The sequence below is a fragment of the Lepisosteus oculatus genome, chromosome 20, assembly GCF_040954835.1.
Source record: "Lepisosteus oculatus isolate fLepOcu1 chromosome 20, fLepOcu1.hap2, whole genome shotgun sequence".
Lineage (NCBI taxonomy): Eukaryota > Metazoa > Chordata > Actinopteri > Semionotiformes > Lepisosteidae > Lepisosteus > Lepisosteus oculatus.
In genome coordinates, this window is record NC_090715.1 from 1,766,341 (window position 1) to 1,837,248 (window position 70,908).

The 70,908-nt window shown below is 50.2% G+C and overlaps 3 protein-coding genes across 5 annotated transcripts in view; 1 reads left to right on the top strand and 2 right to left on the bottom strand.

The window, feature by feature from the left end:
• The first annotated feature begins 8,224 nt into the window (after positions 1–8,224).
• Positions 8,225–11,880, top strand: LOC107080036 (uncharacterized). Its single transcript, XM_015368443.2, has 5 exons — positions 8,225–8,429; positions 9,209–9,346; positions 9,578–9,713; positions 10,146–10,548; positions 11,658–11,880. Exons 1-5 carry the CDS (start codon positions 8,244–8,246, stop codon positions 11,845–11,847), a joined length of 1,053 nt encoding a protein of 350 aa, XP_015223929.2. The 5' UTR covers positions 8,225–8,243; the 3' UTR covers positions 11,848–11,880.
• Positions 11,881–13,426: 1,546 nt separating this feature from the next.
• Positions 13,427–34,091, bottom strand: LOC102687926 (plasmanylethanolamine desaturase 1). The gene is made up of 7 exons (XM_069181272.1): positions 33,821–34,091; positions 33,080–33,268; positions 23,301–23,420; positions 21,895–21,986; positions 19,628–19,772; positions 17,131–17,343; positions 13,427–14,350 (listed from the first exon to the last, which is right to left on the bottom strand). The coding sequence occupies exons 1-7, from the start codon at positions 33,825–33,827 to the stop codon at positions 14,229–14,231; spliced, it is 888 nt and encodes a 295-aa protein (XP_069037373.1). The 5' UTR covers positions 33,828–34,091; the 3' UTR covers positions 13,427–14,228.
• A 5,893-nt stretch (positions 34,092–39,984) lies between these two features.
• znf423 (zinc finger protein 423) overlaps positions 39,985–70,908 on the bottom strand; it is a 129,720-nt gene continuing 98,796 nt past the window's right edge. For all 3 annotated transcript variants that reach the window (XM_015368463.2, XM_015368464.2, XM_015368465.2), the window contains 3 exons: positions 52,912–53,043; positions 51,470–51,585; positions 39,985–40,789 (listed from right to left, as the gene is read on the bottom strand). In XM_015368463.2, coding sequence (XP_015223949.2) covers positions 40,760–40,789; positions 51,470–51,585; positions 52,912–53,043 — 278 coding nt within the window. In that variant the 3' untranslated portion in view covers positions 39,985–40,759. The remainder of the gene's footprint in view (positions 40,790–51,469; positions 51,586–52,911; positions 53,044–70,908) is intronic.

The following is a 70,908-nucleotide window of genomic DNA, read 5'->3' on the forward strand; positions in this document are numbered from 1 at the left end:
AGCCGCTGATATTCCTCTCTCAGATAATCCCGAGCTGTGTTCCAACGCTCCCCCTTGACCCCTAAAGTAAGGGATAAGCATGCAAAGAGCCGAATCCACTGTTTCAGAGAGCACGCACGCACAGGTCACTGGGAGGAATTTGCTTTAGTGGCTGATGTGTCATAGCTTTGTTTTCCTTTGTTAAAATCTTCTTGGCTGGGCGAAGCCGAGTCGAGCAATCGATGTGTTAGTCACGGGTGTACTATACTGCTGGTGCTCAGATTCATCTGTAAGAAGCAGCATTTACACAAGTGTTGCACTGCTCACGTCACTCGGACCCAGTCAGAATGGGGTTTACAGTGTACGATTTCTATAAATTTACAATATTTGATTTATCCATTTTTAGGAATAATTTCATGGACTTAAAATACCTGCAGGATACAACTCTTTTGCAGGTGTAGAGGGCAAATCAGACAAAATCCCAACCAAGGGAAAGCTCCTGTTCCATTTTGAAAGGAAGTATTATTCCACCTTTTAATTCATTTCATAATCCCATGGGTGTTTTGCATGCCAAGGGAGAAAGGCTACATACAGGGAAAGAAGTTTAACAGCTCAAGAAGCTTGCCTTTCTGACACGGACAGACAGATTGGGTCTTTCTACTGTTAACTGATCTACGGCTTTCAGTCGAAACTGGATTTATTAGAGAAACTGCGGGTTCTGTGAGATAATCTTCTCATAGATGAAAAGATGATATCACAGATATGTTAAAAAGGGAAATAACTCCCTTGTGTGAAACTGTGTTACCTGACTAGGTGGGGTCGGGCTCCAATTAACACACAGGCTGTGTGCAAGGAGTGTTAAACTCACTCATAAAGGATGAAGCCTTTTTCTTTTTTTCTTCAACTGCAGTGGTTAAAGGTATTAAGACTCGCAAAACAGAGTCAGGAGAAAAGTTTTGCAAAGTGTTTGGACTCTGGATTAGGGATTATAATATATCATGCACTTGAGCTGCTAACTGTCAGCGCTTTGCGTTAGGACATGATGTGATGTGTGGTGCAGTTTGCACACCCCACGTTCCGTCAGGGAGACCCGCTCCTCCGGCACTAAGTTAGAGGCTGTCTGGGGAGATGTGGACAGACCTGTGGGATAGTTTTGTCACAGGTGCCTGACAAGCGCCTCCTCGGTACCTCTCCTGCTGTGGCTGAGCAGCAAGACTGGGAGACAGCAGGCCAGGCAAAGACCTCCGGATACGTTTGTGCACCCTTCTGGAGCGCTCCCTCCATAAATCACAGCTGCACTGGTCCTCCGCGCAGTTTGGCAGCTCTGTGCAAGCGTGTTTGTTTCCATCCATAATTCAGGGGGTTTGTAAATGAACTATCATAATCACCCACTGCACTATGAAATATGAATATAGCTAGTCTTCTGGAAGCGCGTGGTGCGATTTGTCTCCTTAAAGGAAAAGTACCATGAGCCACGTACCCCCTTACAACAGTGAGATTTTTACTTTGGAGCACCAAGCGGAAGGCCAGCCCACACTTCTCCAGGAATTATCGGCGCTTCTGTATGCATTCCTGTTTCCTTCCAGACACGCTGTCTGATGTGATCCACTGAGGCGGAGTCTTGTGGTCTCACCAGCTCCGGTTCACATCTGCACCCTTTGATCTCTTATTCAGCGCTGTTCAGACAATTAGTTCTCTTTGGCAGCTGGGAGCTCATTTGGGAAATGGCTGCTTTCCAACCTGCTTTAAAGGGGCCCATTTAGCTCTGTACTTTAATATTTCTTTTACAGTATAATGTGCCCAATCCCCAGTCCACTCTATCTATCGAATGGGCACTTCATGGAATCGCGCATGTACACGTCCCAGAGCTACAAAACATGCGCTTGTGTGAAGCATGTCCCGTCCTTGACTGCTGGCTTGGCAGGGCACGACTGGGAATCCAGCACTCTCCCTGTCTCCCAGTCATAGAACTCAGCCACCGTTGGTGTCTTCGTATACCAGTAACACAGCCGTGCTGAGTCCACAGACCTCTGAATCCATTAGCTTCCCACCCGAGTCCAAAGCGTCAAGGGACTGCGGAAATCTGGTATGAGATCCCCAGCTGTAATGTGGAATGACCTCCTCTTGTCTGAAAGCGTTTCTTCTGTGCTTACCCACACACTCAAGTGGAGCAGGAGAGCTGCAGACAGAAGGCTAAGGGGGTTTCTGCCTCATGGTGGCTGACAGAGCTGCGAGTGACTCCCTGGCAGTGCAGGCCCATGCTTCTGGAAGCCAGGCTGGGGCAGGAGGAACAGCAGGGCTGCAGAGACGCACTAAATATTTCATAAAGTTCAAGCAAAGCGCTGCGCAGTGCTACACACTCCATCAGTGACAAGTGACGAGTCTGCTCTCATTCCAGGTTGCTTTCTAATTGGCAGCTCTATATAGGAAGACAGGCATGTGAATGAAATCTTTCTACCCCCCATGTTTTGTTCCTTCGGAGATGAAGACGACTCCGAGACGTGCTGGAGAACTGCAGCTGGGCTCGACGCAGCCCCGTCTTCTGTAAAGGGCTGCCTTCTTCCGACAACGGCTCCGGGTGACAAATACAGCTTTTCAAATTTGAGTTGCAGGACTATCCTTCCATGCTCTTCCAGGATCCAGTCAATCCTCAGAGGGCGGCACTAAGATGGAGGCTAACCTGATGGACCGGTCAATTTAAGAGCATATCTGTGGTCTGTGGGAATACAGCAGAGCACCAGGGGAAAAAACGTGACCTTGTGAATAACGTCCCAGTCAGAAGGAAACTCCAGACTGACGTAGTTGTGAGCCAGCAGTGCTAACCTCCAAACCACAGTGTCGACCACATACTGTATCAGGCACCACCTCACCGAGAGCGTGGTTCCAGCTCCGTCTCACTGCCACGGCTTTAGTTCATGGGCTCGAACGACGAGAGAGACACGAGCCGCCTGTCCACTCCCAGCCTGGGCTTTCATCAGCAGTCCGCTTCTCAACAGAAATTGTCTGCGGCTGTAAGGTTCTCAGAAATAAAGGTTATTTGTGACAGTCACTTACCATGGCTGTCAAGTCTTAGAAAATGTTACCAGGAGAGGAAAGAAGGAGAGAGGAAAGGGAGGAGGGAAGCAGATCACAGGGAAATGTCACCAGGACCCGAGGAGTGGTGAGGAAGGCAGCTCTTCACCAGAGGTATGAATTCACTACCTTCTTGATTGTCCACAGCCCGGAAATGTCCAGCAACATGAAGAGGGGGGAGCTCTCTTGCCCATCGGCACATTGAGGAATGGAAACGTGCCCGACGATAGAGGATGGTATAGAAGTGGCCAGCTCAGATGTCAGCAGTGGGCCAGAACGTGTCTGCAGAGCCGTGTGTGTGTGTGTGTGTGTGTGTGTGTGTGTGTGTGCGTGCGTGCGTGCGTGCGCGCGTGTGTGCGTGCGCGCGTGCGTGTGTGCGCGCGTGCGCTCCAGAAACAAACTGGACCCGTGTCTCACAATTACAAGTCCCCTTTCCTTTGGTCCAGCCTCATCAATATAACAACTCGAAGGAATCAAGCAGCTCTCTCAGAGAAAGGAGAACTGACATCTCTGAGAATTACAGACCTTCCCGCATGGGATTCTTGTTTTGATGATGGCACCATCTGCTGGGAGAAATCAGTACCAGATTTCCTTTCATTTTCAGGCAATTCAAACCTTAACAAGTACAAGAAATCAATAATAACGAAACGTATTTAAACCTCGTCAGTTACCATCACATATTTGCCCACTGAATGTGTTTCTGGTAATAAGGAGTGTAATGCTGTGTAATGTTTATATGATCTGCTCTCCCAAAGGCAGGCTGTTTCACACCTACTCTCAATACTGGTTTAATACCCAAAGGCTTGTCTTCTGGGCAGGGCCAGATTTTGGTGTTCGAAGGCCCTAGGCACTTTCACTCCGAAATGTGCAAAAAGAGGGGTAAACGTCAATTGAATTACATCGATTGACATGATGCACCTGAAACTATTGTAATGACTGGGGGATTCGCACCGAATGAAGCTCACACATCCCTGATGTGGCGGCAACAATACATTTATTTACCTCCGCCTGTCGGACTTTGACAGACAGAGATTGAAACTCCTCGAAGGGGTTACACACGGTCACTCACACACGTAAGGATTAAAGAGGGGTATCCCAGTTTACGGTTGGTTACAAGGTCAAAGGAGCAAACACTGTCAACCATTTCTAATGGCTCCTCATAAACTCTCTCCGCTATTTACACTGCCTGGTCAAAGTCCAGCCCCTGGGCTGCTGCCCCCAGCCTGCCTTGTGGGCGCATCGCTAAGAGGAGGTGCAGCTGCTAAAGCCACCGGCGCGGCGCGACACTGTTCTAATGCTAAACCACATGATCGATGGAGTCGAGCGACCATCACTTCGATTCGTCTAGTTTCTAGAACAGCCGCTGATTTGGAGCACCTAGAGTTGATCGCATGTTGCTTCAGCTCATTTTTCATTAGTCACTAGTGTTTCCCTCCTTCATAGCCCCTAAGAATTTCGTAGGCACAGTGCCTAATGGGAAATCCAGCACTGCTTCCTGGACAAGCTACCAGGCCATGTTGAAACCAACATTCAAGAAACAGTGGATTGAGATTCAGGGATCAATTAACGTCTATCTACCCAACGGGCTGGATGGGCCATATGGCTCATGTCCTCTGTAGCCTTTCTTATGTTCCTAATCTGACAATGTCTAGAAAGGTGCTGTGGAGGACCAGAGGCTTAGCTTTGAACTACCTTTGCAGCTGTGATGTTCTTAAATAGAGATATCAAGAAGCTCATTTAAGACATTAAAGACTTAATCAATCAAACCATCATACTCAACTGATTTGGTTCTATTTCTCTATAACCCTGCAGCCACCTGGAGACAAACATTCTTACTTTCCCAGACCAAGTCTGAATTCCCCTGAATTCCCCATGCGTACTCTACATAATTAGATCCAGGATGCTGGAGCTATGAAACTACAGTGATAACTGCTATGCTATGTCCAGCTAGTGGAAATTTGTCGTACAAGCCCTGCTTGATTTTAGGAGAGAAGTTCATTCAGGAATTTCAGGGCTCTCTGTGCTGGCTGTTACTGTATGTGCCAGTCAGTCCTGTCCCCCTGACTTGTGAACCCACTGCTGATGACAGAAGACTATGCCCCTTCTAATTACTTCAACTGGAATAGACAGGAGGCGATGAGTCACACCTTAAAGCCACAATCAGTGTGCTATAGCAATAAAAGCTCTGTGCTGAAATTGTCCACACAGCGCTCACTGGGAGACCATTCTCAAGGCACTTGTCAAAGAAGGTCTTGCTACATAATTAATGTTTAACAGAAATGTAGGTGCAGCTCCGTGCACTAACTCCTGTCTTCTACTCTCCTCAAACTGTTCATTGAATTGAAATTCCCTTTTGTTCGAGGGGACCTTGAGAGCACGTGCCTTAAACTCCTCCGGAACGCTCTGCAGAAAAGACAAACCTGTGCAGAAAGACCAGCACTGTGACAGAGCTGAGGTTCAGGAAGTGCAGGTCTGCATTGTCCCTTATCAGACCACGAATCCCACAGGGAAGAGAATCAATGCCGTGTGCTGCAAAGCAGAGAGAATAAAGGGAGCACAGAGCTATTTAATACCGGGCGGCCTTGAGCACAGCAGCGTGAGAGCAGCTTTAGGTGTTCCGTCAATGAAAGAACAAAATGCCTTGTCACTTCATTCATGGCCTTCTATTCATCTTCCAGCTTGATGCAACACGCTTGCTAATGTACTGTGCGCCTGACAGGGCTGAGAGGAACTGCAGATTCTCCCCAGCCTGCGACATGAAGTCTCTTTGCCACTGAGCAAGACGAAGACTTGATTCCAGACTTGCATGCATTGAGCAGGCAGGCATTCCAGAGCACAAAACATCACCAGCAGCCAGGTTGGTCCCACTGCTTCCTCTTAAGATGCACAAAGTCAAGGGTGGCAGTGTGGCACAGATTCTGGATTTGTAACTGGAAGGTTGTGGGTTTGAATCCTAGTTGCGACACTCTTGTTGTACTTGTGAGCAAGGTACTTCACCCAAACTGCTCCAGTAAAATATGCAGCTGTGTAAATGGGTGCAAATGTAGTAACTTACCATGTAGTAACTTATACAAGACAGTAGCCACTTCTGTACAGATGGGGACTGTTAAATACATAAGGGTTTTTACTTGAAGTTGCCATTTTTATTGGATGCGGCCAGTGACACAGTGGCATCAGTTGCAATATGACAGCAGGTATAGTGTCATCGGTTTATTAATGAATATCCAGACTCAGGCTGTCTTTGACAACCTCTGTGCAACCCTGTAATTTCATTGGTATAAAATCTGTCACTTAATGCCAACTTGACTAATATCATCACCAGCTCTTGGCAGGCAAACAAAGGCCAATTTGCAATATTACATCACTGATCAATCCACCTTCGTTCTATTATTGATCAGGGCCGCTCAGTCGGGAGTCCACGAGTACAGTGAAGATTCCTGATCAATAGTAGGACAAGCTCTGGATTAAAGCAACAGAGCACTTTGCTGACATTTCATTCTTTTACTTAATGAGAAAAATTATAAAGTGATATTTGCTAACCCCAAATAGTCATTAATTGAAACTGCAATTGACCCACTGCAGTAGGAGATGGGATGGACATTAACTGTAATGTGCTCCTTTCACAACCTTCAGACACACATGCACAACGCAAACACAAAAGACCCTGAACTGCAGCAGATAACCTGTAGATTATTAACACACAACATGTAATTAACACCGGGATAACACAAATCTCTGATCTCAGTCTCCAAAAAACAAGCATGTACCCAAGATTCTGTGTGAGGAAAACATAGCATGTTATATACACACGCACATATTCATTTTAGCATCACAGACGTCATTGCCAGAGTTTGGAATAACACTTGAGTGTCACTTGAACGTCTACCAGGCTGATTCAATTAGAACACAGCCTGCAATCACACTGGAGGAGCTCAACAAAATCTCACACCTACGCAGAACCCTGGCATTCGGCATGCAGTCACGCAGTCTGAGACTGTAACGGCTGCTGGAGACTCAGAGGCAACAGACTGCATTGTTGGACTGCAGGTTCAGCCTCTTATACTGACAAATGGCAACCTTTCACACCGGTCTACCGCCCAGCCCTTGTGAAATTCTGCTCTGCATTTTCCCCATTATATCACCATGCCAACACAGCCACAAGTTTGTCAAAACACCCCCATGGAGGCTTACTCTGGTTCGAAAAGTGGTGTGCAAGTAAACCATGTTGGAATCATGGTAAAAACGTGGTAAAGCATAGAGGTGAAGTGAAATAGCACACAAATATGGCACCAGTTTTCTGCCAGGCCAGGACCCAATTAGCTCTGCAACAGTGCCCTCTTGTGGTACAATATCAGCCTGTGTGCTTGACGAGCTCCTTTGAGCAGGCCTCTATTCAAGCCAGGTTCAAGGCATCTCCTTCCCTCAGCACCAATCCTGACCTTCCAAAAACTCCATCCCGCCCCTTACCCCCACACAACCTTCTCGTGCTGGTTTGTGAGTTGATCTGGTTTGCATTCCTGCATGCGACACGTAGCGTCGTGTCTGCACTAACAGAAGCCATCCCTTCAGGATTCTGCATCAGCAGTTTGTCAACTGCGGCTCGTACTGTTCCAGCCCTTCAGCACCTGGCCAGTGTTGTCCGGCCTCCTTCACCTCTGCCCCCTGCAGGACCCGGGGGGCGCAAACTCAGAGGGCAGGGGTCTGAGGACTTGACCAGGCCCCCTGCCTGTCCTTCTCCCACGTGGCCTGCAGTCACAGCACCAGGACTGACTGCTCAGAGCGGGCACTTCTCAGACTGCGCAGGCTTGATTCTTGTCTCCAGCCAGGAAATTAAAGAAATAAAAAAAAATAGTAATTTAAATGTTAATCGAGAGATGGGGTCTCCAGCCCTGACCTTAAATAGCTCGAAAATTTCTGATTTTCATTCCACTCATTTCCCTTTTACTTAATAGAACCAGTTATTTCTTGAAGACTAAGATGATCTTTAGTCACTGATCTATAATTCACTGGAGCCTCTCCAGGAACAGCTTGAGAGACCAGGGGAATTATATTTTTCCTTGGGTTTGCTGTGCCAGTAACGGGAAGATTTCCATGAGTGTTATGGAACATTATGACATCGCTGATGACATCACAGTTGAGGGCTGCACCTGTTTAAAAGTACAGAGCAGACAGACACAAGCCGTTCTGCAGGCATGTTTCGTGGCAGTAAAAGTGTGCACCTCGCACGAGGCCCAGGGCTCACAGACATACCTCATGCCAGTCAGAACAACAGCAGTGTCAAGTATCTCGGAGACAGGGGGCCTGCAGTCACGCTGGACTGGATCAACAGCAAAAACATGAAGTTTCTGAGCGCAGCAAACCACAGAGAGTCGTTCCAGGTCAGTGATGGTTACTAGGTAAACAGAGGGGCTGGTACAGATGCTGTTCTGGGTGAGAAAAGAGAGACATCAGTAATCTGGCAGTGGATTGTTGTAATGAAGGCCTAAGATGCACCAAACAAGCCAAGCTAATGAGTGCACTCATTTTCCTAATGAAAGGCATATTCACACAAACAATTACAGTACATTACAGTCACACATGAACAGTTTTTAATTCAGAAATTATTCAACAATATTGGTCTAAGGCAACATACAGACACCAGGAGTGAACTATACACCTGTAGTAGCTGTCCAGCAGTATGGCAGACGGACTGTGGATTTCTGACTCATCTGAACACAAGGTGAACTGTTTCAGGGTTAAACACCGGGAGGCAGAACCAGAGCTCATACAGGGCATCCTGCAGAAACAGTGCCCGGACTTTAAGCAACAGGCTGTCTAGCTTTTGGTGACACTGACATCTGAACAAGGAGGCTTGTTACCATGTCATGCTCCACACCAAACTGGGGCAGCAGGTCTGCGAGTCAATCAGGTCTCTAAGCTCTTTCTGGAGCAGCTGTGCTGGTTCTGCCGACACCTCAGCAGTTGTGCCGGGTCGCTGTCTTCGTATGGCAGCACGGAACGGGTCTTTACGTTTCAAGCTCACCCCTCTCAAGTCTTTGATGGCCGTGTAGTGGCAGAAACCGGCACCGCTGGAAACAGGTCAGGCAAGCTGGGCAGTGGCATTCCAGCCCCCGGGCCAGGACACGCCTCTCAGTAATCGCGTCCCTCCCCGAGACAGCTGCAGAAGCTGAGCCAGGCCCTGGACAGCAGCGAGAGGCTGGAGAAGAGCTGCTGGCGGCGGGAGGAGAGGAAGGTCAGAAAGGCCCTGAAGAAGCTGGTCCGCCCGCACAGGTTCCAGAGCCAGACCCAGTTCCAGGTAGGAGTGCCAGCGCCACCGTACAGGAAGAAGCTGAGCCCACTCATGCCTCTCTCAGTGCGATAAAAATGAAGTCCCCCCCCCCCTCCTCTGAGTCTGAACTGCTGTTTTCTGCTTGTCTGTGGCTGCATGTGTGTGCTGTCAGGTCAGCACATGATTGTGTGCCTGTGTTGTCATGCAAGTGTGTGACTGTACCTTTGTGTTCTCATATTAGCACATTTGTGTCCTCAGAGAATGAGCAGGGACTCAGATGTGGGCGGCTGGAATGTCCTGACCCCTGATGCAGTTTCCCTGGACACCCAGGAGGGGGAGTACTCGCCCTGCTTCTCCCGGTCCCCGCACAGCACTGCCTGTAGGCCCCAGCATGGTACGATCCAGCATGCTAGAGCACATTTCATCATTTCTCATCACTTCCTTAAACCTGCCCTTTAGATGAGGGTGTCCTGTGTTGCTGCTGGAGAGCTCCAGTTCCTCAGGGCTCAACCCTGAACTCTGGGGAGAGCAGGAAGCCGAAGACTCTGCAGTTCTGGAGGAAAACTTCAGAAAAAGACTATTTTATTGTTGTAGCATTCTTGAAGTGCAAAACTTTAAGATAACCCAAGACACTTTTCTGTTAAGGAAATAAGTAAACATTTTTTAAAGAAATCCTTGCAGTGAAGAGATTTATCGATTGAAGCCTTATATACACAGGGCTCCCAAAAAAGAATGAAATGGCAATTGTAGAGTGTTGAACTGTAGTGTAAAATGATGAAAGAATGATAAGAGAGGTTTACCTGACACCACGTGTGCCGCTATCCAGGCTTGAGCAGCTCTCCGACCTTCAGCCAGCTGGGCATGTCTCCGAGTGCCCACAAGTGCCAGCCCCCAGCGGGCATGAGAGCCACAGCCAGAGCCAGCCAGCGGCTGGACAGCCCCCATGCCTCTCTGATCGGCAGACACCTCAGGTCATCGTGCCAGCTCAGCCAGGCGGCCAGCAGGACCAGCTTCTGTCCTGAGAACACATGCTCCGTGCCCCACCTGCCCGGACTGGCTGCCCGGCCCAGCTCTCAGCTGTCCCCAGACCTGCGCTGCTTCCAGGACGCCATGATGGGCTACACCACCCTGCAGAGGAGAGTCAGGGACCTGCAGACTCAGGCCCGGTCCACAGAGCACCAAGCACGAAGAGCCACAGCACTGCACCCCCTGGAGGCCCTCAGCTGCAGGTACACTCTCACAGCTGGAGTACCAGCTCCAGACTCGCATCTCTCCAGACTGACAGCCTTCCTGTCCAGACTCTCCTCATCAAGGTGGAAGGCAGAAATCAGCAATGGAGTTATCTCCTTTCTCAGATCCCTGCCACATTAAAATGAAGTCCACAGTCTCCGCTCAAACACTTACAGTGTTTTCTGAGCATGTGGTGTGAAAGAGTCTCAGCAGCCTTGACTAGGTTTCTCTTGAATAGGCACAGCATGAGGCCTGCCAGTGAGGAATGTTTTATTGTGGTTGCATCAGCTGTAGGGTAACACTGCTCCTTTGAATTCAGCAGGGATCTGGGCATTGCCTGATGGCAGAGCACTCAGTCTGCTGTGGGGCACTGACACCCATCTCCCTTGATGCCACCCTTCATGGTGCACAACTTGCCCAAGAAAAGAGCTCCGAGGCGGCTGCCTGCATTAGGGGTCGGAGGTCACTCACTCCTGGGCCACATCCTCCCCTGGAGAAGCCAGTTCTTTCAGCTCCAGTGCACTCTGGGTGTTGCTGCCACCAGATTGAACATGCTGCGTTCAGTCGCACCCTGGAGAAATCAGCTGGCCCCTGGGCACCTGGGTCAGAGGGAGAGAGACAGAGAGAGTGGGGAGGGACTGGGATTTCTGCTGAGCTGCCAGGCTGTTGACTCTCCTCAGCAGCCCTGTCCAACGACCTGTCTTTAATAAGGAACAGGGGCAAAGACAGACACACGCACACACAGGAAATGCCAATACTGCCAGCCCTGAGGCACAGTCTGTCAGATCTCAGCAGAGAGCAGTACAAGCTGGAGATCTGGAAAGCCACAGTGACTGCAATTAGAAGGAACATTAAAATGCACTGAGCGCACACAGCTTTGATATCAGATAAGGAAATTAAACTTTCTAAATCAAAATCTTAAAAAGAAATAAGTTTGATCACTGTTGCCTTGATGTGGAAATATTTTGAGGACCTCCATCTTTCGCCATGCACTTAATATTCAGTGTTTGCACTGAATATGCAGTACTGAGGACAGAGAAACTGCATGAATATTACATCCCCTGTATCCATGTGCACCGACCTGACTGCACCTGCCACCTCCCCGCAGGTACCTGAGGCTGACCGACAGCAATATCCGCACGCTGCTGGAGCAGTGCCGGGACTGCGGGATCCACGTGGACATCCATCCGCACATGAAGGACTCGGAGATCGACATCGGCACCATCTTCCAGAGCTCCCCCACGCCCCCCCCTGCCCCCAACAACCCCACAGCGCCCATCTTCCATTTCTCAAGCTAGGGGCTGGCGATTTAAAACCTTAAAGATACAGGCTGTGAAAGGTTGATTAAAGAAATGTTTTCCTTTCTCGTGCGATGCGATAACTAAAGGGCAAGCCCTGCTCCACCTGCGGAAGGAATGACAAATGTGGGAAAGAGGCTCACTCCGAACTGTGCTTTTGAGCCGAGCTTCTCACATCTGGCCTGATGCCAAAGTCCAGCCTTATGTCAAGCTTGAGATCTCCTTTATTTAAGAAAAAAACAGGGCTCTTGGAGAGCCAGACTAGCTTGGATGGCCTTATTTGACACGCTGTTCCCTCTCGGGTATTTTGTTTCAAGGTTAGAAAGAGGAACAGTTTCTCAATTCAGAGGGTCACGGTGATAACAGAATCACACTATTGTAATGACAGCACTCGACCACAAGAGGGAGCCGTCCTAACTCACTGGCCTGCCGTCGCGCTACAAACCCATGAAGCCGCTACACGTTGCACTCCAACCATGCTACTAAGTCAGGAAACGACAGCAGTGTTAACGAAAGTAGTTTTATTTTTTTACAGTACAACAGAGGAGGTTCTAAAACAAGATCCTTGTTGTACGAATCTACCCCCAGGTCTTCATCAGCTTGTTAAAAAAACAAAAGCAAAAAGGGAACTTGGTTAAATAAACTATTTCATTGCTCTAAAACAAAACCCCCCAAAACATTGTATAGAATCAAAAAGTGCTTTTTAAATACATCATACAATCGACAAAACATCAGTTAAGGCAGACCAGCTCACGTGTAACAGTTTTTCAGAACAGGGTTAACAAATACAAAGCTGGTCGTTAATCTCAAGAACCAAATTTCCGTACAGCGTTTTAAATAAAGTGGATTTAAGGAGTTGCAAGTGCTGGAAAATGACTAGACAAGTTTTAAAGCTGAATTCTGCATGGCAAAGCAGTTTGAATACCATTGGAACAAGAAGGGATCAGCGTGCCTGACCTGCTATTGCTCACACGCGCACACCCACGTGCACATGTGCACACCCATTTGCTCACACTCGCATGCACACACATGGAGGTGGGGTGAAAAAGGTGAAAATGGGGGCTTGAGATTGCAGACCCCCCACCCCCCAAAGCTGCCAGACCTCAGCCCTACAGGCAAGAGCTGAGCTGCAGGTAGTTTATAGCTGTATGTTAATCTTAGGAGGGGCGGATGGGGCCAGTGGAATAGGCTAATAAAGGAATGAGATAATAAAGGAATAGACTGGAAGAGTTTTCAAGGGGGACAAGCGGTCCTCTACACACAGAGCCAGCGACGAGGCCGGGGTGTGGCGGACTGGCGGGGGGAGGGTTCTCCTCTCTTGTAAGGGCAGGCGTGGCGGACTGGCAGGGGGAGGTTTCAGGCTGCCTGGACAGGGGGCGGAGAAACGAACAAGAGCAGGAGGCAGGCCACGGAGCCAGAGGAGGTCTGAAGCCTCTCTTCTTCCTCCCCTTCTCACTTTCCAGTGCGGAATCGGCCCTCGCTTTCTCCAGCCAGGCCGCCAGCGCCAAGCGCTGCCGTCGCGCAAAACTGAACCTGCTGCTTCCTCACCACACTGACACAGAAACAGCAGGGGAGATCTTAGAAGACATCGAAACCTTTTTTTGCTTTGATTTCGGGACATCAGGGGGCGGTCAAGTCAAGAAACCGGTGGGAAAAGAACGCAATGTTTCTGAAAACGGCCCGAGGTGCCAAGCCCAGCCGGCACCGACTTGTCTACCAGAACCAGAACCTGCAGCCGGCTGATCCAAAGTGCTGTGGTTCCGAGGGTCTTCTTTTCCAGCCTCGCTGAGCGGAGGTTTCCGTGTGTGAGGCGGGAGGTGGTTTCTGTGACCGGGGAGAGAGAAAGGGGGCAGGTATTCAAGTGCTTCTCCCGTTTTCACACACAAACACGAGCAGGGCTTCTCTTTGACCCCTGTGCTTCCGGCGTTATTGCATCGCGTTCAGTGCCAAAGAGCCCCACCTCCAGTCTTTATGACATCCGTGACGGCCCAGCGCCAATCAGCTCAGCAGCCCGGCACCCGCCGAGCGGCAGGACCGGAGCAGCCCGCCGCTGGGCACCAGGAGGGACAGAGGCTGGCACAGCTGCTGCCCTCGGCCCAGCTGGCCTGCTTTCGGCGCTTGACCACGAACAGGGTTTTTTTTTTTAAAGTGACTACAGTCGCACAACTGCTTCGGAGGTACTGGTTCCGTTCGGCTGCGCCACGAAGAAGGATATGCTAGACGGTTCTGGTCCACCGGCGAAGTCCGTGCTCTGCTCTGCTCTGCTCTGCTCCCCTCTCCTCTGCGGGCGTCTCCGCTGTCCTGAGGTGCCGCCTGTGCAGCAGAGAGGGAACTCTCCTCCCCCGCTCCCTGCACTGCCACCAGAACCCCGAAACCCCTTTTCACTCCATCTTCCGGGCCCACTTCATGTCGTCGCTGCGCGGTTTCTCCCCGGTCAGGGCTTCGATCAGCTCCTCCATCCTGCGCCAGAACCCCAGGCAGTCCAGGGGGTAGTTGAGCCAGCCTGCCGGACAGGGAGAGAGGGGGTGGTTTAAAGTGCTCGCTGACGGGGCAAGGCTTGCACACTGTAAGTAAAGGCAGGATAATAATAATAATAATAATAATAAAAAAACGCAACGGGGTTTCAGGCAGGCGCCCTTGCCGCATTAGGTCGGCCCCGCACCGTCACTCAACAGGGACCCAGCCCGGTGAGCCAAAGAGAAATCTCTCTACAGCCCAGTAGCTGTAGTCCTGCTATCACAGGGAACGGCGGTGACGTCACCTGCTATGGTAAGCTGGCTCTTACACAGTACCTGTCGGCCGTAAGCGTTACAATAATAATAATAATGGGGATCCCCTCCACCACCACCAGTGTGTAGCCCCACCTGGATGATGTGACGGCAGCCAGAGTGCACCAGTACTCTCCCCACACACCAGCTCTCAGTGGGGAGGAGAGCAGAGTGATGAACCCAATTCTTAGAGGGGGATTATTAGGAGGCCATGATTGGTAAGGGCCAGGGGGAAATTTGGCCAGGACGCCGGGGTTACACCCCTACTCTTCTTGAGAAGCGCCCTGGCATTTTTAATGACCACAGAGAGTCAGGACTTCAGTTTTATGTCTCATCCGAAGGACGGTGCCTGTTTACAGTATAGTGTCCCCGTCACTGTACTGGAGTATTAGGACCCACACAGACTACAGGGTGAGCACCCCCTGCTGGCCCCACTAACACCTCTTCCAGCAGCAACCTTAGTTTTTCCCAGGAGGTCTCCCCTCCAGGTACTGACCAGGCTCACGGTGCTGGGCTCCACTGGGCTGCCAGCTGGGAGCTGCAGGGTGATACGGCTGCCGGCTGATGTCTGTGGCACAAGACCCCACCGAGTCCCCAAGTCTAGATTCCCACTGTGCGGAGGTGGTGCTGCCCGCCTCCGGACGGCAAGAAGACCACAGCAGCCTGTTCCACTCAGCGTGGGCGGGAGGCCCGAAAGAATCTGGCAGAATCCTACTCTATGTTTCTAAACTTACGTGGGGAGGAGGGTCACATCACAAGCCACATAAAGTACCAAGGCTTAGGAGAGGGAAATGAATGCTAAACCGGCCTTTCACAGCGCCCGCAAGGCGGAGAGGACAGCCTGTCTGCAGTCACCAGGCACTGGACAGCCCCGGACACGGCCCTTCCCATGAGCCTCTTTCGCAGCTCAAGCGCTGGCGTCAGCCCCCCCCCCTGGAGCCCCACGCGGCTCTGGTCCTGTCCCTGCCGGACGGCACCAATGAGACATGCCAGCACGAGCGCTTCCCTTTTGCCACCTGCTTTCCTTCCCTGCGCAGCCTGTCTGTTAGCGCCGACAGTAGGTTACCGTTCAACATACGCGGAGATTGTCTGTCACTAAAAACAAAAGCGTGGGGCGGGCCCCCGGAGGGGGAAGCGGGGAGCTGTTGGAACAGCGTTGTGCGCGGAGACGAGCCGCGTGTCCACTGTGACCAGCGCATCTTCTAATCCCACTCATCATAGGTGCGCAGCGCCACAAACTGCCCCCCTCCGGCAGTGCCCACCTCTCCCTCTTGGGCACCGCTGAGCAGCAGAGGGGTCTCCTAAAAGGGGCACGTGCGATCAAACACACAAACACACAAACACACAAACACACAAACACACAAACACACAAACACACAAACACACAAACACACAAACACACAAACACACAAACACACAAACACACAGCCTGAGGCTGGCAGGCAGGCAGGCAGGCAGGCAGGCAGGCCCACGCAAATCTTTCTGTCATGATAAGGGGTCGCGACTCATTTGGAGAAAATGCAACTTTCGCAGGACATTACAATATAAAATGGGAGTCCCAGGTGGATTAAAAGCCGACCTCCTAACCCCCCTCCCCCCATCAGGCTGAAAAATAACAGCCTCTCTTCCGACACTTAAATCATTACCATATACCCCCCCTTCTGTGAAAACAGAAGATGTCAGGAACAGGATAAGCACCGGGGTGAGGAGATTACCAATCCTGATGTCCTGACAAAGCTGAGGCACAGCGTCTGTTACTGATAGATAACAGTCTCCTTAACTCACCGGACATACGCTAATTAGCGCTCTCAAGACAGGTTAGTCTCGGATTTATTACCCTATGCGGGGCTGTTTTTCTAGTCCGGCGGCAAGCGCTGCCTTTACCCCTGCACTGCTGTGGGATTAATAAGAATAATAAAAAATATTTCTTACACTTATTTAGCGCTTTTCTGGACACTCCACTCAAAGCGCTTTACAGGTAATGGGGATCCCCTCCACCACCACCAGTGTGCAGCCCCACCTGGATGATACGACAGTAGCCAGAGTGCACCAGTACGCTCCCCACACACCAGCTCTCAATGTGGAGGAGAGCAGAGTGATGAAGCCAGTTCAGAGATGGGGATTATTAGGAGGCCATGACTGGTAAGGGCCAATGGGAAATTTGGCCAGGATGCTGGGGTAACACCCCTACTCTTCTTGAGAAACACCCTGGGATTTTTAATGACCACAGAGAGTCAGGACCTCGGTTTTACGTCTCATCCGAAGGACGGCGCTTGTTTACAGTATAGTGTCCCGGTCACTATATGGGGCATTAGGACCCACACAGACCGCAGCGTGAGCACCCCCTGCTGGCCCCACTAAACCCTCTTCCAGCAGCAGCCATAGTTTTCCCATCAGGTCTCCCATCCAGGGCGCGCGCTGCTGAGCTGGGGGCTGCCAGTGCTGACCTGCAGGGTGATACAGGTGCTGGCGGTGAAGCAACCTGACTTCCCGCAGACCCTGGTGCGCCCCCTACCTGTGGTGATGCAGAAGTAGGTCTCGTGCGGGGAGACGTGGTGGATGCGGTGGTGCTTGCGGGGCAGGATGATGTGCAGGTCCTGCAGCAGGGTGACCCAGCGCGGCAGGCCGAAGTACGAGTGCGACCACTTGTGGATCTGGTTGGTCATGGTGACGAAGATGGCCAGGGCGAAGATGTAGCACTCCCAGGGGTACAGCTCCGCCAGGGCCTCTGGAACACAGCGGGAAGGGAAGGGGGAGGGCCGTTAGCGGGAATTCAGGGGGGGGGGCACCCCATGTGACTCCTCCTCCACGACTGTAAACTAGCTTACCGCTGCAAGCAACGGCCCAACTGACCAGCAGGGGGCGATCTTTACCCTCTCACCCCGATAAGCAGAGCAAGGAGCGGCCCTGCCTTCTGCTTTATTGTGGACGACAACAAGCTTACAGCCACGGGTGCCAGGGGCGCCCCTCAATACCCCGAAATGTACACCTTCAGGGGACAGCCCTGCTCGGGCACCTGGTACGACAGATCTGTCTTAAATATAGTCAACTGTCCCCCCACAGACAGCATGTCTGCCTCTGGTCACTCGGGGAGACACGACAGTGAGAGTAGCAGAACAACAGGCTGTCAGCCAGCATTAGGGCTGTAGCAGAACAGTCTTTGTTCCTCAGTACCCAGCACTGGGGACGCTGACCTCTTCGTTAACCTGCCTCCGACGGGGAATTATCTTGCCCTGTTTAACACACTCACTTCTAACCCAGCGAACAGCAGCCGAGGCTGTCAGGGCTCCTGCTCTGGCTTGAGGAACCCGTGGCTCACCAGAATAATTACCCCGCCAACCCGACCACTTGACATCCCGAGCCCCAGGAACCCCCGGTTCACATTTTTAAAAAGAAGAGGCAGGAAACGAATGAATAAATAAATAAATAAACCCTGCCACTCCAATCAAAAGGTCCCGTGGAGCAAGCACTGGCTTATTTTAACAACACCAATTAACACCTTGTTGGTACAACTATCGCAAACTCCCCCCTGCGTCAGCTGTGAAGGAATTAACACCGTCTGCCGCTCAGCACTCCTGAAGCACGCAGGGCCGGTCTGGCTCCAGAACTGCGCCTCAGCCTTTTCTTAAGGGGAAAGCAGATATGTGAACGCACTGACAAAGGAAGTTTGTCTTTTTCTACGGCTGCATCGATGCCTCTTCCCTTACTCGCACGCGTGGATCTCGGAGAACAGGGACTGACATTCGCTCAGGAGGAGAAATATTCCGAGCATCCACCTGAGGATCAGCTTTTGCAGCTCGACATTGTCATCTGTGGTCTTTGTTTTGCAATCGACTCCAGCAGACTTTCAGGGAACAACCAAGAGACCCCTGGATCACCACAATATCAGCATAAAAACCAAAGCAATAAATTTGCATGGAACATTCATTTTCTGAAATCTAGCGTCTACACTGCTTCCGGCACACATTCAACCACTTCATCGTCAGGAGGGGTCAAACTCTAATGCACACACAGGCAGTGCTGCTCTCTGTCCACCAGAGGGCGATCTAAGCTCTTTGCTTTACAGGCTGGAGTGATTCTGGAAGTTCAGGTTTTAGATTAGTGTTTTTTTATGGGGAAAAACATGAACACACACAAAGGCCAGACCTAAGCATGTACAGCGCAGAACCACTGTGCTCAGTCATTTTTAACCCAGGTTCAATCTGTCCAACGTGAGGGAGAAAGAAAAAGATGCAAGAGTTAATTAGTCGCACGTTAAGCGGCTCACAAGGTTCCTCCCAGGTTTCCTGGATGTGTGCCATTGTGCCAGTTGGCTGAACGCTGGACTTAAAATGGAGAGCTTTTCCAGTCTGACCAGCTTGTCCGTTTCCAAGTTGGACAAGTCTTGAGCCACGTGCCTACAGTCACAACGAGCCCTAACAAATCGGGGTCACCCGGAACCAGGCCTCCCCTATAGGGTTGCCAGAGTTTTCCTCTGGGCGGGGACAGGAGACAGGAGCGACACAGGTCTTGAGCATTATGCTCCAGCCCAGCCCCACAGGCTGCAGAGACCGCGCTACACAGCACCCGAGAAAGAGAGAGAAACCAACTGGGCTCGGCGCAGAGCAGTGCAAGATCACTTGTACAGCAGAGCGCTAGACATAAATCCACAGAACACCGCGCTATCACCACAGGGAGCCCCAACACCGTCGCAGCCCCTTGCGGTGCTTATTTAACTGCTGGTCAGATTCAAAGAGAACACCATCAGCAGAACAGCTGAGACTTAAGAACGACAGGATCCTGAGATCAATAACTCCTAAATTCCAAACAGGACAGAGCCAGAGAATGGCTCCTCTCATTTGCAAGCTTTCTTGAGTTCTTACTCCAGGGATGGAGAACAAGGAAGCTCAGGAACTCACTCAGGGTGACTCGCCAGGGGGCCCTGCAGCAGAGGCAGGACTGACTACCCAGCCTGCAAGTCGGCGTGGATGAGGCGAGGAAGCACAGGAAGTGGAGGGGGGTGGGACACTAACCGGGGGGGTAGGACAGGAACTTGTAGGCCATGTGTGCCAGGGGCAGGATGGTGATCATGCAGTTGTCCCCGTTGGTCTCTATGAAGTCGTGCCTGGTGATGGCCGTGGGGTCGATGTGGTGCTCTCGGAACGGTCGGATGAAGGCCTGGAAAGAAAAAACAAATCGGACAAGTGAACACTTGCAGTCACCCGGCACGCTAGCTCTCCAGAAGCAGGGCTGGCCCTTCTCCCTCGCACACTACTGTTTTTGATGCAGAGGTACTCAAAGAGCAAGAGACAAGATTTGTTCCAAAACACTGATCTCTGGGACAGCCAGGTCATTAAATGAGCAATTAAATTAAGTAGTAATAAAGCAGTGCTGAGATCCAAGTGTTTGTCCGACACTGTTCTACAGTATAGAGCTCCAGTGCTGCAGCCAGTTAACGTACAGAGAGACCTGGAGCACACATCAAACATTAAGATACTGATCTTCTCTTCCTTCCCTCAGATTAAAGTATGTGAAGTTACTGATGGAACACAAAAGCATGGGCATGCTGTTTGTGTGGACACACCACTGCTGCACGGCCAGGCTGATACTATCGTTAATCCCCAATCATTTAACCACCTGCCATTCCTGCCTTCCAATAATAACTGGGAACAATATCCATCGGCATGAGGAGGCTGCTCTAGAGCTGCAAGAGAAATAGATTTTGCCAAGACCAACGAAAGATTAATTATTTTTTTTTACAATCATCCTGCGGTAATATTACTGCATGACCTACACTGCATCTCCATCCATTAAGTGCCGTCTTTAATCTTTAACATCACACAGTTAGCCTAAAATACTCATTTAGATTTCTGCAAATTCGATTCTTTGAAGTCCGCCGCTCCCAGGTGGCAAATCCTAATTATACTAAACAACCGAAAAAAAAAAAACGTCCGCCATCGGGCGCAGAAGCATAACCCTGCGCTGTGCGATTTCACTCTGAAGCGCTTACAGGCCCCCACTGCCACTAATGACATACAGGTTCCACAGGACCCTCTGCAACATGCATCTTCCTACACAACACTGTCCTCGGAGCTGGGCATCTCACTAGGGCCAGCCTGGGAGCCCGTATTCCTCCTTTCATTATGATTAAACACATAATGAGAATGGCGACTTCAACGCCAGACGTGTCCTTTTTCATTTTTACTCACATGAGCACATCCCCCCTGTATACTTTATCCTTCTCTCCCTGTTCAGCCTCAACCCAAGAGACGGCCAGTCTCCTGATCTGCCCCCCAAACAACAAAGGTTCTTGTGTAACACAAAAAACTGCAGCTAGCCTGCAGAGCAGTGGGGGTTTCTCTGCATTCTGCTGAGCCGTGCTGCTCCAGGAGTCGGGTGCTCTTTCACCCTTTGACATGCTGGTGAGGTGGGGAGGGAGCCAGGAGCTTGTGTTGAGAAGGGGGGGGGTGACATTTTACCAATACTACAGAGATGGGGGGTGAAGACTACTGAGCATGAATCTCCGCAAGCTTAGTTAGCCATCAGCCAAATGAAGCCCCTTACAGACATTCATTAACATTATTAATGGCGCCGTCACTGCTCATAACCTTCAAGAATCCTTTTTTGGAATGGGTCTGCTGGGGGAGGGGGGAGTAACGAAAGGATCTCTGCATTCAGGTACGAGCTTCTGACTGAGCTCTGTCCCCACTTTATCTCACCTGGTGGACAATCAGCAGTGACCTGTCGAGCCACGCCCAGGGCCCAGGAGCCCCGCCCCTGCAGAACTGCCACGCCCAGGGCCCAGGAGCCCCGCCCCTGCAGAACTGCCACACCCAGGGCCCAGGAGCCCCACCCCCTCAGAACTGCCACACCCAGGGCACTGGAGCCCCACCCCCTCAGAACCGCCACACCCAGGGCCCAGGAGCCCCGCCCCTGCAGAACCGCCACGCCCAGGGGGCAGGTGCTCTGTGTCTCAACAGTGTGTCCACCCAGCTTTTTGGAGCCAATGACTAGGTTTCTGATTTAGACATTAAAAACAATTCTCTGTCTTCCTTCACTGAAGATTTTACCTAAATGATTTTTCAGAATAATTCCATTTTTATTCAGATTTCAGTCATTTCCGTCACTTTCATGGAAGAGAAACAGTGTGGGAATTTGGCTCTTGTTGAGGTCTGAAAAGCATCACCATGTTCTTGTCCCCCATTTCCCCCCCCCCATGACGGGCGGAGTTTATGCCTCTTGCCGCTCTCCCGCTCCTCTATCTCTGTCTGACCACCCCCCCGGCCCCCCCTCAGCTCACCTTGCCGATGACCAGAATGTCGACAGAGCCCCAGGTATCCGCTCCCCAGTGCACCAGGCCGGAGGCGAAGTCCGCAGTCACAATCCCTGCAACTGCAACAGCAACACATCTGTAGACAAGTGGGGAGCTGCTGGACTGCAGCCCCTCCCACCTGGCGTGTCAGCTCACAGGCCCCTCCCACCTGGCGTGTCAGCTCACAGGCCCCTCCCACCTCACGTGTTCTCTGCCAGTCTGTACATGGTTCAAGGACAAGGCCAGAGGAATGGAGCGTGTGTGTGTGTGTGTGTGTGTGTGTGTGTGTGTGTGTGTGTGTGTGTGTGTGCGGATATGAAGATGGCAGCACAGAAAGGTCCAGCTCATCAGTAAGGACTGACAGCATCTCAGCTGTGTGCACCTCTGCGGCCACTCTGCATGTCTGTTACATTTCTTTAAATCATAACCCGCTTAATAAGATCTTGAAAAATAAAATCTGATGGTGTCTTCATAAATGTCAAACTGGGGAAGTCAGAACACCAGCTCCAGCAGGAGAGGTCTGTGGGTCTTCAGCCTGCCAGACACATTTAATGATGTCGGCGTGCTGGGGCAGACGGATGTACTGTGCTGTACTACCCTGTCCCGATCGTGCATTGCACAACAAGGCTGTCTTTTGACAGGTACATTGGGTGTGATCAAAAATCCTTCACCCTTTCTGTAAATTACAGCCTGAGAATGTTGTGTCTAACAGTATACCAGGCTCGCAAACACATTAGCAGGTTTAAAGCTAACAACTAATTTTGGAGAAAAAGAACTTAAAGAGCTGTTCAACTTCAATGTTAGTGACCTTCTTCTGGGAAATTTTCAGATCATATTGCTGGCTGTGGCTCTTTTAAAGCTCCATTAAAGAGCTTTTAAATAAGACATACGAAAACTCTGAAGACTAACCTGGCAGAGCTTTGGAGCAAGTGCATCACATACGATAAAACCACCAGACTGATCTGGTATTATTTATTGACTTTTATTAGATGTAGACAAAGTCCTCATTGAGGCTCTACGGTACATATTTTGTATATATGAAAGAAGTTAATTCTGACTAAATGCAGACAAACATCCAATATACCGGCCATAAAGCAATCTCAAGTAAAAGTACCACTCAGTACTGGCGCAAATTAAAGAGTGCCGATTCAATTCATAACGTTCTCCCTGTCACCATTTCTAATCCTCCAGTTGCACTCCCCCACATGGTTGGCTGTACAGCAGAACCTGATTTAATTATCAAACAATTTGCTATCAGGGCATGGAGTTGCTAACCAGAGCTTTTGTAAACTCCCTGCCAGCACACCTTTCTGCCTTTCAAATCTACCTCAGCCAGGCACAACCCGAGAGATAAGCAGCTGGGAACATACTACCGGGCTGCGTGTTGCACTTACATGTGTTGATAATGATCCGATACGTGTACACGGTGGAGAAGTTCAGCAGCAGGAACAGGAAGTTGATGATCACCAGACAGGCACAGAGGACCACGCTGATCCACTCCTGCAGCCTCTTGCCTGCACACAGAGACAGGGGCAACGCATGAGGTTCACAAATACAACAGCCACGGGCCCCGGCTGGCACAAACGCCCCCGAAACTGTCAAAACCGCCTCACCGCCGGCTGCTGAAAATCACAGCAGCATCGCCCTGGCGCAGATCTGAAATTGCAAAGGAAAAAAATACCCAAAACTACTGGACACTGTCTTATGAATTAAGACAAAACGCTGCGAAATCCTTTTCCAATCTAGTAGCAAAAAGGCGACGAAAACTCATCAGATCAGAAAAAGATTTTAGCGATGCTGTTACCGACAAACCCCCTGCTTCCCGCCTCCTTCCTTAGCATGCTGCCAGCAGAGGAATGCAGCACCGCCCGTTCCCAATGTCAGGTGAGCCCTTTAATAAGAAAGGACGTGTTGCACTGATCGGGCATTGTCGTATAATTAGATGCATCCATCACCTGTAATAAAGACCTGGGACTGGCCTGCGGAAAGACACACTGCTGATGCCTTGTGCACACGCATTTACAAACATTTATCTTCTGCTCTGTTTACATTAGAAAATATTAGCCTGGCATGTGTCATTTCGATGGACCCAGTTCGTAGCTGTTAATGAGGGTAAGACTGGGTAGTGGGGGGAAGGGGGACAGAGCTCGTCCTACTCGCTGGTCTTCCGTGCCTCCTGTTCAGTGCTGGTGACTGATGTGCTTCGCCTTGTCTGGGGAGAGGACCCCAGTCCCAGGAGACCCCCGCACAGCTGAGCCGCACAGTGCTCGGCTCCGTGAGTCAGCCCTGGCCTGGGGCCAGAAGACAGCCCGGCCTGCTAAACAGGCACGCTCGGAAAGCCTTCTCCAGGCTTCGGGATTAATGAGGGGAAAAGCCAGGGAAACGGACTGAAACGGGCCGTAAAAATTCTTCAACGACCGGAGAGCGCTGCCATGCCGAAGCCTCCGACTGCAGCAAGGCTGCCCGAGTCACAGAGCCCCTATCACACAGCACAGCAGCTCCTCCACGGACAGAGACACAGCACCAGGGAGCAGGCGAACGCAGAGCGAGAGACATTTTCCTCTAGCAGGCTATGATTAAGTCAATTTGAAAAATATTTGCAGTGTGTTTGCATTTTACGCCCCGCGTTCTGCCTCTTGGGGGAACGGCAGGGGGAGCAGATGACAAATTGTAGAGCTTGGCTGAAGCATCTTTTCCCAAATCCCAGTCCTCCCATCGCCCTTTTAACTCCCTCGCTCCCAGAGCCACATGGAACCCCCCCCCGCTGGGAGCCCCCGCACTGCTCCTCATCACAAGCTGATGCTGCACACTCAGGAGCACAGGCTGCTTCTGTCCAAAGGGGAGCAGCACCAAAGCAAATAAGGTTAAACCAGAAATAAGCAAATAAGGTAAAACCCTGTTTTTTTATCTCATTCTGAACTCCGAATGGAAGTTTTTAACTGAAGCTTGAGTGCATGTGATCACCCGAGCTTAGACAGCACGCAGGGGCAACTGGCTTTAATAAATGACAGCTGCATTATTCAATAAGCACCCTTCCACCTGCCAGCCCGAAAACCCAAGCTGAGACACCTGCACCTCCTCAAAGGCAGCCTCAAGAGGGATGTGTGCCAGCTGATGAGAAGAGCTGATCGCGTTTCGTGAAGGAGGTGGTTCTTTAAAATTTCATGTAACCTAGCATTCCTCCTTGTGAAGATCGGAGGTGGCCGGCTCTCGTGGCGCCTTCTCTATTCATAGTGCCCGCCTCGACACCTGGGCTCACCTGCCCAGACCCAGACCACAGAGCCCTTTGCCCCGATACCCACACACAGTGTCGTCATCACTGCAACATCGTTAGTGCTGCTGTCAGACCACGAGCTAGACCTGTTTCTGGTGGCCTCGCACACAGCAAGAGACGGCTGGAGAGCGAGAAATGACACGGAGAGAGCCAAAATGGTGAATCTGCAGTGCACACAAGCAGATGCAAGAGCTCCCGTCTTATGGCTTGCTTTGCTCTAGTTGGTCCTCCAGCGCTGGGACAGGGGTGCTGAGAGGTGGGAGATCCAGCCAGAGCCAGGATCACCGAGGAGGGAGCAGGCTGGCCACGCCCGAGCTGATCGCGCTGCAGGTCGCCCCCAAACGCACAGGGATGAACTGGAAACCGAGAGGGGAGAGGGTCACCCCCCTGACCTGCAGCGGATCAAGCTGTATTTCCATATAAAAACGATGGGAAAATATGCAGTGATCTGATTCAATAAGCCTTAGACAGACAGTAAGGGAAATAGCTGGCCAGAAATAAAAACATCTAGGCTTTTAAGAAACCACCAAAAGAGACCCATTTACTGAATTGAATCCAGTATGACGTCCCAGATGCACAGTTGTTTTATTAACTGGATAATTTCTGCATTCATTTCCATACCTTGCTGCTTCTGTATCCACATGGTTGTGCAGCTATCCAGTGAATAGCTGTCTGCATTCTCCTAAAATAAAGTTAATCCTAAAATGACCAAAGCTACATTTTTTCTCAAATAGATATAATGAGGAATATTTGCAGGTATTGCCAAACGCAGTGGTTTTGTAGTCTTCGGAGAGATGGGAGGAGAGAGAGAGAAGAGGCACTGTCAGGTGTCAGGTGATCAGCGCCTGTCGTCAGGTGGTCCGCGCTAGTCTTTGAATGCACTCTCCCTGCGAGAATTCAAACTAGGCCAGCCCTCTGAGGGGGCTACAGTGGCGGAGCCGCAGAGCCTGCACAGAAACACCCCTGGTCCAGGGGACAGGAGCAGACGCGCTGATTAATACACTCCTGACAACACAAACCACCGAAGAGAACACCGGCATTCTCCGAGCGAAGAGCAGGCGTCAACCCCCCCAGTTCCAACCCTCCATCGCAGGGAATTAATAGGGATGGCATTAATCAGTGATGGACAAAACTTAGTAACATTCACAACTGCCAAGCGCTAAAAAAAAAGAAAAAAAAAGAGAGAGACCTTTTTGCATGCTCATTTTTCAAAATTAATTTGTTTACACTGCAAGCATGAAGTCTTCTCTTGTGTTAAATTTGCAACAGAAGAACAAACGGGAGTGAGAGGAGTCGAAAAGCCCTCTCTGTCGATAACCAATCCTTGCAAAGTTGTCCTTCAGTCTCTCCTGTTTTAAAGCACAAATATAGAACTTAAAACACAGCAGCCAAAAACGTTCAATCCCGAGAGTCGTCACGGAGAATTTGTCGCCCGTGTTCTTCAGTTTGTAGTGCACTAAGCATTTTTAAGGAAACTGGTTGTGATGAAGTGTAACAAACAGGGTATTTAGGTACAGGCAACAGAAGTCACCAATGGTGCCTTAACTGCTGTAATTACAATTTGTCATTGTTTCAGAGGAAAGTCCTTGACAGTGGTCTCTTTTCCTCTCCCATTTAAAAGGTTCAAAACAACGACAACGTCTTCCCATGAGGTGCAGTACTACAGAGCCGAGTTCAACTGGAGCTAAAACACTATTCAACAAAAACATGAAATTTAAGGAGGCACCAGAAATGACTTCACTCAATTATTTACACCAAGGCTCTGTTACAGCATCACCGCGTGTAAAAACAAGCTCTCTTCCAGAATCGTGCAGCCTGCTGAAGAGTCTTCTGGGCCTGGCACGCAGGGAGGGCGACTGCACTGAGAGGTGCACAGGGGGACAGGACTGGAGAGGAGAGGACAGGAGGGGACGGGAGGGGACTGGACAGGACTGGAGAGGAGATGTAACTGGACTAGAAAGGAGAGGACAGTAGAGGAGGGGACAGGAGACGAGGGGACAGGAGAGCAGAGGATGGAATTGGACTAGAGAGGAGAGGACAGTAGGGGAGGGGACAGGATAGGAGGGGACAGAACAGGACTGGAGATGAGTGGACAGAACAGGACTAGAGAGGAGAGGACAGTAGGGGAGGGGACAGGAGAGGAGAGGACTGGAGAGGACAGGACAGGAGGGGAGGGGACGGAACTGGACAGGAGGGGAGGGGACGGGAGAGGAGGGGACAGAATGGGACTCCAGAGGAGGGGACTTGAGGGGTTGGGATGGGACTGGAGGGAACTGGACAGGAGAGCAGGTGGCCCTCACTGGCCCGCCATCAGATGACACCGAGAGAAGAGAAACCGGAGAGCAGCAGCAGGGAAAAGTGGGTCAGTGGCAGAGAGAGGTAGAATTCCCCTGACCTCGAGGAGGACAAATCGGATACAGCCCCTGCTCCTCCTGCTCTCAGCGGACACCCAACACGTGCAGCGCAGTGCCTTCGGATGCTGGCAGCTCCACCTGCCAGCCAGACAGCCACACGGACTCCAACACAGAGACCCTGTGGACCTCCGCTCTCACCGCGGACAGGCGCACACATCTCCGAGCTGGTTGCCATGGACACACACACAAAAATACACATGCTGCAAGCATACAGTTACAAAGGCAAGGTGGAACTGGACAGCCGGTTGTTATAGATACAGTCACGCGCAGGCACGAACCGAACATTCTGGTTTGGCCACTACACGTAACAAACACACTTACTGTACAACTGCCAGCTTCACACACACACACGCACAGTAGATGATCACTACGGCAAGCCTGAACTCTGAGCTCGGATCACATGCGCAGCCAGGGCTTTGACACATTCCAGACACGGCCGGTGGCTTGACGTCAGACTGAGTGCTTTTTATTCACAGACACAGGGGATTTCATTCGTGAGGCAGGGGCCACAGAGCAGACAAGTGACCCTCGGCTGCCCATCTCCCCGGAGAGCCAACTCCTCATCATCTGGGTGTCAGGCTAATGGAATGGAGCAGCAGCCTTGCTTTTGCCCCTCCTGGGATCGCAGCTCCTCTTGGCTAACGGAGCCTGGAGCGGGAGCAGAGCCTGGCTGCAGGCAGGAGCCGAAGACGTGGGCAAGGGGTCTGTTCGCTGCTCGCCGCTCCTCCTCTGGGCAGGCTGGAGGAGCCCGAATGACAGCTGCTCTCCATCCTAGAGGGGAGATCGGCACTGGACTGCACAAAGAGTGACCTTGGATGACAAACTAGAGCGCTATATGGGGAACAAATTAATCTAGAGAGCAGGAGGAATGACCCGACACACGAGAGTGCACAGCAGCTGGATCCAGTTCCATTATTACGAGTTGCTCTGACATAGTACATGCCGGATCCAAACTCGGTATCTGTGTTAGCTACCTTATTTTGAGCATGCGGGCACCGACGGACACGTGCGGCAGAGATTAGGGGATACACTGCTTTATCAGCACAGTCCCACACACACTGCGGAAGGACTGTCCATATGTCCTTCACTATCCTAGTCTCAAGGTTAAGACCTCCACTTCAGGATTTCCACTGAAGAAGAGCCTATCATGCTTTCTGTCAAGAAGGAAAGCAAAATAAGATAAATACCTAGGAACGTAAGCACTTCCCAGACAGAATCATCCATTTCTTTTTAGAAAAAGTCACCCGAATTCACTTATTCTGAGTTTTATCAAATATTAAAACAGCCATTTAGTTTAACTTATAATGTATTCAACTGGCCTGTTGTGTGAATAATTGAAATGCACTGCAGGAGCTACAGCAGGTAGTTCATTTTAAGCTTTCTGCCTTATTCACAAACTAACACAAAGCAACACTCCTTTACTTGTCCTGAATTCAAATGCAGACGCATTTATAGACATGCACTAGACACTGCACACTCATGGGAGACAAGGGTCCTGTACAACTCTATGAATTGGCTTCATTACTCTGCTCTCCTCCCCACTGATAGCTGATGTGTGGGGAGCGTTCTGGCGCACTATGGCTGCCGTCGCATCATCCAGGTGGGGCTGCACACTGGTGGTGGTGGAGAGGATCCCCATTACCTGTAAAGTGCTTTGAGTGGAGTGTCCAGAAAAGCGCTATATAAGTGTAAGCAATTATTATAATTATTATTATTACATAGGAGTCCAGTTCTTCATTGCTCTACTCCAGTGATGGACTTGTCAAACCTGATAGCAAAGGCAGAGACACTGAAAGCACAAGCTGCAATGGTTCATGACTTGAAACGAACATCTGGTTTTCTTCTGTCCACACAAGGTACTTTGCTATCTCAAAGTACAGCACCAGCAGTGTGTTACTGTACCAGTACAACAAAATAAATCATACAGAATTCAATACAGAACACCTGAGAACTCTCATCACTGGGTGTAATGTATAGACAAGGTGCCAAGTTACGACATACAAAGCTGCCAGGTGTCTTCTTGTTAGATGTTACCATATGCCACACTTCTGCACTATGTTCATAAGGAAACCTCAGTTTTTGTTAACCTGCATCTCTGTTCTCAACAATCGCAAGAATTTGCAAATCTATTTGCAGAACAAGAGAGAACTGGTTCACACCCCTAGCAACGGTACATTATGAACAGAAACCCTGCCTAACACCCCTGTGTTTACTAAGGGATTACGAGCCACAAAACCATGCATTTTATTCATTCATGTTGCTTATCAGAGACCTGAATAACTGAGTGAAAAGCATACATGCCTTGCTTTAAAATATTAACTTGAAAACTATAGAACACCTTCAAAGCTTACAGATTAGCCACAATAAAACTCTGAGCAGTATTATTTACCAGTGTACCTCCCTGAAACTCCCTGGCTTGTGTAACCCTGTATATAAAGTACCTCAAGGGTATTTGAAGTGTTTTATATCTCCTGAATTATTCTTAGCATGAGAATGACTTCAGCATCCCTCCAGTAGCAAAAAACAGGCTTTTCTTCCTGTTGGTGTCAGAACAGCCGGTGTCATCATGACTCAGTAGAGTGCCGTGCACGCGTGACTCACAGCAGAAGACGTACACAGGACCCTTTCGGAGCCAAGGTCACTGGCAGGGAGCTAAAACCCAGAGAATTCAAAGACCGAGCAGGTGCTTTACAAGATCAAAACAGCAGCACGACACATCCTGCTGCTCTAACCAGAAATCAATAAGTGGCACAAGACCACAAAGTGCAGTTAAGTCATGCACAGCAATCCAGCAGCCAAGGATATCAAAGACCTGCAGCTGCCTCTTCATCCAGAGGTTACTACAGTGATGCTTTAAGTCTGTTGAGCAGCCTAAAGCCTCATCAATTCAATCCAATCATCCTTTAAGCCCCACCAAGGCAGAAAGAGCAGAGCTCATTACCCTTCTCAATCTGCATCTTGCCAAGATCGGCAGATCCTGTCGCACTCTTCTGTACCGAGACAGACTACTCAGAGCCTCAACGGGGAGGGGGGACTCCCTTCGGTCTCGGGAATGTGTCCGAGACAATGGCACAGAATCCCTAGACCCACGCTGACAAAAGAGGACTCAGGCACAGAGCGAAGGGCTTCTCGTCACCTTCCAGGAGAGACAGACAAATTGGACAACAGAGGGTCTCTCACTGGAAAGGAGCACCGTTCTCGTCCCGTGCTGCCCATGCAGGGGTCTCCCGCTGACCTTCACTGCCCGGCCAGGGACTCCCCACAGGGACAAACAAAATCATAATCAAGGATATCAAGTCAGCAATACAAACAGGCCTTTGGCATAAGCCCTGAGCAAATATCAACCTGTCAGAGCGCAGGCAGATCGTGTGTTGCCCTTATGAGTCACCTTCAGGTTCATCAAAGACAATCATCCTTGGCCTGCGTTTACCGACCTGCACCTTACTGTAACTGTGCCATTCACCTTTCACCCCTGGCCCTGCCCGCCGGGCAAGCTGAGCTATAATGACCTGTTGTGCTGCAAGTGCCTCCTGCTCAGGCCATCAGGCTTGGGCTGCTCCACGATACGCCACTAAACCTTTCGACTGGTCTCTGTTACACGCTCGGCTCCAGCCCACAGAAAGTGCCCCTCTCCGCTGAGGGTCAGTGGACAGAAAACTCCAGCCGGCCTTCCAAACCCTCATCGAGATCAAAATGCATTACTAGATTAACTTATAAACCGAGTCACCCCCCCACAACAAGAGTAATTAATGAGGTTCCACAGCAGCGTGCTTAAGATGATACTTAGCAGCAGACAAACTGCCTCAGCCTATGATTTTTATCAGTCTAATAGCATTCGGAATTAAACTGATTTCTTTTTTTTTTTTAATTGCAAGGATGACAAAGGCCTCTCCTGAATCTTCATTTGCAGAAGGGCCCCGGAAAACTGTGAACTATGTGTGAACTACCCGTGGAGCCAGCTCCTTCGACTGCAACACAACTTTGACTTTGTCAGCTTCCACGCGGCGCCGGGCCCTGTCCCAGGATGGGATGACCCCGCTAATCAGTGGCTCGGGAGTGGCATGAAGACGCGTGCTCCTCGGGCACGGACCTGCCACATCACGCCAGTGTCAGCCCCTCCCTCATACCAGGAGCTGCAGGCTTGGTGACAAGAGCAGCTCCGTCACCCTGCAGGTCACTACTGGCAGCCCACTGGAGCCCTGCAGGGTGAGCCTGGCCAGTACCTGGAGGGGAGACTCCTGGGAAAGCTAAGGCTGCTCCTGGAAGAGGTGTTAGTGGCCCAGTAGGGGGCGCTCACCCTGCAATCTGTGTGGGTCCCAATGCCCCAGTATAGTGACGGGGACACTATACTGTAAAAAAGGGGCCGGCCTTCAGATGAGATCTAAAACCAAGGTCCTGACTCTCTGTTCATTAAAAATCCCAGGGTGTTTCTTGAAAAGAGCAGGGGTGTTACCAATCATGGCCTCCTAATAATCCCCATCTCTGAACTGGCTTCATCACTCTGCTCTCCTCCCCACTGAGAGCTGGTGTGTGGGGAGCGTACTGGCGCACTATGGCTGCCGTCGCATCATCCAGGTGGGGCTGCACATTAGTGGTGGTGGAGGGGATCCCCATTACCTGTAAAGCGCTTTGAGTGGAGTGTCCAGAAAAGCGCTATATACTGCACTATATAAGTGTAAAGAAGTATAATTTCTTATTATTATAAGAACCCCAGGCTGGCTAGAGAGAAGACGCCAGCTGCTTCACGGTTCAGATCTCCCAACACTCAGTCGTGCAGATCTCGAGTTTTTCAATCCTCTCTCAGGCAACAGACACAGCTGAAGCTGGGGCCTGGTTTTTCAATCTCCACTTTTCACAAGACGTGGATAGTCAACACCCCAATGCCTTTATCTCTCCTGGCTCTTTCTGGTACCTATCCCCATGTCTCTTAGAATACACTTTTACAGCTGCAGGAGCAGCCTAGATTCACACCTGAACACCTGCATTAGCATCTAGACACTGATCGGCTGAAATACGTCCTATTATACCTTTGCCGAAAACACTGAACTGTCTTTATACTCTCAGCAAACAAAACATCCTTTGCGGACTGCGGAGCACAGGAAACTCGTATTTGTGTTTAGTCTCCAGCAAACCACATATGGGGATACGTTAAACAAATGAAACATTTCAATAATCTCAGCAACCTGGCAGATCAATTCGGTGCGTCTCGTCAGCCTGGGCCAGCAGCTGAAAACAGCGCGGCGCTCCAACTGTGGGCACTGGGTCAGGCGGTGCAGTAGAGCAGGCTCTGTCTGAAACCGCTGGTGGTCCTGGTTCCGAACCCGTACGCCCGTTTTCCATTTTCTGTGCATTTTCAAAATTATAGCGCTAGAAATGCACGGTCACCCGGCGCCACTGGAGTTTCAGCTCGACTACATGGGCTGCTGCTCCGTTTCGGAGCCGATTTCTCATCTGCCTGCACGGCCCTCGCTCTGAGCTGCCTTACCGGGCGAGTAGAGCTGCGCCAGTTGCCGGGCTCCGGCGTGCTGCGGCCCCCAGCGAGGGGCTCGGCTGCTGCGGGCGGCCGCTCCGTGCTCGTTGCCGTTCGGATCCTCCTCCGCCATCGACCGCTGCTTGATCTCCGTCTCCGTCAGCTGAGCCGCCGCCATTCCCCGCGCTGCGCTCTCGGCTTCCGCTACAGTGCGGGAAGAGCAGAGCCAGTTGTGGGGGTTTCTTGCGGGAAAGGATGTAGTCTGCTCCTCAGCACCAGCTGATACAGGCTAACAGGTCGAGAGCGTTACTACTGCACGCCACCCAGGTGCACCCGGAAATACACCGCCGGCACGCCGAGTCCCGGCACCTTCCCCCCGGCCAGCGCTAAGGCTTTTGTTCCGCGAAATGCACATTAGAAAGTCAATAAAAACAATTGCATAATGAACCTGAACCACCCTTCTTCTTTTAGCTCTTAAAGTTAAACATGCACTCACAACGGCCCGCCGCCGCTGAGAGCTGTAATTAACCCAAACTTTTCTGTCTGCGGCTTTTGACAGCTGACAGAGCTTTTTTAAAGGGAAGGTCTCTAGCTTCTGTTCTGGCTGATCTTTTTTTTTAACTTGATTTCACCGAGCAAAATACGGGGGGGGAGGGGGGTTGCTTTTCTGAAAATGTACTTAAGAACAACTCACATCCTCCGGGATTTAATCATCATCATCATCATAATAATAATAAAAAAAGTAAAGTTTATTACCTTCCATGTGGGCGCCTTGGCGGTCTCTGTGACTCCCAGACTGTACTACGGTGCGGAAAATACCGAGGATCCCTAGACGTGCGCCGCAGGACCAGCGGAGCTGCTGGAGTCTGAGCCGGGCTGGGCTGGGCTGGGCCGGGACGGGACGGGACGGGACTGGACGGGCCGGGGAGGCGGGGGGACAGACCTGCGAGCCGTCACGATACAGTCAGCTGCTCGCTGTTTCGTACTTCCTGGCACCCCGAGGTGCTGCCGACCTGCACGCACGACAGGGCGGAAACCGAAACCGCAGCGAAGGATCTTTTGCCAAGTTTTGCTGTCGAAGCCCTTATTAAAAAAACTGCTCCGAGTTAGCAGCGTTTCGACTTCTGTCTTCATCGTGGGAGAACCGTTTTTCCTCCCTGATTTCTAACCATGTGTAGGGTGGATCAAGGCAGTCATAATTTTAAGTACCAAAATATAGGAGGCTTTTTACACTACTCACTTAATCTTTTATATAAATAATTAAAACATCCAACTATAGTTGCTGTGGTGCTTGTTATAAACACGTGTAAGGTTTTTACGTGTGATAAATACCGGACCCGAGGTTCATGGCGGTATCTGACTGAAGCACAGGACGAACGGAGACAATGGATTGAATAATAAAGTAATCAAGAGGTTGCAGAAAGCACAGTAAGTTTGGACATGAACTAGGATTTAATTTTTCTGCTGCCACCTACCGGCTTAAATGGTGTTTTGACGCTCCCGAAGACCTGGCTAAGCGCCGTCAACAGAGAGGCTCCAGTCCTGTAGATCTCCTGAAACCCGGAACAATGGATCAGTGATCACTGAAAACGGGTGATTTGTTGAATTATTTAGCCATCCTTCGGAACAAAATACACTTTTAGCAACAAGGACCAGATTACCCTTAATTAAACAAAAGCTGGAAGTATGGCTAAGGATACCAGGCATCCTGGTTTCTCATTTTCTCCCCCCTTCCCTCTGGTAAGGGTTATATAGGAGCATAAAGGCAGGAGCTTCCAGATTCGGAGACAGTTTCTTCCCACAAGCTGTCAGATTACTGAACTCTACCCCTACAGCTGGGTCACACTGATGTTTTTTTCCTCTCACTCATGGTCTGACTTTATTAAAGCTCTATGTCATTTAACTTGCTGCTGCTGCTGTTCTGTGTTTATGTTTTTGGTGATTCCTTTAATGTCTTTGTTTTGGAATCAGGCATTTGACACTTGTGCAAATGACAAGTAAACCGAACTGAACAAGTTACTGATCCCATTTTCTGGATCGTTTAAAGAAACAGTCTGCTTACTGTAAGGTGACCTACTATATAAGTCCAACTGGACTCCGGGGCTCTCCTGAAAAATGGTGGGAGAGTTTTGTACTGACTCTCCCACCATTCATGTCTGTTTTGTATATATTTTAAATATGTATTTTAGCCTTCCTGCTTAGAGGAACGACCACAGTCTTGTTACAGTTTGTAGGACCTTTGGTCCTTGGGAGGAGCATACCTTGCAGGGAATGTGTTGAGTGACATCTGGAAGAAAATAGATGATTTAGGTAAATGTTGTAAATGTTTGTAAATGTTTGTTTGTAATTAATAATTTCTTACACTTCAGAAGCACTTTTCTGGACACTCCACTCAAAGCGCTTTACAGATAATGGGGATCCCCTCCACCACCACCAGTGTGCAGCCCCACCTTGATGATGTGATGGCAGCCAGAGTGTGCCAGTCCGCCCCCCACACACCAGCTATCAGTGGGGAGGAGAGCAGAGTAATGAAGCCAATTCATAGATGGGGATTATTAGGAGGCCATGATTGGTAAAGGCCAGGACACCAAGGTAACACCCCTACTCGTTTCATGAAACGCCCCGAGATTTTTTAATGACCACAGAGAGTCAGGAGCTCAGTTTTACATCTCATCTGAAGGATGGCGCCCCTTTTTTACAGTATAGTGTCCCCGTCACTATACTGGGGCATTAGGACCCACACAGACCGCAGGGTGAGCACCCCCTGCTGGCCCCACTAACACCTCCTCCAGCAGCAGCCTTAGTTTTTCCCAGGAGGTCTCTCATCCAGGTACTGACCAGGCTCACACCTGCTTAGCTTCAGTGGGCTGCCAGATGTAAGTTGCAGGGTGACATGACTACTGGCTGAATTAATAACACTTGTTTTTGAGCCTTGTCCTGGAAGAAGCCACTCCTGTGACCCAGATCTTTATAGTAAATTAGTATCCCAGGACCTGACGGAGCTTTTCCACAAAGGGGAAAGAAAAGAGCTCCGCGATGTGCGATTGGCTGAGGGGGTCCTAGACTTGGTTTAATCTCTTCCAAGCCTGGCTGGTTTGCAGCATGTTGCCGTCTCCCTGGAGCGTCGTTCTAGGACTCCTGGAAGAGGAATGTTGTGGGTTTCCCATTCCCGTTCAGTAGAGTCGGAGGAAGCCTTTCCCAAGGCAGATGTGGTTCCATCGGAACGTCGCCTGGTTTCTGGGAATGGTGAGGAGTTTCATGCTGTAGCAAAGACGCAGCTGCTGGTTTAGATCACTGGACACATGGCTTCAGTTTAGAGGACAGCCAGCAGTGAGAACAGTGGAAACATTGTGACTGTGGAACAACTCCCAGGCCAAAGTATTAGCAGCCCTGCAGTCGAACGAGGCCTCTCAGAGGCTGGACTGAGGTGCAGGAGAAGGACCTCCTTCACCAACCTGAGCCAGAACAAGCCTCAGCTCTCAGGCCCGTTGAAAGCAGGTGGACTCTGCAGTGTGGTGGACGCTGACAAGCCATCACCTACATCAAAGCCTGTAAGACTGGATGTGATTAGGGCGACACGTTTTTCAAAGCTATGCCAAATCCTTCTTGAGGATTGTTATTATGTGGGGGGTGGTCCTAATAATCTGGCCAGGAAGCGTATGAATGGAGGTTGAAAACATCTAGACTTGAAAATGAGCTGTACTGAAATGTGACTAAGAGGCTCTTCAAAAACTCAGTATATGGCAGTGGTCCTGGAGGAACACAGTTTTTGGCTGATTGATGACTTAATTGATCTGCTTGCTTGTTTAGACAACATCTGTTCAGCTTGTTTGATTAGTTAGTCCTGAGTGCCAAAACTACCCAACATCAAGGGCAGTGTTTACAACAACTCCAGCACACAGAACTTCACACAGCCTCTCCTCAACTTGGTCAAGTGTCTGTTACTTCTGGCAACCCTTACTAGTTGATCAATTAATGTGAACAGACACAAATAGGAGAGTTTCTATATCAGACACACCCACAACGGGAGTGATGGTATCAGACACACCCACAACATGAGTGACACTGTATCAGACACGCCTGCAGTGACTGTCTAGTCTTTCTGCAGGTCTAATTGGTTATATTTCAGGCAGCACACCTAAATAAGGGCAGTTATGAGACTCAGAAATTGTTACAAGGTTACGAAGTTGATAACTAATTACAATTCCCATTTGGCCTGGTAAGAGCTGGAAGCAAATTTACATGGACGCTCCAAACCGAAAGACTGAAATCAATTAACCTGTAATTAAGCATTCAGCTGGAGACACACTGTTCCTCCAGCTTCAGGGCTGGGAACCTATGGTATGCAGCACTTCTTTGTCCACTCCTGGTCTCAGAGGGCTGCAGTCCTCCAGTTTTCTTAAGTAACATAGCTGTCAGTGAGGAGAGACCTGGAAACCGTGGTACAACTGGAAGACAGGACAATCTTCCAGCACCAGGAGTGCTTTATGGTCTTTTCCTACGAACTTCCATTCGATACTATTCTATCCTACTGTCCTATTCTCCTCCCCACATGTCCGGCTGGCGCCTGGGCTGGGAACCATCTGAGTTTGATGCTGCATCTCTCCCATGGATCCAAGATGGACATTGTGGATAGAGCTATCGTTCAGGAGGATTTTGCTGGTCTACAGAGATCTGCATGGAGTACTGACATACAGAAGACATGATGGATGGATTAATACCTTTATTCATTTACTCCTTTTTTAATCGTATAATGTTAGCATGGCCAGTGGGGTTGAGCAGCCAGTTGACCTTGGACCTCTAGAGGTTTTTTCTCTCCTTACTAAGGAGTTTTTGGTTCCTCTCCTCCGTTGTCTTCTGGTCTTTTCTGTTCCGTATTCACAACATGTATGGTCACATGCTTTGTTAAGTGCTTTGGGGGGCAACCTTGTTCTGAAAGGCGCTTTATAAAAATAAATTGAATTGATACGCTTCCCTCATCCCTTAAAGGGAAACTGCCATCTCAATTTCTCAGACTGGTCATTAAATCTAGGTAACAAAATAAATTAATTGACGGTTTGCAAGAACTTTAAAAATTTCGAATGCAAAACAGGGAACTTTGTGAAAGTACTGTATGGTTGCCTAATTTTAAAAAACCGCTGGTTTGACCATGGGTGAGAGCTGAGAGCAAGAGTTTGTGCATATTGTGATGTGAAAACAGCCCTTCCTGCTCACTAGTCACTGTAAGCAAATAAGAAATGTGACCACATTGTCTTATTCTCCTGACGTTTGTCCTTGTTTTGTATTTTTGAACTCTCGTATATATTTTAAACAATGCCTCACTGTGAAGCATTTGGGAGGACAGAGCACAGGGGTCGCACACAAAACAGAGGATCAGATCTGCAGGAAGTCAAACTGTCTCCTTTTCCAAAGGATATTCAACCAGCCAAGAGATGGGTAATAAACATGGGCCCTGATTTTGGTCCCATTGACAAGTTTCTCATCGAGATGCACTGTGATGTATGATCAAATAAGTTAAGGGTTGTGCAGCAGACATTTCATCCCAGAAATGTTCTGACGTGATCTGCTCGCTGAGCTGACAAGTAGTATGTGTCTGCAAAAACATCTTAAAGTTGATACATGTATGTTGAATTGAATTCAGTTGAACTCATTCAAGTCAGCTATTCAGGGCTTTGGAGCAGCATGTCCTCCAAAAATATAGGCCCTGCTAGAATTTTTCTTTTAGGTGTGATTCACCATAAAATAATCATCAATGTTAAGGACAGAGCACTTTCGCAAAACTTCAAAATGAATATGAGTGTATTTTGGTTGGCAGGTTGCTCTTTTTTATAATACTTAAAGTATCTAAAAACCATGACTCCTTGTACGTGTCTTTTTCATGAAAATATTTAAAATGGATTTTAAATATTTAAAATGGAAACGGTAGCAAAATTCACTTGGTCTGACGCATGTTTATGATGTAAAAGGGCCTCTTTTGCATCATCGGAAGTTTTGTTGCCTCATTCTGATTCACAGACACTGACGGCGATATGGCTCCATGCATCCAAGGTCATACACTCCTGGTGTAACACTGCTACCCTAAACCAACTTGTTTGAAGATGAAGTGCTGCTGTCTGTTCAGGTCTGAGATGTCTTCGTGTCCGAGTTTCTATATCTCCTCTTAGTGTTAAGTGTTGCGTCTTCTATCAGTTGACCATATATTGTGGAGCAGCTCTCATTTAGAGTGCAAACTCTCATTTACAACAATGCCCTGGAGGGTATTTATTTATACAACAGGGAATTAACTGGAGAAGTGTCTTTCTTGGGGCTACAACAGCAGTGCCCCAGCTGTATTCGAACCCCTGACATCTACTCCACACTGCTGCCCTGGGCTGGACTGCAACCCCAGTCCAAGCTCATCAGAGGCGGAGGAGGTGTTGAGCTTGGACAAGGATAATCAAACTCTGGAACTCAAGCAAGATTCCTGGGACAGCCCAGGGATGGCCTCACCATAAAGAGAATCCACAAAAGATGAAGATGAAGTCATATGTGTGGGTGTGAGCGCTGGTTAAAAGTGAGAAACCAGGCTTCCCCATTCTTTCATCAGGTGTGTGTAAGAACCTCACCGGTACCTGTGTGTCTAAGGATCTGCGCCTGTGGCTGGAAGGTTGCTGGCTCAAATCCTGCGGCCGGCAGAGGAATCCTACTCCGTTGGGTCCCTGAGCAAGGCCCCTCACCCCAACTGCTCCAGGGGCGCCGTACAATGGCTGACCCTGCACTCTGACCCCCAGCTTCTCTCCCTGTCTGTGTGTCTGTGTGTCTCATGGAGAAAAAGCTGTGGTATGTGAAAAGACAATTCCTAATGCAAGAAATTGTGAAGGGTTAATAAAGTGATGTTATTATTATTATTTTAAAGGAACATAAGAAACAAACCACAAGCCTTCTGCATGGATTCCCTTTATTTTTACTGTGCTAGTTATTGCAATCAGGTTAATTCACATTTAGAAAGCAGACACCATCCAGTTGCACTGAAATCGATGATATTCATTTTACAATAACCACTTGTCCGGTGAACTGGAAAATCCAATCGAAAAGCATTAGTTTTGACTTTTTTCTGTTTTTTTTTTATTAATTTTATCTTTGTAATTACAAAAAAAATATAATAATAAAAAGAAAATTTCGGAAATATTACGATTGGCAAGCAATCACATCACAGCACAAGTAACGGCAAGTAAAAGCAAAATAAAAAAAACACCAAAAGAGGAGAATTTCCAAATGAAACCCAAAAAAAAGAACAGCTGAAGAAAACTGGCACCTATCGATATGACACAAGGAGTAACAGAGGACAGGAGCAGCAACGCAGGTCTCTCTACACACTAGGAATCAGAGGCACAAGCTTGTTTTTTTCATTTTTCCTTTCTGTTGATCAAAAATGCACTACTTGGAAGCAGGACAATAAAAAATACTTATAGCAGGACATTAAAAAATACTGAACGTAGAATACCTTTTTTTATTTCTCTCTCTCTCTCTCTTTTGTAATATCTCCCATTAATATTCATTTCCAGCTACTCATAATAGCAGCGCCTCGTGGCCAAATCATTTGGAGTTTTACATCTGGGTTGCAAATGACACTTTGATTGGACGTCGTGTTCAAATGGTCCACCCCACTGCGTGCCCGGCCAGGCCCGGCCAGAGCTGGCGTCCCGCCGCGTCCCCTCACTGGGCGTGCTGACTCAGCGTGTGGTTCTGGAGAGGGGAGAGAAGAGGAGACATGAGGAGAGTCATAACGAGCCGGACGAGCCCCCCCCTCCGGCCCGGCTGGCCTGCTATTACAGCGCGTCGGCTCTGACGCACGCAGCGCGCCGCCACCGGCACCGGCAGCGCTGTGCGGGACCCGGGCTCGACCCAGGCGCGACCACAAGCTTCATTTTCCGCAAACCCCAGCACCAACATACGTGACCCTCAGTATTCCTAGGTTCTAGGTCCAAGGCTTCCTAAACAATCCCCCCCTTAAGGATCCCATTCCGCATTCATGGCAGTCAAACGGACCCCAGGTCGCTGGAACAGAAACGGGTGTCGGACCGCTGAACCGGCCGAGCCCCGCGCAGGGCTGGAGAGTTAATTAACATGTTGGCTCCCTCAACAATTGTGGCTTCTAAGATTTTTATTTTCCACAAAGATTCTTTATGCGTTATTTTGGCTCAAATCCCGAATGCCCGTCGAGATAATGATAATGGCTGTAATAATAAGTAAAAAATAAATGCTTCTTTTTAAAAATCTGTTCTGAATGAATAATCCCTTATTGAGTTCCGTTTCAAGCACCACAAAATTCGCTGAGGATTAAACATGTTGTTTCGTTGATAAATATTTCTCTTCTCGCCTTATCTAAACGCACATATTTACATGATTGTTGGCAGCATCGTTGCAGTCAAAGCCAATTGTTCGTTTCTGTGCCCAGACTGAGATCTTCCAGCCTAGCAGTATTTTTCTCTAACAGATCTGTGCAAAGACATGCATCTAGAGAGCACTCCAGTGATGTACCTAATCTCTTAGGGAGCCACTGACCCCATTAACAGAACAATTCTCTTCCCCTTCCACAGAGGGTGCAGTGCCGCCTTCGGCCAGCAGAGGTCACACTTGCTTCTTCGTGTCGCGAATGAATCTACGGTTCAGAGTGAGATTCACTCTGACAGGCTAGTTCAACGCTGGAAACACTGCTGCTACATTTGTATCAACACAAATCCAGAAAAGGGGGACTTGATATGCAAAAATGCAGCCTTTGTGTTTTATCTACACCATCTTCTTTTGTCTTTTTGAAAGAGAACGCAGATGGAATGTAAACTTCTCCTGCCTTTCTGGGTTCATGGGGGCTCTGCTTGTGAAGTATTGATTGCTTTATGAAACTGATTGTGAAGCAGTATTCCCAGGCTGCAGTAGTGATACTGCAGTGCTTGACACAGGACGCCCAGAAAACACTGGACACAAAAGCAAATGGGTCATTGAAAAAAAAGTTTCTAATAGTCATTTTAACTAAGCCATTAGTCTGACATTTTATCTTTTTTTTGCTCAGAAGTCCCTTCTCAGAGCCTTTCAGAAAGCACCCATCACATGAGTCGCATGGGAGGCGCCAGTGTGATAAAGAGGGGTCAACGTGAGCAGAAATAATGGCACACAGCTGACAGCTTGTGACTACGGCCCTTCGCAGTCGTCGACAAAAATTGGTTACGCACAAATGGTTAACACAAATCAATTCCATTTCTGAAGGGAAGGAAAATTTCTCCTGCTGTCGTCCACCAGGAGTCAAGACAGCTCTTGAAGCTGGCCAGCAGGACACATGGAACTATTGACCAGATACCCTCAAACATTCTGGATCCTGGTCAATCTCTATCTGCCTTAGCCTGACTGTAAACACTAGACCACGCCACGCGGAGCCAATACCCTCTTGCCAACAGCGAGGTTCAAGGTTCCACAGTGAAATTATTCAAATGTCTTAAGCTGCCAGCTCACGTTTGGGCTGTAGACAAAGGAGGGGTATTTTTACAGGTCCTGTCCTCCTCTCCATGCGGGAACACTCTCTCAGAACTGGGAAGTCTGTCCAGAGACGTGCAGAACAGGCCTTTCACTGAGAAACTGCCCGTCACCCCACACTGCAACACGTCACAGAAACACCCGCAAGCGCCGAACCTACAAGCGCGCGCACACAAACACACACGCACGCACACTCGCAGGCGTGCAGCGCAGAGACGCACAGGTTCCTGTCAGGTCTGTTCATCTTAGTGCGTTGTGCTTGCAGCATCGATTAGCCCTCGCAGATCAATACCTCGACTGGTATGTGGCTCTGAATCTGATAATGACTCTCTCAATGTGACACCTCCCCTACACCGGTGTAATTGATATATTCTCCACGCCTAAAAGGAAAACGAATTACATTTTCTGTTGAACAAGCGCATCACGAATCCTCTGTTTAAGCCGAGAGGGTTGTTTGTGCATGCCAGCTGAGGGAACAGGAACCACTCATGATTCTAATCTTTTTTTAGAAAAAACAGATGTAGACATTATGGGGCAGCTAGGCTTGACTTAGTCTCTCATGACCTCACCAGACCTTTCTGTTCATCAGACACCCATCAGCACTGACCAGGACTTAATAAGCAAGCGTCACGATGGCGGACCCCCTGATGTCCAGCAGGGCTACAGTAATTCATCTAGATTAAAACCAAACCCCAGACCTGACTTAAATGAAGGGGTCCTTTTATCTCTAATGGTCACTTATCTGATGCCAAGATTACACAAAGTGTCATTTATAGCCACAGTGGTATCGTCACGGTCTAAGCCTGCAGAACAGAAAGCATGGAGAGCAGATCTGCAAGAGACTGGGACCAGCGTCCCTCTCAGCCACAGGGCAGGGGGAGGCTGCTGGGAGAGGGCAGCAGCCTTGATTGAATTCTCTCCCGCAGATGAGCACAGCTCGCTCACTCTGGGCGAAACCTGGCGTTGTTTTCTTAAACTGGGAAGAAAACCAGGCGCCAGAAAGAAGGCTAAGTCCTTGCTTGGGGGAAAATTCCCCGCTTGCATTCAAGACGCAGAGAATCGGAGACGCAAACAGAAGAAGAAATCTCAAATCTGCGTCGGAACAGCCTTTCCCAGGTAATGTCTGGGAAGGCTGTGCGCTGCCATGATGTCGGTCCCGGCCCAGCGTCCGAGCAGAGAGCGTGGCTCCAGCCTCCCGGCGTCCAGGAGATCTCTCAAGAGCGGGCCGACAGAGGTCCCGCAAGCTCTCCCTCCCCAGCATCTGCGACTTCTGGCTCGTCCTCTGCCCCCCCCTCTCGGGGGTCCAGCTGGGCCGGACTTGGCGCGGAGGACAGGAAGAGCCAGCGCAGGAGACGCTGAGGGCCGCGCGCACGAGCTGGCCCCCCTTCCCGCGGCGCGATATGAAGAATCACCTTTGCCGCCTGATGCACTCGGTGAGGGATTATTTTTAGAATGCTGACAGTCTTCCAAGGGTCTGAGACTAACAGATGGGCTGTCTTAAAGCCTCACACGCTCACCGGTTCTCACTCCTGAAAGACAGGAAACTCGCTCGGGAGTCGGTTACGAGCACCCCCCCCCCACGCCACCCCCACACTCCTGCACGCTGGCGCTGGCCTGCCCGGCCCACTGTGGCGCTGGCGGTCAGACCGCGGGCAGGGCGGGCAGCCCAGCGGGCGCAGGGGGCGGACAGGAAGCCCGAGAGGAGAGCCCTGGCAGTGTCCTTCAGCGAGACCCGCCTCATCGCCCACTCTCTGCCCCCCACGCCAGCCCCTCTCGCGCTCGCTCAGCGCACAAACAACAACAAAAAAAGGCAGGCTGAGGTGCGATGAAGGCTAATGAGCAGCTTTTAAAACAAACCACTACAGAAGTCACGGGTGCCCTCATCCCCCACAGAAGCCATTCTCTGCTCTTGCTGCCTTCCCCCCGGACATGAAGGGGCTTCTCGGACAAACGGATCGGCAATAAAAAATAAATAACCATGATGATAAAAACAGCGCAGTGGCACTGTGGGTTGGAGAGCGACTGCGTGATTGCTAGCGCCTATTGCTGTTGGCTTGTGAGTGAAGTGCAGCTGTATTGGTATAATGGGGTAATAATCCTGGGAATGACTCCGGTACTGCACTGAGGCAGTAATGGGCACGGGCAGACTGTGCAGCTGCAGGGCTCCAGCGCCGTGTCGGTACACAGAGCGTACCCCCTCCGCTCAGGCAGGCGTCCGTTCCTGGGCTCTCAGTGACCTGATCGAACACCTCCCTGGCTTCGCTGGTCGGCTGTAGTTGCCTGAAAGCTCTCAGGCAGACACGAAACAGGAAGTAAAACGGAGCCCCATGGGGATCAGGTCAGGCCAGAGACCCCCGGCCACGGGCTGGGGCCTCCGGATTGCCTCACTTAGTGAGGAAGACACTGTTCCCACTGCACCAGCTCCTGCGCCTTTAAAAGCGTGCTTGTGCAGCGCAGTGATTTTACCAGATCAATACTGCAGATTCTACCTGAGATGGCATGAGCTGGGACGCCGCAGCTAATTAATATAGCAGATTTGCTGTTCATCGATCACTTTCCCATCTCCAGTAATGACTTTCTCGTGATTGACTGGCGCGTCTCGTGGGGCCGCGCGCCTCCCGCCGTGGCCTTTGCCGTTCCGGAATCCTCCGCGCGCAGCCGCGGCGCCCGCTCGGATCCCGGAGACGCGGCGGCCTCCTGCAGCCAGACGGACAGGAGAGGCACCGAGGACCGGCCTGCGGACGGCTGATTAAAACACCTCGGGTCCCCTCGGCCTCCCAGAGCAGCACAGCGCAGCCCCGCACCGCAAAGGCAGCTGTCCGGAGGAGGGAAAGGGGAATCCGTATATAATATCGGAGGAGCCGTCCTCAGCCACTGTCTGGAGTGAGGGAACAGGCCGAAGATGCACAGTCTGGCCGACGATGCACAGCCTGAATAAAGTGTCATTTTCACAAATCGTGAAAAAACACGAGGCCATAACACAGGAAACGAGAGGAGGCCACCTCCTGCTCATCTGACTGCTTCTCAGCTGGCGGATGTACTATATAAACCGTTAACAGCACCTCGGAAATGGAAAATAGGCTGGAAGCTCACAAAGGCTTACACTGCATCAGAAATCTATATAGAAGAGCAGGATGATCATATGTATGTAGCCACACATGCAGGTGGTGCACATATTGCAGCTGGTGAATAAGAGATGTCGAATTAGCACAAATCTAGCTCGTACTATAAGGCAATGCAACAAATACGGTGCTGTTGCAGGGCTCCGGGTCTGAGCTGATCCCAGTCTGCTAATCAGAACAACTGCGCTTATTGTCACTCTGCCACAGCTCCTACTCACTGATCAACAGAGCTCCTCAGCAGCACAGGAAGCTGGTTGTCAACAGTTCCAAGTGGAAGGTAATCTGTTGAGGAGGTGTGATCACTGGGGGCCCCAGCAGAGGTCTGGGACATTGTGTGTGTTTGTGTGTGTGTGTGTGGGGGGGGGATAGGGGGTAATTTAAAAATGGTTCTGCTCAAAGTGAACCATCGTTTTTGCACAGGATGCACCAAACACGTAACGCAAAAAACGGTATCTAGACATGAGATATTGCTGTGCATCCTGGTGTACAGGTGCATATTCACAGGCTTGAGAGGCTGGATGAATGACAAAGGAAAGCAGGCGGGGGCGTGGTGCTCACACCTGTACTGCAGTAGAGGAAGCATGCGAGACAAAAACTGCTGTTACACTGACATGAGGACAGATGAAAGCTGAATTATTACTATTACTGTAGGTAGTACCAGCTATAGCATTAGCCAAATGTACCTTAAGGTTCCTCATCTAATTTCATTACTAAGAAATACAAAACCTATCTGGTTTGTCCTGTGCTAAGACTGTCTGAAATAGGTCTGCCACGACTGTCTGGGAGCAGATGACTGCTAGGAAGGGGCGACTAAGCAGAGCGAGAGACTGATGGACTAGTTCACACTCTCCACTCCAGATAAGACACGGGCTTAATTGATAAATAATGAATGTGTCCGGGGAGAAGCTCTCTGCAGTGCTTCCAGGCCGGAGCACAGCCACGGCAGCACACAGCCCTGCAGTAAAGACCCAGTCAGCTCCCACGGCACAGAGCCCGCTCTCGAAAACGACATTGTGTTCTGCCCACAGTGGCCGGCACCTTTAAAACGCTCTGTAAATTACTGTGAGATAAGTTACAAAGACATACCTAATTTGCTGTGATGAATTGTGTGCATGCTTCGCTGATCAAAACTGCAGCTGAGACCTATTATATTTAATGATCTAGACATTTCTCGTGAAAACACTCAAGCATATACTGTTATGTCTGGAAAAGCGAGCGAGCTGAATTTTTTTTGGCTGTTTGCTCCCCCCCCCATACAGGTCGCTTTACCTGGGGATGACTGAGAGCCGCTTTCGGAGGCAGGGACTTGGAGCAAGGGGTCAGTCAAGGGTCCTGCCCGCCTCTTCAGGATCCCAGATCCAACCCAAAGACACAGACGCAACAAGAAAGACCAGCCTGTAGCCCCTGCAGTGCCTGTCTGAATCCTGACACCAGTCACTTCGGCACCAGTCACGCACAGCACCTCTGTCCTCGGTCCCGGACCTCTCTCCCCCAGGGATCTGCTCGACTCCCTGTCCTGATGAGCCCTGCCCTGGGACCCAGCTGGGGAATCGGGGGGAGGGGGGTCCCTGCGCATGCCTCCTGAACCCCAGTTTTTCAGCTCACAGGCCCGTCTCTAGTCCTGTACACTGAGGGGGCTCGTGGGGACCCAGGCCGGGCACTGCGGGACCCCACAGCTCCGAGTAGGGGGCCACGGGGAGGGAGGAAGGAACAGTCACATTCACTAGCAGCGCTGCTTCATTGGGGGTTGAGCAGCCGTGTCCAGATTCAGGTCACAGTAGAGGGGGGTAGGAAATTGAGAGCATGGGGCATCTTTCTCACTTCACCTTTGAGGCAGGACAACAAAGATCTGAGACTAACCATCCAGAGAGCGTTAAATACTTAAAGGAAGCAACAGAGTCAGTTTATCTGTCATATGCACAAGTGCAATGAAATGCTAATGCTTCCATACATGTTTATTTTAGGTTCCTGGGCACGGAGTTTGAGGGCCCGGATCTCGGGTGATTCGCAATGGAAGTCCAAGTGCAGTTTCTACATACTGAAGTCCTGACAGCTACCATGCATCAATGCATCAAAAGAAGCAGTAATAAAAGAATCAGGCCCATAATCAGGTTGACCATAATCACAGCACCTCATATTGGGATCTGCTGTCACAACCATGAACGGGAGCAGCACATTAGCACCAGATGCCAGAGGCAGAGGGGAAAGAAGAAAACGAATGCCCTCACTGGATTGTGGAGTAATGTCTGGGGCCTCTTGGACATGCAGGGCTGCAAAGAGGAAGGAAGATGTCCATATTTGCCGTCTCCCAAGTGTGCCCACCCCTTGAAAATTCAGATTGGGTCGTTGGGGGGGGGCGGTGCGAGTCGAAAACTCAAAATTAAAAAAACAACAACAAACACAACCAACCCAGCTGCCGCCTGTATTTAAATATTTACAGGCGGTATCAGAAATCATGCACAAACATGCAAATAAAGACACAGGAGCTGGGGAGAAGGCTTAGGCCCCTGGAGGACAGCATTACAGCATTAAAATCAGCAAAGTGAAAAGATCAGCCATCCTCTCTCTGAGTGACAGCACAACACAAGGGGTACCAGCCTGGGGAATTGCACCAGACAAATAAAGCAGTCTCTCCGAAGTTTAGACAAAGCGCAGATTACAAATCCATAAGGCAGGGTTTAATGGTACTGATCATGCAGAAGGCATCATTTATTTACTGCGGTACGTCTGCAGTATTTATGCTGCACTGGAGAGAAGGGGTAAAATATGCATGGGGCTTCGGTACTACCCACTGAAGCAAACGAGAAAACCGCAGGCAGCGACGCACCAGGAGAAAGGCCCTCCTGGAACACTGCTCTGGCTGACATTGTTGTTTTTTTTTCCAAGGAGAAGAGAGACCCAGGAGGGCTCTTCCTTCGCGTTTCCTATCCCCGTCACAGAGCATGGGAAATGCACAAAAGCACCTACAGCGTCTCGGCTCCAGCTCTGCTCCTGCCTCGGCCCCCAGCAGAGCGGGTGCTGCCGTTTGCCTCCGCTGCAACAAAGGACTTGCGCCTAACTCCTGCGTTCCGTACGGCGGCCGCTGACCCAGTTCGGACGTTGTGAGCAGAGGACCCAGGACAGCGGGAAGGGTTTTTTTGCTGCAGATTGCAAAAGACCGTTTCGGAAGGTGCCCGCAGCGCGCCTGCTGGTAAATGAACTTCCTGTCCATATGCCAACGAGCTCCTGCTCTTGATCACTGTCATGGTGGAGGGTGGCTCTCAGCGGTCGGCTGCAGGGATGTAGGTCACGGCTGGTAATGGGAGCCATGGATCTTTCCCAGCAATGAGCCTCTCTGCCCAGCCTCCCCACTGACGGGCAGGGCTTTGGGGGTGAGGCCCCCCTCCCCTCCAGAGCGAATCCCACCACGGCCCGCCCGTTCCACAGCCACAGGCAGCACCATGAGCAGATTTCAGAAATTTCTTAGGAGGATTTCAAACGAGCTTCCCGATGATGTGAACATTCAATCAAGGCTCTTGTTCTGACACCACGCAATGCCCCGCTGTCCAGGGAAGGGCACAGCCCTATCAACCAGGATTCAGGTCTTCTCCGTTTCTGCTCTGGCCTCTGCTAGACTGGAATGGAGGGAGTAAGTAGTAGTTGTGTTTTTTTTTAAAAAACCCAGCACTCCGAAAAGGAGGCCCTGCTGACGGATCCAGCAGCTCAGGAAGCAGTGCGTTGTGGGCTGGGGGGGGCTCCTCGCTCTCCCAGTCCCCTGGAGCTGGGGGCTCAGACAGGCCGTGGCGGAGAGTGTCAGAGGCTCGTGTCGGGGCCCCCCGGGAGCCGCTGGGATGAAAGAAGCCGTGACAAACTTTCACAACGGTGCGGGGAAACAGAATAGGCAGGCGCGTCAGGAGACCCTAATTACACCGCTCTTATCTGGGGGAGTACGAACACAGCTTCCATTAACCTGAGATTAGAACGGCTGAGCGGCGAAGCAGCCAGCTTCCTTTCGAAATGACAGTCCGCGCTCCACTGGCACACACACACTGGTCACCACGACAGCGCCTTGGTGAGGAGGCAGAACAGGAGAGGCCCAGGACTACAAGCGGAGATGATTACCACACAGCAGCCAGCTGCCCTGGCAAAGGGGGGGTTCAATATTTGAGCGAGAAAAACACCCCATGGCACCGGTCCGCGCCGGCCGAACGAGGAGGCTGACCGCCACGCTGGCTTCTCGGAGAGACACCTGAAACGGTCAGCACCGGGACACAGCCGGGAGGCCGCCATCACCTCGGCAACAGGGAAACACAGGCGGGCTCTTGTAGTGACCTGCGCACCAGGTGTGCTCACGGTGTAGATCACAGAGCAGTACACAGGCAGCAGCTCAGCAAGGTTTCTCGGGTTCGCTTCTGGAGTCCAGTGTTAATCGCAAATACCACTGTTATCCTGGATCCAGTAACTACACGTGATCCGGGCTCCAGGCTGTAGACCTGGAATAAGTTGCAGGTTCAAGTACCTGCTCTGCAGGATCAGACTATTTCTGCTAGGCCAGATTCTTACCAGAACTGCTCAATGCAAAACTTAATGAATACATGACCCTCTCACGTGCCTGACGGGAAACTATCCGTTAAATCCTGATACTGGCACACAGAAGTGCAACTTGAGGACAATCTCAGCATCCTGCTCAGAAGATCACAATGTAATGAGCTACATGCAGTGCCTCGTTCCGGGGAACAGCTCCTATAAGAATACCCAGCTGCAGGCACCAATGAAAGTGGCGCTTGTAAATATTCGAACCCTTGGTGCATGGGCATGAACAGGGTGCAGACTGTATGATATTTCTTTCATGGCAAGAAATATGGAATGACTGCAGTATGTTTTCTGTGTTAATACAGTACAAAAAAAATATTGAAGATTTTAAATGGATTTTTCCCCTCCACTAGCGTTAATGGACAAAAAGAAACAAATGCAACTCCCTACAAATTTCCATTTATTTCAGAGGGGTCCTTCCCTGACAGGCCTCCTGTTGTAAGCGGAGATGATTACAAAACCACGGCCAGCAGCCCTGGCAGGGGGCTAAATTGATTAGCCCAGCGACAGAATCAGTCACTGCGCTGATCGTTACTTGCACAGGGAGCTTCGTCATTAGGAGGGGGTATTAATTAGACCCGTTAACCTCTGTATTGTGATGCACAGGGTCACTTAGCTGAATTTGTTTCAGGACGAAGGCTACTATACATCACTTCACTCCTCTCTCCTCCTAAGTTTCCCCCACGATGAAACATGTATCATCGGAATCGGTCCGCCGTGCAAGACCAGCCATTTCTGCCACTGCGGATTCCTACCAGACCCGCTCAATGAAAAACTGAATACATGCCCTGCTCACGTGTCCGAGTGGTCCTAGAGAGACCCTAGCCTGAAATCTCAATACTCTCACACAGGAGAGAAACCCGGAGACATTCTCGGCATTCTGCTCAGATGTTCCCAACAGTAGTGAGCTACATACTGTACCAACGCACAGGTGAATGTGTTTAAAAAATCATTTTAGAGCAGCAATGATTCATTTCGATAAGAGATGACCTTTTTAAAAAAAAATTCTCGAGCATTGCCTCATTTAACTGAAATCACTGGGCATATCAGATAAAATACGCTGTGGCTGTGGCTGTGGCTGTATGTTTGGTTATAAAACAGAGTCCGCAGTCGCAGCTGTGACGCAGTTGTGGACCGGGTGAGCACGCAAGCCGGGGTGTCCCTGCTTCGAGCTTGGGTACACAGACCCCGAGAGGCGACGCACCTGCAGCTCTGTTTGGAAGAAGAACTTCTGTGGACACTGGGAGCAGTCGTAGATCTTGTCCTCCTGTCCGTGGACAGCGAAGATGTGCTGCTGCAGCTTATTGGCCTGCACAAAGACTGCGGGAGAGAAACACAGGACCCCGTCACCATACTGAGAGACGGACAGGGCGTCTGGAGTAATATCCAACCATGCAGCTGAGAGGAAGATGGTACTGCTACAGTAACAGGAGCCCAGCCAACTGTAGTGTTTCTGAATGGCAGCGGAGGGGGACAGGCTGTCCCAGTCTGATGCCATTACCAGCACACTGAGCGCGATTCCCACCAGACCCCATGATATTTATCAATAAATCATCCTTTTATTCCTCCTTCTCTCTCCCTCTCCGTTTCTTTCTTTTTTTTTGTTTCAGTAAATTTAGTTTGCAATGTGGAAAGCATAAATTATTTAACTTCCCCAATACTGACGCTTCACTTATTTATGACCACCCTGGAATACAACAAAACTTTAAAAGAGCTTCATCTCCCAGCAGAGAGAGAGAGAGAGAGAGAAAGAACAAAACTAAAGAGCAGCCGTGTCTGTGGTGCAGGGGAGCCGGAGAGACGCAGTGGGGACTGAGCAGAGGTTGAGCAGCACAGACGTGGGGACTGACTGACAGGCCTCAGCCTGCAGTATGGCCCGGGGTGGGGTTACAGGGCAGACCCCAGGTGACATCAGGGTATTGCGACACAGGTACAGGGCCAGTCATTCATCATCATCATCATCATCTTGATTTATGAACAGGATCATTTAACTTGGCTAGATGGACAGATCAGCCCAGTGCAGTGCTCATGTAGACTGGTGGTTGAACAAAATCAATAAAACTGGCAGTACAGAGCTTGTCGCTTTGGAAAGGGTTATGAGAGAGCTGGCATTTTTTGAAATGTCAGCAACCGGGCGTCTCCTGCCTGTAGCTGCTCCTGTCTTTGATCCTCTCCGTGCCCCTTTCTCTCTTGAAAGCTTTGAGGACCAACAATAGAGCCGCATGGCTCTCATGCTCTAGGAGCAAGACGAGCTAAATCTTCAACCTCTTGCCAAACACAGCTGAAAGATTTCCACTTCCCAGCGGCTGTACCTGTAGCTCTCTTGAATCAGGCTTGCCCCAGCGTGTCATGCATGTGTTGCAGAGCTGTTTCAGTCAGCAGAGTCACACATTTCACTGTGGACCAGGACTTCGCAGTAGCCAGCCCTCCAGCAGCCTTTGCTGCTCGTTACTCAGTTCAATTAAGCAGTAATGGAGCTGACAGCAGGGGAGCCTTGACATGTCAAGGACAGGGCGGGGGGGGCATGCTGGGAAGCCCAGGTAGACTCTGAAGACATGCTCAAGTGATACAGAGCGCTGTGATCATCCCTCGTGGAGGCGGAGCTGGTATTAAACATCCACGTGCAACCCGCCCTAGCATCCTCACCTGTGAAGCAGACTGGGCACTTGAATGTGCCTCCCATCCCCTCGAAGCTATGCTCGATCAGGTGGCACAGGAGCTTCGCCGGAGAGTCAAACATCTGGTTGCACAGCTTGCACTCGTGATTGATTCCTTCCTCTGCAAAAGTTCAAATGACACAACTTGTTACCAACATGGAGGATGAGGGTGGGGGAGAGAGGGAGAGAGAGAGAGGGAAGGGAGGAGGGGGTCCCCCACTCAAACAGTTGAACCGGAGGGACAGAGGCAGACCGACGCTGCACCGCCACTGCCTCCCTGCTTGTCCACTGTCCAGCAGCAAGAATCTTTACATCACGCACCAACGCTGGCACGCCAGTTTTTGGACCGCGCCAGCGTGCTTAACTCGCCACCACAAAAACAAACAAAGTGCTGGCTTATACTTTCACAGCATCTCCTTGCTGCCTGGAGGCAATCTGTTGCAGCCCCACACCAATCAAGAGGCCCTGGCGATGCGCTGGCAGCGCACTGAACAACACTACCCTTCGGAGCACCCTTTAAAGTGTCTCTGCAGTATTGCCACAATCGCTATGATCCCTGAATAGGACCGTGTGACAGGCACGCTGCAGCAGCAGCGGCCACGATCAAGCACTCTCTCAGCCAGGATTATTAAGCAGGCTACACATTATTGCATATCCACAGGTCCCTGGGATGGGGGAGGGGGGGAATTTCTGCAGGAGTGCATAACCAGGCAGGGCAGCCATGACACGCTCGGTGCCCCCCGATTCTGTCTCCGGCTTCCTCAGACGTCCCTGGCAGTAATTGCCGGACAGCTCCTGGAATGCGGACTATCTTCCCTCATCATCGCACTGTGGCCGGCTATTTTAAGACCCACAAATGACATCACCCGCTCCCCTAAGAGATGAAAGGGACATTGTGCAGCCCTGCCGCGCAGTGGTGTGCTCTTATCGTGCGTGCCACAGAAGACCGAGAGGCTGCTTTCGGCCCGATTAGATCGCCACCCCCACCTCTCTCAATCGCAGGGTCCCAGGACTTTGCTAGTTTTCTTTTTCTCCCCTTTTCCTTTAAAAAAAAACACCACCACCACCTTCTTCGGGTCCTGCTGGGGTGTGCCAGGCCAGGCGGGGTTAATAAAGTCTTCAATCAAACTTGCTAGCCCACTGAGTCCGCTGGGCTTTTCTGTTGCCTTGATTGAACCCGATCTAGGCTTAATCTGAAAGCTACCACACAAGCAGGCTAATCCCTGCTTGAATAGTTATAGCAAATGAATTCAAAGAGAAAAGAAGGTGAGGGGGGAGGGAGGAAGATGGCGGGGGGGGGGACAATAATTTTTTTTGCAATCTAAGGCTTTGAATACTCAGTACTGACAAGATAAGACTGTACAGCAGCGCGCAAGTGGCCCCGAAGACGCCCCAAGCCAGAACGCAGGTCAGAGCCCTGGGGTGCTGTTCTCAGGTGGCCCCAGAGCCAGGTGCCGCGCTGGCGCGAGAGAGCGGGGGCAGCGGGCAGTGATTACAGAGGGGGGGAGCCTGCGTGTACATCTCTCTGCCTTCCCTCCACCCCTCTCTTTTGTTTAAAAAAAAGAACACAAGCCCTATCCTTTTAATAAATTCCACAATTTTACACCTGTTTCCATCAGTGAAATTACAGGGGCGCTCGGTCGCTCTCCTCTTCCCCGCGATACTGTATGGCTGATCGGTTGGATGCCGTCAGCTTTAAGCCTTGTCAGGCACAAAGTGGAGGTGCTCGTTTTGTGTAGAAGCGTCATGGGGAGATGATAGTATCCTGTATCGTCCTGCCTGCCTACTTTTGTCTCAGAGCATTTGATCCCTGGCAGACACACAATCATTTCCATCCTGTCCCTGGGGAAGGTCTGCAGGGAGGAGAGGTGATTATCGCAGAGCTGAAGGTGAAACCTGGGTAGTGTCAAACTTCGAGCGAGGAAAACTCTTCTCTTTCCTCCTCGATTCAGAGAGGTTTTTTCGGGGGGCTTTCTCATTCTGTAATGTTGCCTGACACCACTGCAGGCTGCAAAATTCGGGCAATGAAATTCTCCAAACAAAGGCCCAAGTAAAACCCACGGAAACGTTTGCAAACAAATGTTGAATATTTTTTCAGGTGAAATACGAAAAATATAAAAAAAACAACATGTTTGATATGATGATCATTTAGGACCTGCGTTTTAACTTGCACGCAAGCAGGCAGAAATCTTGGTTTCATTCTCAATGTTTTGCCAGCTTGGCTCTCCTCTTTAACTCCTGTGCCAGCATGGGAGGGGGGGCTGGACTGTGTGCTGTCAAGACGTCTGCCATTTTGCACACAGCGAGCCCCTCAGAGCCCACAGGGGGGTTCGGTTTGGATGGAGGAGTGACGCAGCTCTCGCTGAGAGCACTGCAGCATTGCAGTCACCCAGGAAGCCACAGGAGGCGCTGTTTGGCAGCAAGCTAGGGGACAGCTGAAGCCGAGCTCGTAGCGGTGAACTCCAGGGCTCAGTCTGTCCTCCAGATGAGTGTCTTTACTGCTCGGGCCACGTAGGAGCCTCCTCACGCTCCAGGCTTCAGCATCCGAATGCTGCACGTGCGATGGCGGCGATTCTTCGCACGAAGAGACGCGCACGCGAGGTGCCGAGGCCGACGGCGGCAGACTCCTTCCAGACGCTGCCAGGCGAGATCTGGGGGTCCACTGGCTGCTACAGACGAGCAAGACCGGAAACGCAGGCCTCCTTGTCAGAAAACCGCCCTCCCCAACTCTGCACGGATGGCGAGTGGCACCGAGCAGCACCAGGAGCCTGTGCCACAGGGCTTCTTGCAGGAGCTGCCCTCCCTACCCCCCCCGTCTTATCGCAGACCGTGATTCCCGGGGGCGAGGGGGCGGTGGTGCTGGTGGTGGTCTCAAAGCTGCTGGAACCCAGTGGGTATACAGAGCACAGGGGGACAAGGGGAGCCTTTAACTGTGTTTGGAAAAGCAAACCCACAGCCCCTCCAAAGGTACGCACTGTCTTAACTGAGAAACGGACTGGGGCCCCGGCACGTCCGCGGAATAACTGATGAGGGCTTCCCGCGAGCGGGAGCAGAGACGGGAAGTAAAGGGATCCGTGAACTCCTTTATTTATTATTGCAATTTGTTATTCCACTAACTCCACCAGCACAGAGTCTTATTTTGCAAAAACATTGGTGCTATTTCTCGGATATACTTCAAGCTAATTAATCTGGGGGGACCAGGTGGCGCCCAGCTCGGGGCCCCCAGGGACAGCCTGCAAGAGCCGCCCCGCTGACTGGGGGACCCTCAGCCCCTCTCCCCCGCGGCACGCGGAGAGACACAAATGAGCTCCGCTGGTCTTAACACAGGTCCCCGGGGACACAGGCACTCCTGAAATACTGCTCTTACAATTAGGTTCAATCTGAGCCCTTCGCCTGCCTGCGATTGATGGCACAGACAAGGAGAGCAGCACCTGGGGAGGAGGAGGAGGAGGAGGTGGGGGGCGGGGGGGGGACCGAGGGGGTTCCTTTGGGGGCGAGTTCAAGGTGTGTTGCTATGGCAACGCGGCGCGAAAGCTCAGCGCTGCAGTTGACCCATGGTGGGGGTAGCAATGTGGGCCAAAGCACGCACTGCTGGAACACGAGTGGCGAAAGCTGTTCTCTCCCTCTCGCTGCCGGTTGGGTTGGCTTCCCTTACTTTCTCCTTATTTTTGAAGCTAAAAGCTGAAATCCGCGAGTAGCGAAACAAAACGGATACCATCGCCGCAACAAATCCCCCCACCCCACCCCACCCCCCAGCTCCTCGCTTCTCACGCGTTCGCGATTGACTCCAGTAAATATTTCCGGAGAGCGGCCTCGGCTGCCAGTGAGATGGAGTCTCCGGCTCCAGATATTTTTGGCAAGTGTCAATGGCATATGGAGCTGACCAGCTTGGAATCTCCTATCAGATTACATAACAGTGGGACGCTGGATCCTTACACCCATAGAAACCGACCTTCACGAACACAAACACACTCGGCTTCCAAACACCCTGCTCTCCTTCCCTCTCCCTCTCTTTCCTTCTCCTCCTACACCACGAGGCCCTCTGAGAGAGGGAAACGGACAGCCCAAGCTGGTGGTGTGTGGGGAGCACTGCCGGAGTTTTAAAGACTCCCGTCCTGACTGCTGCAGCTCCAGCTCTGAGATTGCAATCCTCTCTGGTCCGTTCCCAGCTCTGGGGTCGGCTGCCCTGCCCCGGAGCCAGCAGAGGACGCCCTTAACACAGGACCCTCTTCCCCCATTTCTCCTCTCGCCGGTTCATTGCGCAGGGTGTGATCAGAAGTTCGGCTGAAAACCTTTATCCTGTCTCTCCCTCTAAGAAACGCCCGCCCCCCTTGTTTATCCTCAAATGTCCCGAAAAGGACTAGAGCGGACTAGGTCTTGGTTATTTAACTACACCCCAGATTTATTCATTTGCTATTTTTTCTAACTGCTCTCAGTTCCAGGTATTTAACGACAAAATGTCATTTGTAACCTAACGTTTTTAGACCTGCTAACAGTAGATAATTAAATCATTAGTTCATTTAAGATCTCAGTTGAACAATTTGGGCCTGGGAAGTCCTGGACTAGAGATAATTGGAATAGCTTGTTGGAATAAACTAGGATACACTTAGGAACAAGATATTCCTCACATCTGTGTGGACACCACATTGGGGCCAATTTTACAGCCACAGATGGGAAATTTCAACCTACTAACTACTTCACTGCAAAATGATGGCAAGCTGTTAATAACAGAACAAACTAGTTTCATCATAACGAAATACCCTTTTGAGGTGAGTTTTGTTCTTTCTTTGTTGCTCTTAGACTCAGGGCAAATATACCGGCAGTTCTCCCTTTTGCAAAGATTTTTTTTTAATGAACCTGTGGCCCAGCAGAGTGCAGCCCCCTGCCCCCAGTCGGCCCACATCAGTACCAAGAAACCGAAATCTCAATTCGGCCGCTGAGCCGGCCATGTGTGGGCCGGGTGCTCTCTGCCTCAGCAAGAACAGGGTCTCGGACCCTCAGGCCTGTCCGCGGCACTTGTCTGCACTCTGTGGTTCAACATCCAGCAGCACGAAAGCTACAGTCCCCAGGTGACACTGGGCACCGCAGGGGAGGGACTGTAGCATTGTGGGACTGTATCCAGCAATGCCCATCTGTATAACAAGTGAAGAAAGAGCTGGAAAGGGAGGTTTGCTGACTCCTGGCTCCTCTCTTTCCTACCAGGAAGTGGTTAAGTGCGCTCTCGGGTGGGTAGGACTAGCAGGACAGGACGACAGGGCCTTCCACTGGACTCGCTCAGCAAGGAAGGAACTGCAAAAAGCCAGCATCTCACAAGAGCCCTCACGCACGCATACACACACTGTTCCAAACTATTGCGTTTCATATAATCTATGCAAAGATATTTGTGTTTTGAATGTTAATTTAACATTCAAAAGTGTCCGTGGGGGAATTGGCCTAATCAGCACACCAATAAACTCGCAAATGACTCAAGTCTTTATAAGCTTGTTAAGGACAAATCTCTCCCTCAGCTTCTATTTGCTTCGAGTGCAAATGCTTTCTCTTCCCCTCCATCCGCACTTCAATGGCGCGTCTGAGGTGCAGGCCCGAACGATAACGCCAGGCTCCATGCCACAGACGCCCGCGACAGAAAAAAAGGGCATTTTTTGATGCTGTTGTTGTTGCATACCATGGACTTGCAATGTAGGTGCCAAGGCAAAAAGGAAACTCGGTCCTGCTGCAGCCCAGCACATGAATGGAGTAAATACCAGAGGGGCGGCACAGCAAACACCAGCCGCCCAGAGCTCTGGAGAGAGAAAGGGCTCTGGACTAATTATATATAAATATAGACATAGTGCACTCATTGTGGCTGCCAGTCAGGAAGACTGTGGGGCTCGAAAGGACCGGCCGGCTCTTGCTCAACACCCCCCACCTCCCCGTTTCTGATTGGCCGTCGGTAGGAGGCAGCCCTCCCAGTGCACAGCAGCGCGCGTCATCCCAGGATTCGCGCCGTGCCTTGTCACTGGCCAGAGACTCCTGACAAGAGCCTCCCACAGGGACAGGAAGAGCCCCCCGATAGAGGGCCCGACAGCACAGCGGGACGCAGCAGGAAGAGGAGGAGAAGGAAGGCGTGGAGGCCACAGGAGAGGAAGGAGCACGTCTTGGATGGGACCTGCGCTGCACAGGTCCCAAAGACCGCAGAGAAAACGGGCTTCGTGCAGAAGACTGGGGCCGACCGGCAGCGTCTCATCGGTCGATGAGTAAAGAGGGGAGACGAGGGGCGCTTTGGGAAAGGAAGGGTGCCGTGCTGGAGAGCACAGTCCACACACAGTCCTCGTGGCCGCAGGGCTGCCGACCCCGGAAGATGACGTCACACAGCAACAGGAGGAAACAGCATCCCCTGAACAGCCTCGGAGACTCTCGGGGATGTTTGAAAAACAAAGCAGTATAAGAACTTGGAAAGGAGAGGTGGCCATTCAGCCCTCGCTAGCAGTTAATTGATCCAAGGAATTCATCCCTCATTTATTCAGAATGGAGAACATTGTACAGAGTGCTGCCCATTAAAAAAAAAAAACTGAAGCCAATCACAGCTCCAGGAAGATAGTTTGAACACTCTGTTCTAAGAGTTGCCTGTTCTTCTCATATGATGTCAAACTGGAAGAGCTCTGCAAGGACAGAGAGGCTGTTTCTGATGCTGGAACAGAAGCAGCACAGCCCACAGGGCCTGGACAGTTCAAGGTGAAATGAGGTCCATTTCAGAGCCCATTTCAACTTTTAATGGGCTTGCACATTCATAAACCACAGATTGTTAATTACGGCCCAAACAGCAATTACTCTGCTCATGAATTTTTCTAACTCAATACTGGACTGGATTTTAAGCGAGGGCCAGATTTGTGCTTAGTGTTATTGCATTTGAGGTTTGGCACTGGACAGCGATACCAGCACGGCACTTGGCCTTTCAGGCAGTGGAACGATGAGCAAAGAACCAACCCATCCTGCTGGCGAATTATTCTTCAATTTGCACAAGCCGAAGATAAATGAGCAGCCCTGATAGACATACGCCTGTCCCCCCCCCCCTTCAGTCTCATCTCTCTGCCTACACCCCCTCTTCCACTGCACTGTTTGTACCCCCTTTCCAGTTTTCTTGACCCTCACCCCTCAGGAGCGGAGAGATCAGCCCACAGCTGCACCCCGACATCCTTTCAGAGTGTGTTCAGAGAGCACCTGTGTCCTCCCTGCTCTCCAACACACCCTTCAGTAACTCTTCCCCCACATTGTGCTCCTGTTCCTAACTCTCAAGCTGGCAATAACTCTCAAACTCACTAATTGCACTTACTCATTGTAAACATGGTGCACATACCAACAGAGTGACGTCTGTTAAGGAAATGAAAAAGAATAAATAAAATAAATCACTGAGATGCAGGACTGAGCGATGGTGGATACCAGGCCTGCAGAAACCACCAAGACAACCAGTTCTCCTGCAATGATTTGACTGAACTTAACTAAACTGGACTAATGTGATCTGTATAAATTTAAATCTGGGATGCTCTCTTAGGGAACCAAGCAATGACTGGTGATGAGGACAGCGAGTCAGAGGAAGGATGATCCCAGTGTGGAATGTGTCCTGAAAGGCGCTGACACTACGCCATGTTCTGGAACAGCCTGACATGCTTATTGCAGCATCACGGCGAGGCGATTTTCTGACAAGAACAGGCCATCAAAGGCAACTACAGCCTCGGCTTTTCCTCAAATTACAGCCAAGAGTATTCTGCAGCCAAATACAGCCTCAAAATATTCATTTGAATTTTTTAGAACTCTTAAGGACAAAGCGAACAGGACACGATCCCCCAGTGCTTCCCTTGAACCCCAGCGGCGGCGAGAAAGAAACCCGTTGATGAAAAGGAAGAAGGAGGGCGTGGCTGAGAAACTGGCTTCATGGGTCCATCGTTTAAAGGGCGCGCCAACTGCGAGAGCAGCGGACACAACGAAATAGCCAGTCTCTGAAGAAACAGGCCACTCAGGAGCATGTAACGAAGTGTGCAAAGGTGCCTGAGATTTCCCATGATGTCCTCTATGAGTGGGCATGCAGTGTCTGTGAGGGGTATCTACAGTACACCTTAATGACTGGGAGACCAGACGTGTGCGCCGTCAATCCAGGGCAGTGGTTCTTAACCCGGGGTACAGTCTCCTCCTGGGGCGGTGGTGGCAGAGAGAGGCTGGGAGACAGGCCAGATTGTTGTAGACGCGAAATCATAGAAAACACAAATAAATCACGACAAGCGAGTACAACTACTTTGTCTGATCACACCTAGGTTTTTTAAGGTATACTTAGAAAAGCGTGCACACAATCCTCGTGCGAGAAACGCACGGTCGCTCGTTTGGAAAGATGCTTGCACCCGATGAGGTGTGGAGGCAGTTGTGCGTGTGAGCACAGTGAATGTGACGGGCCTGGGTGTGCTGTTCACGGCATATCTACCACATTTGGCTAAAAGCGAATCTCCACGAACCGCTTCACAACAACGCTTATCGCTTGCGAGTCCCCGGAGGACCAGGCCTGGGTTATAATTTCCAGTTTAGTTCACCTTGTTTACTGACATCATCATCATCATCGAAAAGGAAGAACCGATTCTTTTGTTTCACCGCAGAGCCTGGGGTTCACAGGAGCGATGGGAGTAAAGTGGCTTGTTCAGCAGAACAACCGGAGCTCTCCACCTGGGATTTGAACCCGCAGCCCTCTGTAGCAGAGTCGAGAGCCCTCAACAGCTACTCCACGATGCCACATTAACTAATAATAAAAATAATAAGAAGAATGTGATCTAAGCTCCTTCATTTCTGAAAAAGAACTGTTTTTGTCGCTGCTCCTGGCTTCAGAATACTTTATTAGGACACCATCTATGTCTTTGGTCTACTGGTTGTAAATTATCTGGCTGTAAAGGGAAAAAAAATCTAAGCAAATATGAGGGAGCAGCAGGGTGCTAATAATGCGCCTCCAGCTGTTCCAGTTAACCTGCAAATGTGGCCATCTGCACCTCAGGAGAGAGAGAGCGAGAGAGAGGGAGAGAGAGGGGGGAGAGGGGGGGAGAAGGAGGAGTGGGGCCCTGGCCAAAGCCTGCTCCTGCTCCGCCTGGGCTCGAGCTGCAGGAGTGACCTTGCTGAAGCTGACCACGCGCTCGGGCTGCTCGGCGGCGCCACGCAGGGGCCTCTGGGGCCGCACTGCGCCGCGCTGCACATCTAGGGCACCGGACTGGCGCTGGGCGCTGCCGGTACAGCGTGCCAACACCTCGTCATCAGCAGCGCCGTTCCGCCCTGTCCTGGAATCAAAACACCGGAAGACTGCAGTTTTTTCTTTCCCCTCAAAACCTTTCAAGGTCACTGGTTTTTAAGCCCTGTATTAACGGCTTTAAGGAGCCCTGCACAAGCCCCTGGTCAGACTGGTTCAGTAACGTGTGTCCAGGCAGGCCAGTGACTCTGCTGCTCAAAGAAACATCTGCTGGAATTAACAACCAGGTTCAAAACGAGCTGCGCAGGTGTGAGGAGTCTCTCAACATGGCTGATGCTTCTCCTCAAAGTTAAACCTTAAAGTCTAATTCACTTCTGTCTAGCTTTTTTGCTCCTGGACAAATAAAACTACAGGACCATGCATTTTTTACTATGCTGATTTGCAACAAGAATTCAAACTTCGGAAAATACACGTGCATATCACAGTACATTTACCAGTGTCCCCTGCCTGTCCGTCCAGTATCGCATTATGGTAGCACTTACTCCCAGTGACTTATGACACACAGCACCTACTGTGTACAAATCATGTCCAAATGGTGTGACTGGAATGAATAACTCAAGCAGACGACCAGGAGGCAGGAATGACTGGGGGTATATAATTACTCTTTTTACCAAATCACAAAAAATCCAAAAGCTTTCAAATACCAGCAAGCTAAACACCCCTAGCTAAGCAAGACAACAAAAGTGGAACCATGCTGAGCACCAAAGGGAAAGCAATATGATTTGATCATCTAGTTTAGTGAATATGAAACAAGTTTCTGTGCACTTTCTTATTGCAGAAGAAGTCAGGTGCCGACATCCATTCAATTAATACCGAGTCATTCTGAAACACAGGCTTCTGAAAGTCTCAGCTCATTCCTTTAGAGAAGCATGAGGTTTTTTTCAACTTCTGCCTCCTACAGAGACCCAGCATTCTCTTCCCCTCGGTGCAGTGTGCGATAGCTACAAAAAGACCACAACAAAACAACACATTAAAAGAACCCTGTTGGTTTACCTAATATCATGAAGGTCATATATCAGAGGCGGATGAATAATTCACACAGAGTTTACAATGTTTGTAAGCCATTAATTTCTCGCCGTGTTGGAAGACATTCTGAACGTGGGGAAGATAGGCAGACAGTGAATGAATTAAGAAGTAATCGCAATACTGAATTGCATTTACAGAAACTTGTAAAAGCGCCTTTGGTATTTCAAATCCGAGCATTTTGGGGGTGCAAGAGGAATTATTCTCTGCACCTGAGTCACAAGGGGTACAGAGTGGGACAGATGCAGACAACAGTATGACCACAGTTCTGCAACATTTTATGCAGATCTGTATAACAAGAATAAAAGGGGAGAATAAGGGTATATTGACAGATTTGTATGCAACCCTTTGCTTTTTGATATGACAGAAGAAGAACTTACAAACAGGAAGAGCACCTTCTCTTTCATGACATAAAAATGCACTCAGCCTGATCCTCTGGTCCTGGGAGCTAGCATGTCTTGGGTGAGCAATCAAGTCCTTTTTTTTGGAAACATCTTCTCTTTTCCTCTAAGAAAAGATAAGACGATCATGGATCTAACAGCCAGCCAACGAGATCTACATGTGGGCCTTGTGTTCAATCACAGCTTAGTACCCATTTCTCAATTAAGTAATGCTATAATTTAGAGATCAAATAAAAAGAAATAATAAGACAAAGAAAGGAGTGGCACAGTGGTGAGCACTGCTGCCTCGCAGCGCTGGGCTCTGGGCTCAATTCTGGGCCGAGGGTGCCCATCTGTGTGGTGTCTGCATGTTCGCCCCATGTTTGCATTTCTTCCAGGTGCTCGTGTTTTCTCCCACAGTCCAAAGATATACTCATAGGTTAACTGGCTCCTGGGAAAACTAGCCTGTGTGTGCCCTGCGATGGACTGGTGTCCTGTCCAGGGTGACCCCTGCCTTCTGCCCCCCTTGCCTGCCAGGATGGGTACCGAGAAAGCGGTCAGAAACCGTAGTTTTAACGCCGGCAGTTGGATCGAGTCAATCGCTAACAAGTCGGAAAGAGAAAGAAGAAGAGAGAGGTGGCAGCTCCTCTGGGAAGATTCCCAGAATTCCGGACAGGGAGGCGACAAAGCAAGGAGAGAAAGAAGTGAAAAAGAACAGGGAGAGGAAGAGAGAGGGAGGGCAAGGGAGGAGGTGAGAGGAGGCTCTCCTGCCCCAGGGCTGTAAAGTTCACACATCCGGCGACAGACACGCAGCAAGCCAGCCGCAGCTCAGCGAACGCACTCCCCAGCAATTAAACACGGGCGCGGAGAGACGCCTGCCACTTGATCTTTCCTTCAACATGCTGAAAGGGCCTCGCTCCGTCTGCACTGGTACACTCTCATCCCGTTCCCCTCTCCCTGTTCGCTGCCAGAACACGATGTAGCTTCTGTCCCAGGCAGCCCCAGCCACCACGCCTTCAAAGCACTCGGTTAGCAGTTCGAAACGTTTTGGCAGCACTGCCCTCAGCCAGTGTGGGCATATGCAGGACACGTGTAGAAAGCTTGATCTAGTACAATAATTACGAGGAATAATTTGAATTCACACGCCTAACGCCCAGAGAGAGAGACAAGAGCTTGCGCACACCAGCACAAAGACCACTGGAAAACATGTCTCAAACTGAAACAGCTGCCATTTTGTATTGGAAGAACAATGTGCAATGTTTCCACCTGACAAGAAGCGATATCTATTATTGCTAGCTTGGAGCTTCCGTGCTAAACATGCTCAGAAAAAAATCCTGTCACGCACTTCCTGCAGCCCATGATCATGGGCATGTTTGTCCTGCTTTTGCGTTCTGAAATCACTGCTTGATTGGAACTGAAGGGTACCAACGTGTACCGAAAACTTTGCCACACAGTCTTAATCAATGTCTGAATTCACATGTCTCTGCTTTCTGTAAGAGAAATCCTTGTACTAATGTTTAAACATCAGTGTGAAATACCTGATTTATAAATAGCCTAGTAGAAGCAGCTGCCCTTTGGTGAGATAATGCTTCAAACACAAGGTTAGTTGAATATAAAACATACTAATATGAATATCATTGTGTCAAGGATTTGAGATATTAAGGATGACAATGCATTATTAGTGCAGCACAGAGGCCCCCAGGAGAGAAGAAATAGGATTTCAAAGACCACAGTCAAAAATCAATATTAATGCACACGAATTCACAACAAAGGAAATATGTCAGCTCAGTATTTAGAGGACATTTTTTTTCGTCTTAACTGGGATTTTCAAGCAGGCTGTATATCCCACTAACGATTTACATCTGTCAGCCTAACCAGTCTCATTGAAATCAAAGCTCATTTTCTGCTCTCAGCTCTAATTTGGCATGTCACAATTACACTCCAGCGCGAAAGGAAGGAAGTCAGCCCGCTCGCTCTCAGTCTCTCGCTCCTCCTTCCCTCCTTCCCTCTCTGTCACTGGAAGGGCTCTTGGGGAAAAGTGCCGAGGAGGCCGGAGTCTTGCCAGTCAAGTGTCAAGCCTGCTGTGACGCAGGACCTGCGCCCCCGATATTGAGGCGAGCTCCTGTCTGGCCTCGCTGAAGTCTGCAAACCTTGGACTGCACTGCGTCTGCGCTACAAATTTCACAACCCCAGCTAGAAACAAACTAGCCTGAAACAATCCTTTTAAACAAAGTGGTGGGAGGATTAGATGGAACTTTTTTCTTTCCACTTCAGGAATGATCACACAAATCTTGTGGATTTTGTTTTTTGCAGATACACGAATCTCAGCAAAACCTCCTATAGGACCAAGCGTTCTCGCTAAGACTACTGTCCCATTGCATGCTCTCCTCTCCTATCACAGTGCAGACTAAAGCCAATACCTTCATTCTTGTGACCATCAATGCTCACCTTGAGGAGACAAATATCCAAACCAATGAGGTTCATAACTACAATTATTTTTTATTTGTGTGTGTGACTGTGGTCTTACTCTTCCTAAGCATTTTTAGAAAATGCATAGCACAATACTGTTGTTGTTGTTGCTGTTATTTTTATGGGGTGTTTTTGACAGAACAACATCTGTTTACAGCTACTGAAACACCTGACAAACAGCTGATCTCATAAAAAGTAGGTTTGAAGCAGAGCACATCTGGGCATCAAGTCAGTGGTCTAATCCAGATGTTTATTTCCCTGCTCTGTAGCCCTAAGCACACCTGGATCCTCTGGATTAAAACTGGAGCTAATTTTCAAATATGTACCCATAGCATGCACACACACTTCCATGTATGTATATATATACAGTATGTCATGAAGTGCACACACAGACATACATGCATGCTTATAATCCCAGTTATTTATAAACGGGGTTGGCAGTAAACCGCTTGGGGGTATCTTCACACATGCTATGGCTTATCAAACTCACGTTGTGTGCTAAATTTAAGAACTGGCACAGAGAGGACCACAACACAGTGAGTCAGTAAACTGCTGCTGCTGCAGTTTTCTCCAGCATCACAGCCCAGCCCAGCACTCCACAGCTTATCCCCTCTGCTTCAGCGTCACACGACGCCGACAGAGAGCGACAGAGCCGGGGGCTGAAGCAGAGGGCTCAGGCACAAGGCTTTGCAGATGTTGATCGTTAATTAACTCCCCCCCCAACACTTCAGTTTACATCTTCACTTTAATTTTAGAATTCCCCCACGGATGTTTGTTTCTATACATACAGTGCCCCACTGTATCAAAAACGTGCCGCGCCGAGAGACGACATGACACCGAGCACAAACACAGAGGTGTTGGTAGCAGAGCTCAGGACCTACTGCAGGGCCCAGACGCTCAGGCCGATCTACCACAAGGTGCAGAAAAGGATGAACTGCAATGTGTTCATTTGAGAAGGGCAAGAATCCGAATTGGTCTGCGCACAGAGGACATGTTCGTATTGCTACGCCCAAACATTACACACAGTAGGTCCTTGCAGGGTGCTCTTGGGAGCCGGGCGAGGTGCGTTTCACCCGGCCCGGGAAACCTCCGGCGGAGATGCCCGAGCTGAGCTCCTTGTGCTGAGCTGAACCTGCCACGCGTGCCCCAGCACCGCAGCGTTGGTTTAATTGCGGCCGTACCCTTGTGTGCCAGATTGGCATGCCGGTGTTGTGCCAGGCGCGTCAACACCTCTTGGATGTGTTCAAGGGTAGCCAGCAGGTGGGTGGGGAAGGACAGCCTGGCCCCCTTGACTGAGTCCTGAATCCCTTCTCCTGTGGCGGCGCCACAGCGCCACGGCAGGGCAGAGAGAGCTCCTGTCAAACCTCCCTCATCATAGTTCACTAATCAGCTGCCAACCTGAAAAGAAAACGCTTATTCCGGGCCTTTTGTACAAAAACGCTTCAAATAGTTGGGGGGGGGGACGAAAGGGGAGAGACAAAAAAGCATCCCTCTTAATTCCGATTTAATTTTGAAGTCGCACTCCAACTACAAAGCACACCCACCGAACGCAGCGCTGGCTCTGTGACGGGCTCATTATACAGATCTGTCAAGTTCGCGGAGGCCTGCGCGTCGAGCACTCAGCCCACTGCCCCGATCTCGCAGACAGCGGCAAAACGCGGAGCCCCCCCCCGGCACCCAGCACGCCCACCGCGGAGCTGTCCGCATTGACAGAGTGACGGAATAACGGGGCCTTTCGGGCCAGGGCATCGCCATGGAACACTCGAGCTCTCGGCTGTGGGCCCAAGGGCAGAGGCAACCCGACAGCCCGGCTCAGCTCAACTGGAAACCACTGCCCCTCCCCGATCTGCGCCCATTCTGGCCAGGCTTGCCAGTGAGGGCTGCGGGCTGTCGTCTTTGGAAAACGCGGGCTGAAACCTCCGATTCCCCTTTAGAACAGACCTGCCCGCAAGACGGGATGAGCTGACTGCTGTAGACAAGGTCCTGTGCGTCGTGAAGCAAATCTTACTGGTTATACCCGGTTCTCTGCTTTTAATTCACGGCAGACCCCCAGTGACAGCCCCTCTGTCTCTCTCCAGAGAGCTGGCCCCCCACAGGAGCCTGACCTGCAGGTGCCCCTCATGCCTGCAGAAGAAGGGGAGTTCAGTCTCCATGGTAATTGCCCCCGCCAGTTCTTACAGGCTCGAGCAGGACTGCTCAGACTGGTGGCGCTTGGAATGCACGATATCCTGAGCCCTCTGTCTCTGGACTGCTGGCCATACATCTCTTCTAGCATCCAAGATCGTACTTATCTGAAACTTATCTGAAGCTGTTTGCTTCCACGGACTGTTGAAATCTGTTCTGAGCCATTTAAGGACCCTCTGCAACAAAACCTGATTGATTGCTGCTTCCGTTTCCAACTATACCCAGTCATTCCAAAATGGAGTGTTGAGAAAAAAAAACAATGCATAGATTAGTTCTAATAACATTACTAATACTAGACTACAAAGGGGCAGGTGAAGGTTTCTTCTGTGCTGAAAAGAGAAGAACCGAAATACAATGTTTCAGCTGTGGAGCCTTCTTCAGGTGTGTGGGAGAAGGCCCCACAGCTGAAACACAGTGTTTCCTTTCTTCTCTTTTCAGCACGGAATAAACCTTGTTCTTTTGCAGCCTACGCATGCTGACACAGCTCTCTACTTGAACTAATACTAGACTAGACTTTTCCTGCAATAGCAATGAAACAAATTAAATACTACATAGGTTTGAAATTCAGGAATATCATTGAAGCACTATAGGGGGTAGGTCATTTGCTTATAACGAGTGTTCTTTATGTTTCGCACGCTTTAATGAATTTTATACAGTATTTTTACTATACATGAACTAAAGAACTTGTGTATTTATGATAAAAAACACAGAGATAATTTTAATTAACTGTGCCAATTGCAATGGTTAAAAATTTCAAAAGATACAGTAAAAATTACACTGTATGTTTCTCATATAGGAGTGTGTTTTTAGACTGAAAAAAAGTCATTTTTTCACATGTATTAGGCAAAAACTCCATCAGCCCATTAAACTGAGGGTTTACGATAATGTGCATTATCATGACACCACTAGACTAGTTTAATCTGTGGCTGAAGCTTGCAATGTAAAAAAAAATGGCGATATTGCTATTTTACAACGTGTTCGCCACAAGAAAACATTTCCCAAGGCCCAGTGCGCAGGCCTCATAGATGTTTGCGCAGTGAGCAGAGACGTCCTGACCAGCCACAGGCAACATGGGATACCGACGCTCAGCCCACAGTGCTGTGCATCTATCATCTTTAAAAAGGACTAAATTAATCTCTAGTCATTATTACACATTAAAAATGGTTTTACATGATAAATTGCAGGGAATTAGGTTTTAATGACAACTGGCATTTTCCTAAAATGGATTGTTCTATTTATGATATTTTTTTTTAATTCCAAGCACACGTAAAAAGATTAGACAGTATATTAGCAATGTAGCAATCTCCCCAGCTGTAATGCATTAGACATGGAGCAAATTAATAACACTGGAAGCCGACTGACAAGTCAACCCACACACATTACTTCGGCTGTGAGGGGCAGCACAATGAGATGGCTTCTCGGAAAAGCTGGTAATGATGCCGAGATTTATTTTAAATATGAAATGTATTAATGAGACACACTAGCTGTGGTACTGACAAGAGACATGCACAGTCATGGAGACCCCAAGACCTGTGCTCTCGGCGTTCAAGTGGTGTTGAGAATATCATTTTACCCTCTTGTCCACTTTGGAGTCGAAATAACCTCTTCCTTCAAAACCTCCAGGATCCTGGGAGGGGCAGGTTCAAAGTCACTATCAGGACTGCTAAGTTCCAAACTTTTAGCCTGGGCCACTCTGGGAGTATTTTCATTGGCTCATCGGCCCCATTTCCTTCCCCACCAGCTGGTTTCCATTGGCTCAACTTCCCAGCAGGCTTAGCTGTCCATAACCTGAAGAGCGCCTGAAGAAAGCCAGCTTTGTGCCCTTGCAGTCCTGTGATCGAAAGACAGCACCGGGCAACCCGACAAGGTGGGTCTCGAGGCCTTGAGGAATTTAGCGCGTCTGTAGCGCGGCTGTGACACTGCAGGGGACGCCTCGGACGAGAGGAAAGGGACAAAGAGCACGGACTGCGATGTTTTGAATTCGCCAACACAACCGCGTTAACATGACCAAAGCTTTGCTACAAACGCGGCGCCCTTTTTCTCTACGCAGGAAGAAACCCGAATTAGTGAACATAATGGCAAACAGATCCGTTCAGAAAAGCACTGAGAGTGTGTGCCACAGCCACCAGTAACTCAATCCCTGCCAACAGCTGGAAAAATAGAGGGAAGAGTAAGGCAAGGGAAACGACCCTCTCCAGGGGTAGCTTGTGCGCCCCAGTGCGAGGGATACATTCTTCCAGCTCTCTGTAGACCTCTGTCATGCATCCCCCTCCGTTGAGCAGACACCCCTCCTCTCTCAGTGCCCAGCCTGGCCCAGCATGGGCTGCATGTAGGAGAGGGGCTGATCAAGATGGCATCTGAGGGGGGCTGAGGGCAGTAAATGCTCTGCTGTGCGTGCTTGGGGCCCATGTGCGTTTGAAGCCAAGGGGCTGTCGGCAGCAGAAGGTGTTGTGCTCTAATCTCGCTGCCTGCGCGCTTTCGTCACTGTGTGTTCCCAGGGACATCGCGGCCTCCCAGGGGGATGCGACAGTAAATTCTGCCTAATCCCCCCCCCCCCCGCCCCCCGCCCTGCATATGCAAATGAGCCCCTGAATCAGAGAGCAGCAGGACCAGACGGCATGTGCACACCACTGCTCTCCCCTGTTAGTCACAAACACACAAGGCACAAAGTTAC

What these genes read in the sequence shown, in the direction of transcription:
- LOC107080036 (XM_015368443.2), top strand. Translation starts at nt 8,244, where the DNA reads ATGTTTCGTGGCAGTAAAAGTGTGCACCTCGCACGAGGCCCAGGGCTC. An exon ending in ACCACAGAGAGTCGTTCCAG is followed by an intron (nt 8,430 to 9,208) that starts GTCAGTGATGGT and finishes TCCCCGAGACAG; the next exon opens with CTGCAGAAGCTGAGCCAGGC. An exon ending in AGAGCCAGACCCAGTTCCAG is followed by an intron (nt 9,347 to 9,577) that starts GTAGGAGTGCCA and finishes TTGTGTCCTCAG; the next exon opens with AGAATGAGCAGGGACTCAGA.
- LOC102687926 (XM_069181272.1), bottom strand. An exon ending in GGCGCAGCTCTACTCGCCCG is followed by an intron (nt 23,421 to 33,079) that starts GTAAGGCAGCTC and finishes CTCTGTGTGCAG; the next exon opens with GCAAGAGGCTGCAGGAGTGG. An exon ending in TCGGATCATTATCAACACAT is followed by an intron (nt 21,987 to 23,300) that starts GTAAGTGCAACA and finishes TTGCTGTTGCAG; the next exon opens with TTGCAGGGATTGTGACTGCG.